The sequence below is a fragment of the Nicotiana sylvestris genome, chromosome 2 (assembly GCF_000393655.2).
Source record: "Nicotiana sylvestris chromosome 2, ASM39365v2, whole genome shotgun sequence".
Classification (NCBI taxonomy): Eukaryota; Viridiplantae; Streptophyta; class Magnoliopsida; order Solanales; family Solanaceae; genus Nicotiana; species Nicotiana sylvestris.
Genome location: NC_091058.1, coordinates 173,496,505 through 173,568,593, shown reverse-complemented (window position 1 = coordinate 173,568,593; position 72,089 = coordinate 173,496,505). Strand labels below are relative to the sequence as shown.

Here is a 72,089-nt window from a genome sequence, read left to right as displayed (position 1 = left end):
TGTAGAAGCAGCGAATAAAAACATCAAGAAGATTTTGAGGAAAACCATCCAAAGTTCCCGACAGTGGCATGAGCAGTTACCATTTGCATTGTTGGGGTATCGCACTACGGTACGCACATCAGTAGGAGCGACTCCTTATCTTTTGGTTTATGGGACCGAGGCTGTAATACCGGCAGAGGTAGAAATTCCTTCGCTTCGAACCATTGTCGAAGCAGAAATCGAAGACAGCGAGTGGGTCAAGACTCGGTTAGAGCAATTGACTTTGATTGATGAAAAGCGAATGGCCGCGGTTTGTCACGGACAGTTGTACCAACGAAGAATGGCCCGTGCTTACAACAAGAAAGTCCGACCCAGGAATTTCGAAGTAGGTCAACTGGTACTGAGGCGTATTCTGCCACATCATGAGGAAGCAAAAGGGAAATTTGCTCCAAATTGGAAAGGCCCATACATCATAAGAAAGATATTGCCGAGAGGAGCATTGTATTTAGGTGATATCGAAGGAAATGACCCCGCAACAGCAGTAAATGCAGATGCAGTCAAGAGATACTACGTCTGAATTATACTCCAGTAGTCTTGACACATTTGAAATGAAGGAGGTTTTATTCCCCACTACTCCCCAAACACTACCCAATTCTCTCTACAAGCCTTTGAGTCGCTTACAAAAAAAAACAAAAAAAAAACATTGATTGAGGCCTGAACTACGTTTGACTTGATTCCGAAAGGATACGTAGGCAGCCTCTCCCTGAGGTTCAGTCACACCAACAATAAAATCCCATTCACCCTGAAATTGAAACCGGGGCACGTCGAGCAGTTTAGAAGTTAGTATCATCTACCTCTCTTTACCAAGCACAAGCCTTCAAATCAATTACCAAAGATAGTGGGAAACCAATAAGCGTCACAAATGCAGACCGGCACACTCTGAATTGAGAGAAATAAAATGAGAGAGTCTCGTCGGTGAAAACCTTCGGGCACCGCGAGGCCGGGAGTAGAGAGACCAAAATGAGAGAGCTTGTTTAGCAAAAACTCACAAAGAGTGCTATCAAGTGATGACAGGAAGATAAATGAGAGAGGTCAGCCAGCGAAAACCCGCAAAGGGCGCTGTTGGCCGAAAGAGTGACTCCACCCAAGGAGGTTTCGGCAAAGTTCCACCAGGTTTGGAATCACAAATCCGTTCTGGTTCAGGGAAACGCAAGCCCATGGAAAGTCAGGCGTCCAGTCCAAAGAGCATGTCATGTCATTTAAAGCCAGCATTATCTTCCTCAGATAAGTCTTTCTCGTCCCGAAGGGGGCACTCCTTTTCTGAAATTTGTTTTATCTTTTCTTTGTTTTTCTTCGAATCTCTTTTATGTTTAAGCCCAAGTTCTAGATGTACCGGAAAGGACAGGTAGCAGGTTTGGTTGCACGGAATTCCGTTTCATGAAGGAAAACACCTCGTTTCGTTGGTACGTTTGTCTAAGCCTGATGAATCGTGACGTTTGATGGTGTTCAAAGTAAAGAGGAAAAAGAGAAATTTCCCCCAGCAAGTCCGCCTTCGGACGAATCCCCACAGAGTCTCCCCTTGTACAATCCCCCACAGAGTCCCCCCAATATATATATAAAAAAAAAAATCCCCGTTGGAATTTCCCTAGCACATCCCCAGCGAGTCCCTTTGTAAAAATTCCCCAACAAGCTTACCCCAACAAATCCTAGAAAGCCCGCTTCGAAACAAATCCCCAGCATGCCCCATTGTACAAAAATCCACACAAAGAATCCACTTTGTAAATATTCCCCCACAGGGCTTCCTTTTGTACAAATCCCCACAGAATACCTCCAATAAAATCCCCGTTGAGAACCTCCAAGCAAAACGGGACAAAAAAAGAGAGAAAAGAAAAAAGAGCCTTACGAGGCAAATCATCACAGAATCTGGAAATACAAGCCTGAGTAGTCTAAAGGGTTTCGACATATGAATCAAATCAATGGAGGGACTTCGCAACAGAAATGAAGACGCAACAAAGCAACCGGGAACGATCAAGGTCACCAAACCGACCGTCATTTCCGAACTAACAATTGTTCTTTGTCTGAAAAGTTGAAACAGGTTTAATCCAAGACAACCATGCAAGAAGTAGGTGTCGCCTAAAGAAGAAGGTACATGGGTACAAGAAATATTTTGGCAATAAGGAATTCACTCGAAAGGTAAGTTTCCACGAAACTCCCTTTTATCTTCTACTAAAACAAGAAAATTCAAAAAAAGAGGTCAGTTGTTGTTCTCGAATTTTGTTCCCAGCCAGTCAGCATTAGAGTCTTAAACCCTAAACTGAATTTTCCCTTTCAGTCAGCATTAGGGTTTTAAACCCTAAACTGAACTTTTTCCATGCATGTCAGCATTAGGGTTTTAAACCCTAAACTGAACTCTTTCCTTTAGTCAGCATTAGGGTTTTAAACCCTGAACTGAACTTTTTCCTTTAATCAGCCTTAGGGTTTTAAACCCTAAACTGAACTTTTTCCATTCAGCCAGCATTAGGGTTTTAAACCCTAAACTGAGCTTTTCCTTCCAGTCAGCATTAGGGTTTTAAACCCTAAACTGAATTTTTCCTTTCAGTCAGCATTAGGGTTTTAAACCCTGAACTGAATTTTTTCCTTTAGTCAGCATTAGGGTTTTAAACCCTAAATTGAACTGTTTTCCATTCAGCCAGCATTAGGGTTTTAAACCATAAACTGAATTTTTCCTTTAGTCAGCATTAGGATTTTAAACCCTAAACTGAACTTTTTCCATTCAGCCAGCATTAGGGTTTTAAACCCTAAACTGAGCTTTTCCATGCAATCAGCATTAGGGTTTTAAACCCTAAACTGAATTTTTTCTTTAGTCAGCATTAGGGTTTTAAACCCTAAACTGAACTTTTTTCCATTCAGCCAGCATTAGGGTTTTAAACCCTAAACTGAGCTTTTCCATGCAATCAGCATTAGGGTTTTAAACCCTAAACTGAATTTTTCCTTTAGTCAGCATTAGGGTTTTAAACCCTAAACTGAACTCTTCCCATTCAGCCAGCATTAGGGTTTTAAACCCTAAACTGAGCTTTTCCATGCAATCAGCATTAGGGTTTTAAACCTTAAACTGAATTTTTCCTTTAGTCAGCATTAAGGTTTTAAACCCTAAACTGAACTTTTCCCATGCAATCAGCATTAGGGTTTTAAACCCTAAACTGAGCTTTTCCATGCAGTCAGCATTAGGGTTTTAAACCCTAAACTGAATTTTCCATCCAACCAGCATTAGGGTTTTAAACCCTAAACTGAATTTTTCCTTTAGCCAGCATTAGGGTTTTAAACCCTAAACTGAGCTTTTTCCATGCAGTCAGTATTAGGGTTTTAAACCCTAAACTGAATTTTTCTCTTAGTCAGCATTAGGGTTTTAAACCCTAAACTGAACTTTTCCTTTCAGTCAGCATTAGTGTTTTAAACCCTAAACTGAACGTTTTCCTTCAGCCAACATTAGGTTTTAAACCCTAAACTGAACTTTTCCTCTTAATCAGCATTAGGGTTTTAAACCCTAAACTGAACTTTCCCCCAGTTGGTCAGTATTAGAGTTTCAACTCTAAAACCGAACTTCTCCCCAGCTAGTCGGTATTAGGGCCCCAACCCTGAACTGAGCATGCATACCCTCTTTTATCAATTTTATGAACTCCCTGGCGAATAATTCACGAAATTTTCCTAGTGAAATTGGGGCATAAAATTTCGTTTGTTTGTTTGTTTTTCTCCCGCAGGTCTAACCTCGAGCCACACGAATCAAAATGACCCACGAGATGAGTCTCAGCTCAGAATCAAAGAAGAAAAAGACAAAAAAGAAGATGTCCCGAGATATCGGAGTAAATGGAAGGAAGATTGACTCCAACATTCGATTAAGGTCCAGAACTCTGCCAGTCACGTCTCACTGAGTATCCCAGAGGTTAAACAAGCACCTACAACTCGCAAGCATCAAGATTCGGATCGAAGTCTCCAAGCAAAATCAGCTAAGACCCATGATCAAGTCGCAAAAGAATCATAGATAGGGATCTTGTAACTAGCAGTTGACATGCATATAAATACTTAGTTCAGTTTCAGTTTTTCTTTGGTTGTAATAAGGCGGTCAGTAAAGCAGGTGACAACAGCAACAGCAGTAACGGCAAGCATTGCAATCCCATGGTAGTCCCAGCTACCGAAGCTTTCCGAACTACATTGACCTGATTCCTGTTTAGCCCAGGATATGTAGGAAATCTTTGAAGCAAAGATTCGGTCAAAACTTTCAAAAAAAACATGCTTCACACGGAGTAGTCCATAGGCAAAAATCGCTCATATCCGCTCACTTTATCTTTGCACGAAAACCCTTCGTGTTTCCGAACAAAGAGGGGCAGCTGTGAGCACGTGATTTTTGTCTTACGCGACAATCGCTCCAAAAAGAAATGAAAAATATTAACAAATGGTCCTGCTGTACAATTTTTGGATTTTTACGTGGCATTTTGTTAATTATTTATGATTTTTGTCCATTTTTATTTTTTATTAAAACAAAATACAAAAAAAATGTATGTGTCATGCGTAGTTGGAACCGTAATTCGGTTATTAAAAAGAAAAATCATAAATAGGCATCTTTGTCCGTAATTTTTGTTTGATTTTACCTGCTTTAAATATTTTAATATATGTGTGCAAATAATTGTATTAAGTGTTTATTTAATTTTAATTTGATTTACTCAGATTTTGTTTTAAAATAAATAAAAAATATTAAAAGAGAGTGCAAAATTGGGTTGAAGATCAGTTGGGCTTATTTTCATTTTAAATTCGAGGCCCATAACTCAAACCCAAAACCCCTGTGTAACCCGATCCGGACCAGCCCACTTCAAAAAACGTCCAAATGATGACGTTTTAATCCAGTCTGATCTGGGCCATTGATCTCAGATTGATCAACGGCCAAGATCACTTCCCCATAACCCACTGATGAAACCGACCCATTTCACCCGGACCGACCCAACCCCCTTTAGTCTAAAACGACACCGTTCCCCTTTAACTGAAGGATCCTGGCCTTCCATCTCGCCTCATCCAACGGTTGAAATCAATCCACCTATTCCATATATAACCTTCTTACCATACCCTACCCCCCTATCCGAGACCCCGGCCTTCGTCCTCATCCCCTTCCCCTCCAAACCCTATCCGCCCTTGTATTCTTCACCATGAAAGCCGGCGGCATGAACGCCGGTGACCTCCACCTTAACACCGTAGAACCACCCTCACAACCCTGAACATGGATCTGTTAACCACCTAGCTCGAATCCCTTCCCACCTTCTCGAATCTTCATTTGAAGATTCGAGTCGGAACCTGACTTACACCGTTTGACCCCAGTTTCACACCAGACACTCCCCAGACCCCCCTCGTGACCAAACCATGCTTGGTTTGGTCCGAATCTGACCAGGGAAGCATAAATCCCAGATCTGATTTTTGGAACCTTAGGGTTCCTCGTCACTGGTCCGTATCCGTTCGAGCCAAGGTATTTAGGGTCTAATGGATTTTAGTCGAAGTGTAACACTTCGATTAAAGTCCTTTCAACCCCAAGAAGGTCCTGTTTGAATCCAAGCCAAGACTTTTGATTTTTCGGGATTTATGGTGAGTTTTTGTTTTCCTCTTTCCTTTATTTTTAGTCCATGTGTTGATTACAGGTCTGTTCATGTTTTGTTTAATTTGTGTCCCTGAATTTTATCAACTGTGTCCTGTCCACTTTGCCTGAACCTACGTGTTTGATTAAGTCCCTCTTCTATTCACTGATAATGTGTATGTGTAAGCTGTACAATCAAATGAATTTGAATTGGTTCGTTCAATTAGTTCCCAGGGCCATTCTGTATTAACATTGCAATCTGAACCCCTTGTGTGATACTGTTGAATGTCTGATTTTGGCTACGATTGTACATGTTATGATTAATATAGTCGAGTCGACATGTGTCGTCAATTAGTTTTAACTGTCTGAACAATAACAAATTGACCTGCTGCTGTTAAGCATTGCCTGAATCTAATTAGGAACTGAGTCTAGTTACTTATAGTTATTAATTGGATTTCAGAAATCTAAGGTGTGGTCTGTAATTGCAAACTGAATTGATGGCATGTGCACTTGTGCACCACATGTGCATAAAGGCCCCCTTTCTGAATTAAAATAGTTTGACAGCATATGCTGTCAAACCACATTCTGCTGCCCATACTCTACTTTAGTTTCAGAAATAATAAACATTACTCAAGAGTAAGACTGCCAGAGAATATGATGGGGGAGGTTTATACTTAATTAGCTAAGTGGAAACTGAAAAGGGGCAGTACATGGGAAGGTGTTCTGATGATCTAAACAGGCTGTTAAAGGTTTGATTTTAGGCTTATAAAAGGAGGACTTCCATCAGTTTAAAGGGAGGAAGAAAGAAGAGGAGAAGGAGATCTGGGAAGAGAGAGAGAAAAAATACATACATATACACACATAGACATAGAGACACACACATATTAACACATACAGACAGAAATAGATAGAGAGAGGCATAACACAAAAAAGAGGGACTGCATCTTCATCTTTGTCTTGATTTTCACTGGTCTGGATTTCCTTGTTCCATATTGATTTCTTCTGAGTCCTGTTTGAGATTACTAGTTGTGTGTAGCATCAGTTCATTTCTGGATCTATTCTGCCCAAATTCTGATTCACTCTGCTGGGAATTTGCTACATTCTGCCATTTTTCATTGGTTCTAAACTGCACCTTGCACTGGGAATTTGTCCTGCTGTTTGTTCATCTGTTACTGCTGTTTTGCTTGCACTGTTGCTCAACTGACTCTCTTGCTTTCTTCATTGTAAGCATCTCATCAGGTACACACTTCGAATATGTCTGATGTAACTGATGTCGCAATGAAAGTTGGATCGAAAGATCCGAAGAATTTTTAATCATCTATTGCCTTACTTATAGCTTTGCGAATATTGTTAAAGATGTATAAATCCTTTAACTTGTAGCCTGAGAGAGAATACATTAGTAAGCTTGTACTTAATTAATGTTTGTATTGATTTGAAACTGTGGTGTTTGATTCGTTTAGTAGCATACAGGATGTAAATGTAACACATGAAATGTGAAACTATTTAGTGCGATTGCTAAAGTTAAATTCACTCTTTCAGCATGTTTTGAATAAGTAGGGGCAAATGGCTATTAAACCTAGCCAAGTATAATACAGTTTTTGAATCGTCCAGTTTTCGATTTCTTTAGGCAGTTTATAGGATTAGTTTTGAATATCATCGGTAGTATTCTTTAATAAGGAATTCTATTAACCCTGTTTAAGCAAGTTAATCTAAATTCGACCTAAAGATGTTTGTTCGGATTAAGTGTTGTATTTCGTTAGAATAAATGGATTTTTTTGTCAAATTAAAACATTTTTCATTGAAGTATAATGTTTTTTAGCCGTAAACTAATAATTAATAAGTTACGTTTTTAGCATGTAATTAATTAAGAGATTTTCTTTTATTTTAGAGACGAACTTAATAGGAAAATATAGTCACTGTAGGTTTATCCTTTTAAATAAAAATGAGACGAGCCTCGACAAACAAAAATGCACAAGCTGCGGGGCCCTCTAAATGTATATATTAAAATACTTAGAATTCGGGACAGGCCGTTTAGCGAATTTTACGGCCTTCCCAAAATAACAATACGCTAGTTGCTTTAGGCGCACCTTTAATAATTTAACCTTCTTAAACACGGGTGCACATTGATGTGACCCAAATCCGAATCTCAACGGAGTCAAAATGTGTCGACGACCACGGGTGCATTGATTGTGACGTGGTTCGAGATGCATTTTCACGACGTTGCAATTCTATAAAAATAAATGATAATAATAAAAGCGGTTTAAACTTAATAAAAGCACGTAAGTCATAACATGTATTTAAATCAGATATTTAGCCATTATAACAATTTAAGCGACCGTGCTAGAACCACGGGATTCGAGGGTGCCTAACACCTTCCCTCGGGTCAACAGAATTCCTTACTTAGAATTTCTGGTTTGCAGACTTCATTTGGAAAAGTCGAAAATTTCCTCGATTTGGGATTCAAGATAAACCGGTGACACGGGACACCAAAAGCCAAACCTTTCCCAAGTGGCGACTCTAAATAAATAATTCCATTTCGAATATTGTCACTTAAATTGGAAAAACTCCCTCGCACATTTAACCCATCGGGGCGGGCGCGCAGAAAAGGAGGTGTGACACCTAAGAAAATATAAAAAATTCGATCCGAGGTCAAATACTCAAAAGTCAAGCTTGGTCAACTCTTCCAACTTAAAGCTTCAAACATAAAATTTATGCTTCCAAACATATTCCGAATCACCCAAAACCCGAAACTAATGATACACACAAGTCATAATACATCATACAGAGCCACTCATGCCCTAAAACCACCGAGCGAAGTGCAACTGCTCAAAACGACCGGTCGGGTAGCTATAGTTGACATTTGTGTTGACTTTGCGTAATTGGGGCAAGATCATAGCTTTATTATTTGGTGTTCTTTCTATGACTTTTATTGATGTTATTAGGTTATTTTGGCTAGATTCAAGCCACTCGGAGGATGATTCACAACAGAAGGAATTTCTGGAGCACTGATTTGGCTTGCTTGAGGTAAGTATCTTACCTAAACTTGGTTGAGGTACTAGTTGCCTAAGTTATTAGTATTGGATATGCGCTATGGCTGGCACACATGTGAGAGGATTGCGTCTATGTACACACACCAGGGTATTATCCATGCTCAGGGTGGTGATTAGGCTATTATATGCCCTGAATTGGTTGCTAAGCTTCATGTTATCATGCGTTTTGTGTTGTACCCCCTCTGTGAGCTAATTGAATCATGCTAGAGATTATTTGTTGGTTGATCTCCTGTTCAAACATGTTAATTACTATTCTTGTGGTGTAATCACCTGATTTGAACTGTGTAGCGCACTTCGCATATGCCTACACCTTAACATGTCACTTATTGATTCCATGATTATGTAACTTGATATCATTGTTCATGTACATGTATTCTTGTATATACTTTCTGTGGGATATGGACTAGGTTGATAGCACGCGAGTGGTCCGTGCGTATCTGAGTTATATTAGCACGTGAGTTGTCCGCACAATTGTTATATATAACATGTGAGTTGTCCGTGCATCATGTGAGTTGTCAGAAATATATACATGCCTTGTTTTTCATTTCTTCTCTATATGCTAGATTGTTATCTGAAATAGAGCATGTTACATTATCTTTGTTCGCCAAGGTGGATTATTTTATGATATGTGACTTGATAATATTATTGATGTGTGCTTGTGAGATTTATGAACTAAACATGTTATTAGCAAGTTCATGGATAATTCTTGTCTTTATTACCTTGCCGAGGTTAGTTATGGTACTTGCTGAATACATGGGGTCCGTTGTACTCATCATACACTCTGCACTTAATTGTGCAGATCTAGGTATTGGACCAAGACGTGAGTCATTTTTTATTGTGAGTATGTTCAAGAGACGAGGTAGAGTTGCATCTCGACCGCAGTATTTGGCTTCTCTTTTCATTTTAGTGTTGTTGTTTCCATTAAGATAGTATTTCCATTTGTATTCCAGATTTTTAGTTCCATTTTAGATCTTACGACTCTGTATTACTAGTTTTGGGGGGAGGGGGATTGTATGTATTGACACAATTCTGTTATGTCAATTGGATTTGGATTTATCTTATTTCTGTAAATCTTGTTATTATGTTCCGTTTTTGTTATGTTTGCTTGCCTAGCAAGTGAGTTAGGCACCATCACAACTGATTGGTGATTTTAGGTCGTGACAAGTTGGTATTAGTGCCCTAGTTTCTACATCTCATGAAAAAATTTAGCAGAGTCTTGTGCATCGGTACAGAGATATGTGTACTTATCTTCGAGAGGCTATCGAACTGTTAGGAGAACTTTTCTTTCTTTCATTCTTGTCGTGCAAATTTATTATTTCCGAAGTTTGAACCTTTACTATTTATTCTATCACAGATGGTGAGTACACATTAAGATAGATCAAATGAGTAGGAATCAGTGCCTCCAATCTAGGCCGCGAGAGGCCGGGGTCGAGGTAGAGGTCGAGGTGAGGTGCGTGTTACAACTAGAGCAACACTTGTGGAGCTACAAGTTGCTCCAGTGGAGGAGCAAGTTCCGGATATTGTTGAGCCGGTGGGACCTCCACAAGATACTCAGGCTATGGTTTCTGCTCCAGTTGCTACTCTACCTGCACAGCCAGCTAGGGGTGGAGGATAGACGGGTAGAGGACATCATATAGGGGAAGACCAAGCCCGTTGTTATGATTTCCCTGGTAGGACTGAGGTAGTTGCATCAGATGTCGTCATCACAAGTAATGTTCTTGTCTATCATAGAGATGAATCAGTTTTATTTGATCCTGTTTCCACTTCTTTGTATGTGTGATCCTATTTTGCTTCATATTTAGATATGTCTCGTCATTCTTTGGATAACCCTGTTTATGTGTCTACATCCATTGGGGATTGTATTATGGTGGACCGTGTCTATCATTCTTGTTTGGTCACTACTGTGGGCTACGAGACTAGGGTCGACCTTCTGTTACTTAATATGATGAATTTTAATGTGATTTTGGGAATGGATTGGTTGTCATTATATCATGTTATTCTTGATTGTCACACTAAGACTGTGACATTGGCTATGCCGGGATAGAAGTGAAGAGTTTAATTGGGTCATGTTCCTAGAAGGGTGATGTCTTTTCTGAAAGCTCAGCAGATGGTTAAGGAGGGGTATTTGGCGCACTTAGTCTTTGTAAGGGATGTTAGTGCTGATACTCCTACTTTTGAGTCAGTTCTGGTAGTGAGTGAGTTCCCATATGTGTTTCCAGCTGACCTACTAGGCATGCCACACGATAGGAATATTGATTTGGGTATTAATGTGGTGTCGATCGCTCATCCCATCTCTGTTCCACCATATCTCATGGCACTAGTGAAGTTGAAGGAATTGAAGGAGATGCTTCAAGAATTGCGTGATAAAGGTTTCATCAAACCGAATATCTCACCTTAGGGTGCTCTAATCCGATTTGTGAAGAAGAAAGATGACTCTATGAGGATGTGTATTGACTATAGGCAGTTGAACAAGTTTACTATCAAGAACAAGTATTCACTACCGCATATTGATGATTTATTTGATCAGATTTAGGGTGCTACAGTATTCTCGAAGACTGATTTGAGGTATCATCAATTGAAGATCCGGGCTTCAGATATTTCAAAGACGGCTTTCAAGACCCACTATGGCCACTATGAGTTCTTGGTGATGTCTTTTGGACTGACCAATGCCCTTGCAACTTTCATGCACTGATGAACATCGTGTTTCAGCCGTATTTGGATTCATTTGTTGTTGTGTTTATTAATGATGTACTGGTATACTCGCGTAGTCGAGAGGAGCATGAGCAACACTTAAGGATCCTGCTCTAGACTTCGAGGGAAAGGAAGCTATATGCCAAATTCTCCAAGTGCGAGTTTTTCATCCATCGCAGCTCCTTTGACTAGATTGAATCAAAAGGGTGCTCTATTCAGATGGACTGACGAGTGTGAAGAGAGCTTTCAGAAGCTCAAGACTACCTTGACTCAACTCCAGTTCTGGTTTTGCCTTCAGCATTGGGTTCATATACAGTCTACTATGATGCTTTACAGGTTGGCATTGGGCGCGTATTGATGCAGGATGATTGAGCGATTGCTTATGCTTCGCGTCAGTTAAAGCCCCGTGAGAAGAACTACCCAGTGCACGATTTGGAGTTAGCAGTTGTTCCCGCACTCAAGATTTGGAGGCACTATCTTTACAGCCCGTCTTATGAGGTGTTCATGGATCACATGAGTCTTCAACACCTAATCAAACAAAAGGATCTAAACTTGAGGCGACGGAGGTGATTAGAGCTACTAAAGGACTATGATATCACCATTATTTATCATTTGGTGTACAACTAGTACAATACTAAACTTTGGATAGAAAAGGACAAGGTGCTATCATTTGGTGTATAATGAAGGTCAAGAAGTAGATATACTGATTTATCAGAGTCTGCACTTGTATGAACAAAATATGACCGTAAGAATTCGAGGAATCGATATGAGCCCTGCGCCAGGACTCCTTGAAAATGGTCGAAAAGAAGAACTCAAGTAAGTCGGGATAACAGGGAACCTATTTGAATAGACAACACTGGACCTTCCCAGGCAAGTAAGGAACCTGATGTGCGGACCTCGTGGAACACAACTTTTGTGTTAGTCCTTCGGAGCTAGTAGCTGCTTTGAGAGACATGGGAGACAGAGTAAGATGGCCCAAAGAAATGAGAATGGATCCTAGAAAAGAGTCAGAAGTTTGGATGCGACTTTCACAATAATCACGAGCATAAAATAGCAAATTGCAATGTCTTGCAATACGAGGTGGCATATATCTTGAAGAAAGGTACCTCAAGGAATTGCTCGGCGATAAGGGAAAGCAGACTTTCTCAATGAATGAAAATAATGAAGAATCGCCCTAGGCTCTATCGCCCAAACATATGGTCAATGTCATTTTTGGTGAGTCTGAAGTCAGTACGATCACGTATAAAGCCGCGAAGAAGTATGCTTAGCTGTCCATCACACACAAAAAGCAAAGTCAAGAAGCATTCACCCGAGAAAACTTTTCGTTCGACGATTCTAACTCGGACGACCTGATGTTCCCATGCCATGACACACTAGTAATTAAGTTTCATACGTTAGATTGATCCAGGTAGATTCACAAATATCATTCATTCACGGGTCGTGGAGGAGATGCAGTTAACAAATAAAGTCATCCCAAGGTCGATTTCACTCTCCGGATTCAACAACTCACGGGGAAATTTCCCCGTCTTTGCACAAGGGGTTATGAAGGGTATTCTATTTCGAAAAATAAATTAGAGATATGTCATATAACATCATCATGAGAAGGCACTAGATCGATGCGATGAAAGCAGAATCATTTACACTTCACCAATATTTTATAAAACTTATCCAAGTTGATCTAGTGTAAACCAAATATAACTTTATATTATAACCCATATATTTTATATTTAGTCCGAGCCGAACATCTACCAATAAATGTATATCCATTAAATATTCTCGTTATTATTTAATTTATATATCATAATCCACACATTATAATTCATTTATAACTTGTACACAAACCAGACGCATCCCTTAAGCTATTAGGTGGAATTAGGAGTGTTCACAAAAATCCGAAAAACCGAACCAAACCGAAAACCAAACCAAATCGACCAAAAAAACGGTTACTTTTTGGTTTGGTTTGGTTTTGGTTTTGGTTTTGAATTTTAAAAATCGATCAAATTTGGTTTGGTTTTGGTTTTAATCAGAAAAAAACCGAACCAAACCGACTATATGAGTAGCTCTTTCAAATTTATTATTACACACACACATATATATATTGTTATACAAAATTTCAAAAAAATTATGGTAAATGTTAATAGTTTGCACTTTTAATATAGTTATTTACCTTTTCATTCTAGTTTGATTGATACTTTTCTTTTGTTTAGTGTAAGAATCCATTTTGTGTTAAAAATAACATATTTTAATTGAGTCCTTAAATTATTTGTCAATTATCATCAATATATTTTGGTAAATAATAGATTTCTCAAAGTGCAATTGATTTGATAGTGTTACATTGAAAATGTGGTCACCAGAATATGTGTTTGGTAGTGTATGTCTTATATTTTAAAAGGAAATCAACAAATAATCGAAAAACTGACATAAATCGAATCGAGAAAAACCGACTTAATTGGTTTGATTTGGTTCTAATATTTGAAAAACCGACTTACTTTGTTTGGTTTCTTTTTAAGGAAAAACCGATCCAAACCGAACCATGAACACCCCTAGATGGAATGACGGTTTAAATTCATCAATGCAAATTTTCATGTATTAAACACACTAGAAAACAATTTAGTGATTGTCGAGAAAGTAAACAAAAGATATTCTTTACAAATTAACCTCAACAAAATTATTGCATTCAAATGTGTCCTCTTACAATTTTTGCTTTTATTTTTTTGCATCCTCCAACTTACGCTTGAATTTTCTCTACAGGACTCCACATAACATAATTCGTAATTTAATGTAGTCTATAAGTCCCTCAACAATTGTCCTCCAAGATCTATTACAATAATCTTACACACTTCAACCTGGGAAATATTTACCTCGATGCTCAAATTAATTAGTTTAACCTTAAGGGATCGTTTGGTCGGGAACAAGTTATACTATAATTATAATACAGGAATTAAATAATAACAGAATTATTTGATGAATATATTTTTATTGCTTGATATTTAATTCATTGGACTAAAAAATAGAATATATAGGATATAATATAAACATGTGTTGAAATAAGTTTGGATAAAATTTTAGTTTCAATTTTAACCTTGAATTTGTTAGAAGACTTTGGGGGAAGGGTCTTAGAGAAGGACATCTTTGTTATTTTATGTAACGACCTGGCCGATCATTTTGAGAGTTGTAGTCTCGTTCCCCAATTTTCTACTCCTTTTGTACTCCACAGTTGTTATATGACTTACCGAGTTGGTTAGCTCGGGTCCAGAGAGATTTCAGAGTGAATTGAAACACTTAGTCTCATAATTAAAAGCTTAAGTTGGAAAAATTAACTAGATGTTGACTTATATAAAAACGGTCCCAGAATTGAATTTGGATGGTTCCGTTAGCTCCATTAGGTGATTTTGGACTTAGGAGCGTGTTGGGATTGTGATTTGGAGGTCTGTAGTAGAAGTAGGCTTGAAATGACGAAAGTTGGAATTTTGGAAAGTTTGACCGGGAGTAGACTTTTTGATAACGAGTTGGGTTAGATTTCTAGAAGTTAGAGTAGGTTTGTAGTGTCATTTGTGACTTGTGTGCAAAATTTGAGGTCAATCGGACATGATTTGATAGGTTTTGACGTTGTTTGTAGAATTTTGAATTTTCAAAGTTCATTAGGCTTGAATCCATTCGTATTTTTGAGGTGATTTGAGGGTTCGACTAAGTCCGTACAATATTTTGGGACTTGATGGTATGTTTGGTTGAGGTCCCGGGGACCTCAGATGAGTTTTGGGCAGTTAACAGATCATTTTTGGACTTAGCTTGATGGTTGAAGATTGCCGGTGTGAATTTTCTAGTTTTCTCTTACACGTTTGCGAGAGAGGTCTCGCATTCGCGAAGGGCATCTGTTGGCAGAGGAAGTTTTGTTTTTCGCATTCGCAAAGAATAGAACGCGAACGCAAAAGTTTGGATTGAGAGTGCATCACGAACGTGGGAATGGTGACGTGTTCGCGATGAGGTGATGGGGCAGCCGGGGACCTCAAGCTTTTGGTCTACACGTTCGCGGGGTTGTGGTCGAGTTCGCGAAGAATGGGGTAGGAAAAGCTTCGCGTTCGCAAGGCTGGGGTCATGTTCATGAACTTTTAATTTGAGGGGCAGTCAGAATAGTCTACGCGAACACGAGAGGAAGATCGCGTTCACGATGAAGGCATCACTGGGCAGTATAACAAGGTTAAAAAATGAGGGTTTATAACATTTTTTATTCGGTTTTGGAGATTTTTTAGAGGATTTTTAGGTGATTCTTGAGGTAAGTTCCTTGTGTTCATTTCTATTCAATAATTATGTTTCCCATTTGATTTTCCCACCGTTTTGATGTGTAATTTAGGGGTCTGAGGCTAGGGATTTGGAGAGTTGATTTTGGAGATATAAATGGTCATTTGGTGTCGGATTTTGGTGAATTTGGTATGACTAGATTCGTGAGTGAATGTGCTTTTAGGTTTTGTGACTTTTGTCGGATTTCGAGACGTGGGCCCGGGGCCCGGCTTTTGGCCAATTTTGGAATTTGGCTTATAATTTCGTATATTTCTTGTGGAATTGATTCCTTTAGCCCGTATTGATTGTATTGTACTGCTCATGGCTAGATTCAGGACATTTGGAGGCCGATTTGCGAGGCAAAGGCGTATTGGAGTAAAGTTTTCCTCAGATTGAGGTAAGTAACAGTTCTAAATCTAGTTTTGAGGGTATGAAACCCCGGACGTTATGTTATGTGATTATTTTGGAGGTGACGCACATGTTAGGTGATGGGCGTGTGGGCGTGCTCCGTGGAAATTGTGACTTGGTCCATTTCGTGAAACTGTAAAATTGAATAACTTGTTGTTAGTTATATGCTCTCCATGTGTTATAGAAATTTGACTGTAAATCATGTTAAAAATCATGTTTAGGCTATGTGTTGGTACTGTTGGGACATAGGCCGTGTTACATGTTGAATTACCTACTAAATGCTATTTGTAATCAGTCTCAGTTTTTACTCGCATATCATATCTCAGTCTTTATTATTTCTTGTTGATACATCATATCATTGTTGTTTGGGTTGATTTTCATAATTTCTAAGAGCCTGATTGTGAGGATGTTTATGGGATCAGGCTGCACGCCGCAACATATTTCATTGATTTATGCCATGATTGACTTGATATAGCGCTTGGACTGAAAGATCCTCTTCGGAGTCTGTACACACCCCTAGTGAGCGCATGTACCTACTGAGTGTCGAGTGTTGAGTGACTGTGAGGAATGAGTGGTTTTGAGGTTGATGTGACTGGAAGGACTGGTGACTGTTGCTCTAAGAGGCTATTTATGATTTCATTATTGTTGCACATAGTTGTTGTATATCACTATTTTGAAAACTTCTTAAAGATATTGTTTCTGGTTTTACTTGTACTTGGAAGGTATAAACTGATGTGACTTAAATTTCTGGATGTGAAAGCATGTTTTCTTTTCTTTGTTGAGACTATTGAAACTGAACAATAATTGTGTAGCTCGTCACTATCTTCAATTCTTTATTTAGTCTTGTTACTTACTGAGTTGGTTGTGCTCACACTACACCATGTACTTTGTGTGCAGATCTAGGAGTTTCTGGACGCGGAAGGTGTTGATATATTTTACAGTCGCCATTGGAGATTTCGAGGTAGCTGCCCGACATTCGCAGTCCTTGTTTCTCCTTCGTTATATTTTCTTTCATTGTATTTAGTTCCATAATTTTATAGACATTCCACTTCTAGACTGGTGATGTATAGATGCTCATGGGCTCAGTAACACCCTGATTTGGGAGCTATTTTCTGCACTTGTGTTTTGGGTTTTACCCCCATTCATGAAAATTTTGCTTATTTAAAACTACTTGATACATTTTCTATTAGTTGTTGGTAATATTTTGGAAATGTCGGCTTGCCTAGTACCACGATAGGTATCATCACGACAAGTTAGGATTTTGGTCGTGACAAGTTGGTATCAGAGCCTAGGTTACATACGTCTCACGAGTCATGAGCAGGTTTAGTAGAGTATTGCGGATTGGTACGGAGACGTCTGTACTTATCTTTGAGAGGCTGCCGAACCCTTAGGAAAACTTCACATTCTTGAATTCTTGTTGTGCGAATCTATTGATTTTGGTAACTAAACTTTTGTTGTCCTATTCCCTCACAGATGGCAAGGACGCGTACTACTGGACAGGATGGACAACCACAGTACCACCAGTCAGGGCCGCGAGAGGCCGAGATCACGATAGAGGCTGTGGATGGGGCAGAGCTATAGCTCGTACAACAGCTAGGGCAGCACCTGTAGATCCACCAGTTTGCCTTGTTCAGGAGCAGGTTCTAGTTATGGATGAGCTAGTGGGGCCAGCTCAAGCACCAACAGTGCCCATCGTAATTCCAAGCCTTTAGGAGGCCTTAGCTTAGATTTTGACTGTGTGCACCAGTCTTGCTCGGTCGGTCTCCGTTACGGCCGTAGCAGCGACTTCTCAGGCTAGGGGAGGTACTTAGACTCTCGCCACCCGCACACCAGAGTTGGTGATGTAGGGACTTCAGACACCGGGGGCGCTACCAACCTAGTCGGTTACAGCTGCTCAGGCCCATGTGGTTCCTGTTATGTTTGATGATGAGCAGCGAAGATTGGATAGGTTTGGGAGACTCCAACTTCCATATTTCAGTGGTATAGAGGCGGAGGATGCCCAGGGCTTCTTGGACAAGTGTCAGAGGATTCTTCGTACAACAGGTATTTTGGAGACCAATGGGTTCTCGTTCACTACTTTTTAGTTCTCTGGGGCAGCCTTCAGTTGGTGGTAGGCTTATGAGAGGCGTAGACCGGTTGGTGTGGAACCACTTACATGGCAGGAGTTCTCTATTCTCTTCTTGGAGAAGTTCGTGCCTCAGTCCTGCAGAGAGGAGCTGCACATGTAATTTGAGTAGCTTCGTCAGGATAATATGTCTGTGATGCAGTACGAGATGAGGTTTTTTGAGTTGGCCTGTCATGCAATTTGGATGGTTCCAAATGATAGGGAGAGGTTCAGGAGGTTCATTGATTGCCTCACATATCAGTTGTGGTTACTTATGACTAGGGAGAGGGTGCCTGGTGGTACTTTTGATGAGGTTGTCGATATTGCTCAGCGGATAGATATGGTCCGCAACCAGGAACAGGTTGAGAGGGAGGCCAAGAGGCCTCGTGGATCAGGCGGTATTAGTGGTGTTCCTTCTGGAGGTCATTGCTACCGTGGTAAGGGTCGTCTTTATAGGCATGCTCATACGGCTCGTCTAGTTCACCGTGGTACATCATCCGGCCATGGTTCACATAGTTCTTAGCAGGGTCACTCATCTCCCAGTGCCCTTCAAGCTCAGAATTTGTCCCGTCTTCCATTGGTTCAGGGATCATCTATGCCAGTTCCTTCTACCAATTATCTCGGTGCTCGGGGCTCCCTTCAGTCCCCATCACCAGCACCAGGGAGTTGTTTTGAGTGTGGGGAGTTTGGGCATGTGTAGAGGCAGTGTCCTCGTCGCCAAGGAGGTCCAGTGCAGCAGAGGAGTCAGGATACAACTTCTGCACCATTTGCTACACCACCAGCTCAGCCAGCTCGGGGTGGGGCCTAGTCAGCTAGAGGTCACCTAGAGGGGGAGGCCGATCAGGTGGCAGCCAGGCTCGATTTTATGCTCTTCCTGCCAGACAAGATGTCATTTCTTTAGATGCAATAATCATAGGTATTGTCTCAGTTTTCCATAGGAATGCCTCTGTATTATTTGACCCTAGTTCCACTTATTCGTATATATCATTGTATTTTGCTTATTATCTAGATATTCACCGTGAATCTCTAGTTTCAACTATTCATGTATCTATGCCGGTGGGCGATACTATTGTTGTGGACCGTATATATCGGTCGTGTGTAGTGACTGTTGGGGAATTGGAGACTAGAATTGATCTCTTATTGCTTAGTATGGTTGATTTCAACATGATCTTAGGTATGGACTGGTTGTCTCCATGTCATGTTGTTCTACATTGTCACGTTAAGACTGTGACGTTGGCGATGTCGGGGTTTCCACGGATTGAGTGGCGATGTTCTCTAGACTATGTTCCTAGTAGAGTGATTTCATACTTGAAGGCCCAGCGGATGGTTGGATAGGGTTGTTTATCTTATTTGGACTGTTTAAGGGATGTTAGTGTTGATACCCTTACTATTGATTTTGTCCCAATGGTAGGAGATTTTCCGATGTGTTTCCTTCAGACCTGCTGGGCATGCTGCCCGATAGGGATATTGACTTTGGTATTGACATGGTGCCAGGCACTCAGCCCATTTCTATTCTTCCGTACCATATGGCGCCATCTGATAAGGGGTTTATTAGGCCTAGTGTGTCACCTTGGGTGGGGTGCACCTATTCTGTTTGTGAAGAAGAATGATGGTACTATAAGAATGTGCATTGATTATAGGTAGTTGAACAAAGTCACATTCAAGAACAAGTATCCTTTGCCGCATATTGATGATCTATTTGATCAGCTTCATGGAGCAAAGGTGTTCTCTAAGATTGATTTGAGGTCTGAGTATCACCAGCTGAAAATTCGGGATTTGGATATTCTTATGACAGCTTTCAAGACCCGTTATGGTCATTATGAGTTCATTGTGATGTCTTTTGGGCTGACCAATGCCCCAGTAATGTTCATACACCTGATAAACAATGTATTTCAGCCTTATCTCGACTCGTTTGTCATTGTATTCATTGATGATATCCTGGTGTACTCTTATAGCTAAGAGGAGCATGCCTAGCATTTGAGGATTGTGTTGCAGTGGTTGAGGGAGGAGATGCTTTATGCCAAGTTCTTCAAGTGTGAAGTTTTGCTCATTTTAGTGGCGTTCTTGGGGCACGTAGTGTCCAGTGAAGGGATTTAGGTGGATCCGAAGAAGATAGAGATAGTTCAAAGTTGGCCCAGACCATCCTCAACTATGGAGATTCAGAGCTTTCTAGGGTTGGTGGGTTATTATCATCGCTTCGTACATGGTTTCTTGTCTATTGCATTGCCCTTGACACAATTGACCCAAAAGGGTGCTCCTTTTAGATGGTCGGATGAGTGTTAGGAGAGATTTCGGAAGCTCAAGACTGCCTTGACAACAACTTCAGTTCTGGTTCTACCTTCAGCTTCTGGTTCTTATACAGTGTATTGTGATGCTTCTCGGATTGGTATTAGGTGTGTTTTGATGCAGGAGGGTGGAGTGATTGCTTATGTTTCATGCTGGTTGAAGCCCCATGAGAAGAACTACCTTATTCATGATTTGGAGATGGTTGCCATTATTCATGCGTTGAAGATTTGGAGATACCACCTCTATGGTGTGTCTTGTGAGGTATTTATAGATCATCGAAGCGTCAAGCACTTGTTCAACCAGAAAGATCTCAATTTAAAGCAACGTAGATGGCTGGAGCTGCTAAAGGACTATGATATTACTATTCTGTATCATCCGGGGTAGGCCAATGTGGTGGACGATGCCTTGATTAGGAAGGCAGTAAGTGTGGGTAGCCTAGCATTCATTCCTGCTGGTGAGAGAACTCTTGCAGTTGATGTTCAGACCTTGGCTAACCAGTTTGTGAGATTAGATGCTTTGGAGCCTAGTCGGGTTCTAGCATGTATGGTATCTCGGTCTTCCTTATTTGATCGCATCAGAGAGCGCCAATATGATGATCCTCATTTGCTTATTATCAAGGACAAGGTTCAGCACGGTGATGCCAGAGATGTTACCATTAGAGATGATGGGGTGTTGAGGATGCAGGTTCAGATATGTGTACCCAATGTAGATGGGCTACGAGAGTTGATTCTTGAGGACGCCCACAGTTTGTGGTATTTCATTCATCTGGGTGCCGCGAAGATGTAATAAGACCTAAGGCAGCACTATTAGTATATGAGAATGAAGAATGATATAGTTGGGTTTTTATCTTGGGGTCTTAACTGTCAGCAGGTAAAATATGAGCATCAGAGGCCAGGTGGATTGCTTCAGAGGATAAAGATCCCAGAATGGAAATGGGAGCGGATCAACATAGATTTCGTAGTTGGGATCCCACGAACTTAAGGAAGTTCGATGATATTTGGTTGATTGTAGATCGACTGACCAAGTCCGTGCACTTCATTCTAGTTGGTACTACTTATTCTTCAGAGCGATTGGCTGAGATTTACATCGGAGAGATTGTTCGCTTTCACGGTGTGCTAGTTTCCATATTTTCAGATAGGGGCACGCAGTTTACATTGCAGTTTTGGAGAGCCATGCAGCGAGAGTTGGGCACTAGGTTGAGTTGATTACAACATTTCACTCTCATACGGATAGATAGTCCCTGCGCACTATTTAGATATTGGAAGACTACATGCTTATGTCATTGATTTCAGGGGTTTATGGGACCTGTTTTTACCGCTCGCGAAGTTCGCTTACAATAACAACTATCAGTCGAGCATTCAGATGGCTCCATATGAGGCTTTATATTAGAGGAGGTGTAGATCTCTGGTGGGTTGGTTTGAGCCGGACGAGGCTAGGATATTGGGTACTGACTTGGTTTAGGATGCTTTGGACAAGGTTAAATTGATTCAGGAACGGCTTCGCACGGCACAATCTAGACAGAAGAGTTACACCGACAGAAAGGTCTATGATGTTTCTTACATGGTTGGGGAGAAGGTTCTACTGAATGTTTCACATATGAAGGGTGTTATGAGATTCGGAAAGAAGGGCAAGTTGAGCACTCGATTTATTGGTCCATTTAAGGTACTTTAGAGGATTGGGGAGGTGGATTACAAGCTTGCCTTGTAACCTAGTTTGCCGAGTGTGCATCCAGTATTTCAAGTTAAAATGCTCCAGAAGTATATCGGCAATCCGTCTCATTTTTTGGATTTTAGCACGGTTTAATTGGATGGTGATTTGACTTATGATGTGGAGCCGATGGCCATTTTGGATCGGCAAGTTCGAAAGTTGAGGTCATAGAATATAGCTTCAGTGAAGGTGCAGTGGATAGGTCACCCCATTGAGGAGGCTACTTGGGAGACCTAGTGAGAGATACAGAGCAGATACCCACACCTATTTGTCACTCCAGGTATGTTTCTAGACTTGTTCAAGGATGAAAGTTGGTTTAAGAGGGGGAGGATGTAACGACACGGCCGCTCATTTCGAGAGTTGTAGTCTCGTTCTCCTATTTTCTACTCTTTTTGTACTCTACATCTGTTATATGACTTACCGGGTTAGTCGATTTGGGTCCGAAGAGATTTCAGAGTGAATTGAGACACTTAGTCTCATAATTAAAACCTTAGGTTAGAAAAGTTGACCAGATGTTGACTTATGTGTAAATGATCCCATAATTGAATTTTTATGGTTCTGTTAGCTCTGTTAGGTGATTTTGGACTTAGGAGCGTGTTCGGATTGTGATTTGGAGGTCCATAGTAGAGTTAAGCTTGAAATGGCAAATGTTGGAATTTTGGAAAGTTTGACCGGGAGTGGACTTTTTGATATCAGGGTCGGGTTGAATTTTTGAAAGTTGGAGTAGGTTCGTGGTGTCATTTGTGACTTGTGTGCAAAATTTGAGGTCAATCGGACGTGATTTGATAGGTTTCAACGTCGTTTGTAGAATTTGGAAATTTCAAAGTTCATTAGGCTTGAATCCATGTGCAATTCGTGTTTTTAAGATTGTTTGAGGTGATTTGAGGGCTCGACTAAGTTCTTTTGATGTTTGGGACTTGATGGTATGTTTGGTTGAGGTCTCGGGGACCTCGGGTGAGTTTCGGGTAATTAAAAGATCATTTTTGGACTTAGCTTGATGGCTGAAGATTGCTTGTGTGAATTTTTTGGTTTTCTCTTACTCGTTCGCGAGAGAGGTTTCACATTCACAAAGGGAATCTGTTAGCTGAGGAAGTTTTGTTGTTTGTGTTTGCTAAGAAGAGGACGCGAATGCGAACGCAAAGGTTTGAACTGAGAGTGCATCACAAACGCGTGACTGGTGACGCGTTCGCGAAGAGGTGATAAGGCAGTTGGGTACCCTAAGCTTTTGGTCTACGCGTTAATAGGGTTGTGTTCGCGTTCGCGAAAAATGGGGTCGAAAATGCTTCGTGTTTGCAAGTCTGGGGTCGCGTTCGCAAAGGGTTAATTTGAGAGGCAGTCAGAATGGTCTACGTGAACGCGAGAGGAAGGTTGCGTTCGCGATGAAGGCATCACTAGGCAGTATAAAAAGGTTCAAAAACGAGGGTTCAGGGATTTTTATACATTTCTAACATTTTTGAGCTCGGATTTGGAGATTTTTGAGAGGATTTTCAAGGTGATTCTTGAGGTAAGTTCCTTATGTTCATTTCTATACAATAATTATATTTCCCCATTGATTTTCCTACCTAGTTGGTGTGTTTTTGAGGTGTAATTTGGGGATTTGAGGCTAGGGATTTGGAGAGTTGATTTTGGAGATTTGAATGGCCATTTGGTGTCGGATTTTGGTGAATTTAGTATGACTAGACTCGTGAGTGAATGGACTTTCAGATTTTGTGACTTTTGTCGGATTTCGAGACGTGGGCCCGGGGGCTGGCTTTTGGCCAATTTCGGATTTTGGCTTATAATTTCATATTTTTCTTGTGGAATTGATTCCTTTAGCGTGTATTGATTGTATTGTACTGCTTGTGGCTAGATTCGGGATATTTGGATGCCGATTTGCGAGGCAAATGCGTATTGGAGTAGAGTTTTGCTCGTATTTAGGTAAGTAATAGTTCTAAATCTAGTTCTGAGGGTATAAAATCCCGAATTTTGTTTTATGTGATTTTTTTGGAGGTGACGCACATGCTAGATGATGGGTGTATGGGCGTGGATCTTGGGAATTGTGACTTGGTCGACTCCGTGAAACTGTAAAGTTGAATAACTTGTTGTTAACTATATGCTCTACATGTACTATAGAAATTTGAGTGTAAATCATGTTAGAAATCATATTTAGGCTATGTGTTGGTACTATTGGGACCCATAGAGGTTGTGTTACATGTTGAATTACATGTTAAATGCTATTTGTTTTCAGTCTTAGTTTTTACTCGCATATCATATCTTAGTCTCTATTATTTCTTGTTGATACATCATATCATTGCTGTTTCGGCTGATTTTCATGATTTCTGAGAGCTCGAGAGACTGGAGAGATTGATGACTGAGTGAGGCCAAGGGCCTGATTGTGAGGATGTTTGTGGGATCAGGTTGCATGCCACAACATGTTTCATTGATTTATAATTTTATACCATGATTGGCTTGATATAACGCTTGGGCTGAAGGAACCCCTCCGGAGTCTGTACACCCCTCCAGTGAGCATAGATACCTACTGAGTGCGAGTGCCGAGTGCTGAGCGACTGTGAGGAATGAGTGGTTGTGAGCTTAGAGTGACTGGGAGGACTGAGTGGCTGTTGCTCTAAGAGGTTGTTTATGAGTTCATTGTTGTTGCACATAGTTGTCGTATATCACTATTTTGAAAACTTCTGAAAGATATTTTGTCCGATTTTTCTTGTACTTGGCATGTATAAACTGATGTGACTTAAATTGCCGGATTTGAAAGCATGTCTACTTTTCTTTGTTGAGACTACTAAAATTGAACTACAACAGTGTAGCTCGTCACTATCTTCAGTTCTTTATTTAGTCTTGTTACTTACTGAGTTGGTTGTACTCACGCTATACCTGCACTTTGTGTGCAGATCTAGGAGTTTCTGGATGCAAAGGGTGTTGATATTTCGCACAGTTGCTGTTGGAGATTTCAAAGTAGCTGACCGACGTTTGCAGTCCTTGTTTCTCCTTCCTTATATTTTCTTTCATTGTATTTAGTTCCAGACTTTTATAAAAAATTTACTTCTAAACTGGTGATGTATAGATGCCCATGGGCTCAAGTGACACCCTGATTTGGGAGCTATTTTCCGCAACTTTGCTTATTTAAAACTACTTGATTCATTTTCTATTAGTTATTGGGAATATTTTGGAAATATCGGCTTGCCTAGTACTACAATAGGCGTCATCACGACAGGTTAGGATTTGAGTCGTGATATTTTAGTATCTATCCTGGGATTAACTAATCCCAAGATTATTATCCTACTCTCAATGTGCGATAGAATAATACTACCATTGTGAGATTAACTAATCCCAAAATTACTAAACCTTGATTTAGAATTTAATTAAATGTGGGATAAAATTACAACGCATCTAATCTCGGAATTGTTATCTCTTATACAACCAACTAAACAATCCCTAACATTATAGATTAAAGTGATAATATATATACATATTTATAGTAAAATAAATATGTATATAAAAGACAAATAAATTCGATCTATTGATTTTGTTTAAAATACTTAGTGCGAATACATTTTTCCTTACCACATTATGCTCTAACAATCGCGTGCCTCTAAATATTCCCTTTCCCGCTCTTTTTGATTAAATTAACTAAAGTAACCTAATCTTGAGCCACCCCCACTAATCTTTTACTCGACCATCACATCCATTCCGTTAATTAATCAACTGGTAATTAATCTAAAAGCCCCACATTTTTTACTTTCGATCCTAATTACCTCTTTTAAAGCTGATGGCCTTCATATTCTGTCCTAATAATATATAGTATTCAATTGAGAACTATTGACTTCTCCATATTCTTGTCTCTTTGCACTTTTTTTTTTTGTTGCATTTTATAATATGTACTATTGGCGGGTATTACTTTGGTACTGAGCTGAATTCAATCTCTATAATGAATATATGGTAGTATATGTTTTTTATGTACACTTCTTTCACTTAATGATTATTGATTAGTGTATGTTTTCATATTAATATATTATTATACCATTAAACCATAATAAATTAGTGTGATTTAGTGCTAATATCAGGTGGAGAGAAAGAAAGGTCAATCTCCAAGAAGTTTTCGCAGAACTGAATTTTAGGGACATTTTTTCGCTAAACTTTTCCTATTATCGGTTTGTTAAATATGACTCAAGGTTCTAATGCCTTAGAAATAGATGGATGAAAAAGAAATAAAAACTAAGAGTGACACGAATTTTTTTTATTTATAACATCATCGTGTTACAGGTTTTTTAATTTTGACGAATTTAAATAAGTGATTCATCTTTAAGATAAAATATAATTGGATTTTACTTGCCGCATTAACTTACCATGTTGGGCCAATCAAAGTTTTGATGGAGCAGTGTATAATGAATTAGAGTCAATTATTTTTGTAAAAATTGTACGGGGCGCCATGTTTGGTCGCCCCCATTTAACCTATACCCATTTTTTTTAAAAGTTTTAACTTGTACCCACTTTTTAAACAAATTCAGCCCCCTTTCTTCTCCTCTTTCTCCTCCTTCATTTTCTTCTTCTTATTTATTCTTCTGCTGTTGGTGCTGCTATGAAACTTTAGTTCATGGGATGATTGACATAAGTATATTTATCAGATTATTTAAAAATAAACTATAAATAATTACGTAAGTTAGTAGACAATAATTTGTGAATATTTCTACGTAATTTTGTTCTTTTCACGTTTATTGTTTCCAAAATTTATGATTTAGATATTGTTGACAATCTGATTATTTTATAGTAGTAATATACTATGAAAGAATAAGGTGATTATTTATCTAGTATGTTAGAAAGCTTTTTCAAAAACTTCAGCTTATATAGTGCTGAAATTTTTACAAATGAACTAAATAAGTTCAGCATCTTCAGCTGAAGTATTTGAAAAAGCTTTATGACAAAACTAATGAATCCAGGACAAAAATAATTTCAGCTATTTTAGTGCTGAAGTTTTTACAAATGAACTAAATAACTTCAGCATCTTCTGTTGAAATTTTTGAAAAAGCTTATCCAGGACAAAAAAAACTTCAACTTATTTAATGCTGAAGTTTTTACAAATGAACTAAATAACTTCAGCATCTTCTGCTGAAGTTTTTGAAAAAGCTTTATGACAAAACTAATGAATCCAGGACAAAAAAATTCAGCTATTTTAGTGCTTAAGTTTTTACAAATGAACTAAATAAATTTAGCATCTTCTGCTGAAGTTTTTGAAAAAGTTTTATGACAAAACTAATGAATCCAGGACAAAAAAACTTCAGCTATTTTAGTGCTGAAGTTTTTACAAATGAACTAAATAACTTCAGCATCTTATCCAGGACAAAAAAACTTCAGCGTATTGCCTTTGCTACTTTAGGCCCGTCTACTAGAATGCTGAAGTTTTGCATGATTGTCTTTGCTACTTCAGCCCTGTATGCTGAAGTTACACGAAAAAGTGATTACGCTTGCAATTTTTTTTGCAAAGCGGACACACGTTAAAACGTGACCCAAAAAGCGGGTATAAATGCAAATCCCCCATTATTTTTAATATGTTTTTTTCAATTTACTCTTTGAAGTAAATATTTTACTAAAAAAAAAGATAGTGAAACAGCAAAGTAAAATAGAATGGGAGGAGCCAGTTATTGGAGGAGCGTGGAGTTTTCTTCCTTTAGTCTTTTTCTCCTCCCGAAATTTTCTTTGTTTTTAGGAATTATTTTCCTTTCTATTGTAGGAAATGGTCTTCTCATTATTACTATGTTGTGTGTTTAGGTAATTTTTGAGTTCAAGATGCTTGTAGTCGTTACAGACTTACAGTCAACATTATAAATTTAATAGTAGTTATATTTTGAAGAAAAACTCATGCACGTCCTGTGATGACCCAAAAGGTCATCACTTGCTTTTAAATTGAATTCTGTATTCTGAGGCCTTAAAAACCTCTTTTAGCATCATCTCGATTTGCATGCGCAGTCCGGGCGCGTAGCCGGAAAGCTTATATGTGAAAATCTGTGAAAAATGATAAATTTTGACTATAAAATGAGTTAATTTGACTTCGGTTAACGTTTTGGGTAAACGGGCCCGGACCCGTAATTTGACGGTCCCGGAGGGTCCGTAGGAAAATATGGGACTTGGGCGTATGCCCGGAATCTAATTCCGAGGTCCCAAGCCCGAGAAATGAATTTTTAAAGAAAATTATTTTCTGAAATTGTTTGAAGGAAATTAAAATGAATTTTGATTAGAACAAGTTGGTATCGGGTCTGTATTTTGGTTCCGGCACCCGGTACAGGTCTTATATGTAATTTAAGATAACTCTGTTTGGTAAGAAATGGAATCTGTTTGACGTGATTTGGACCGTAAATGCAAAGTTTGATGCTTTAAGAAGTTTTGAAATATTTCATTGATTTTGAGGTTTAATTCATTGTTATTGAGGTTATTTTAGCGATTTGATCGCACTTATAAGTTCATTTGATGTTATCGAGTTAGTACGTATGTTTGGTTTTGAGCCCCGAGGGCTCGGATGTGTTTCAGAAAGTTTTTGGAACTCAAAAGTTGCAGGTTTCTGTTGTTCAGTGCCCAGGGATTTTACTCTTTGCGTTCGCGTGGGCCCTCTCGCGAACGCGTAAGGTAAATTTTCCAGGTGCCAGATTTCTTCTTCATTAACGCAAAGCTTGAGACGCGAACGCGAGGCTGAGGGGGGAATACCCTTCGCAAACGCGTCCATGCACTCGCGAACGCGTAAGGTTAAGGCCTGGGGAGGGGTCACCATTTTGTGCATCGCGAACGCGGCCACTGGCCCGCGAACGCGTAGGCTTGAGGAGCCAAAGTTCCGCGAACGCGAGCCATCTTCCGTGAAGGCGAAGGTCTGTCAGACCTAACTCATGCGAACGCGATGAGCTTATCGCGAATGTGATGATCAATTTCGCCCAGTTATTTTAAAAGTCCAGAACAATAGCCATTACGGGATTCTTACCAAATTTCATAACTTCTTCTTTACAACTCCAAATTGGGCGATTTTGGAAAGGGGATTTCACCACCAATTCATAGGTATGTAATCTTAGAGTCATTTTCTTCAATTTCCATTAACTCACATTAGATTTTTAGGCTTAAATCATGTTCTTAAGGGTAGAAAATTAGGGATTTGGGTAGGGTTAGGGATTTTTGATTATTTGTGATTTAGACCTCGTTTTGGGGTCGAATTTTGGAACTAATTATATATTTGGGCTCGTGGGTGAATGGGTGATCGGGTTTTGGTCTGAACCTCGTATTTTGACCAAGTGAGCCCGGGGTCAATTTTTGACTTTTTGGGAAGAATGATTATAAAGCTAAAATTAAGCATTGGAATTGGATTGTTTAGCGTTTATTGATGTTATGAAGTCGATTATGTCTAGATACAACTGATTTGGAGCCGAATTCGAAAGGAAGGACGGTGTTTGAGGCTTGAGTTGGTCGTGGAAGTTCGAGGTAAGTGTTTGGTCTAACCTTAGCTTGAGGGATTAGGAGTTGTGTCTTATTTGCTACATGTTAATTGTGGAGACGACGTATAGGCATGATGACAAGTATCTATACGTTGGTGTCAAGCATGCCCGTGAGTCTTGTATTATAATTGTTATGACTCTGTTGTGGTTATTGCGCTTCATACGTTATTATCATTATTGTTCCCTTGCCGGGATGTTTGTTTGATATTAATATTCCCTTGCCGGGACGTTTGTTTTGATAGAATTGTTCCCTTGCCGGGATGTTGTTGAAATACCATTGTTCCCTTGCTAGGAAGTTGTTATATTGCTCTCGTTCCCTTGCCGGAATTCCTTGTGATTATTGTTGGCGTGTAACTGGGAGCGGGTGATACACCTACCACAAGATATAATGAAATGAGAGCGGGTGGTATGCCTACACAAGATATAATAAAATAGGAGCGGGTGGTACGCCTACCATGAGATAAATGAAATAGGAGCGGGTGGCATGCCTACCACGAGATACATGAAATGGGAACTGGTGGCACGCCTGCCGCGAGATACAAGAAATGGGATCGGGTTGCACGCCTGCAACAAGATGTGAAAAGAAAGTGAAATCTGCCTTTGTGTTCCTTATTCTTGTTAGTGGTTGGATTTTGATTCCTTTATAGTTCTCTTGATATTCTGTTTTACCTGTTATTCCCTGAAGCATGTTTCCCCCTCCCATCTTTACTTGTTTATTCCTGCTTTACTTTCCGTTGTATATTATATAACTGCACAGGTTTATTTGGTGGTCTGGTCCTAGCCTCGTCACTACCTCGCCGGGGTTAGGCCAAGCACTTACCAACACATGGGGTCGGTTGTGCTGATGCTACACTCTGCCCTCTGTGCAGATACCGGAGCAACATTGGGACAGTAGCACTTAGGGAGCCAGCTTTTAGTCCATCCACAGATCCCGAGGTAGTCCTGCAGGCATCCGCGGGCCCGACGTTCTCTTCTATCCATTTATATGTTCTGTTTTCACTTGCTTCTGAGACAGACTATATTTCTCTTTTTAGACATTTGTATGTAGTACTCATGAACAACCTATGAATATTGTGACACCAGATTTCGGGTAGAGGGATATATTGGCATTGTAGTACTAATTTTGATCATTTTTAGCTGTTTAAGTCTTCCGCTTATTCTGTTATCGTTAATCTTTAAATTGTTGATTATTTGTTAATTCAAGTTGATAAAAGGATTTAAAATGAAAGAGTTAGAATTCCTATATTTCGTGGCTTACCTAGCTTCTACGAGTAGGCGTCATCACAATTCCCGAGGGTGGAAAATTCGGGTCGTGACAAGTTGGTATCAGAGCTTTATGTTACATAGGTCTCACAATTCACGAACAAGCTTAGTAGAGTCTGAGGGATCGGTACAGAGACGTCTGTATTTATCCCAGAGGCTACAGAGTTAGGAAAACTTCATATTCGTTCTTTCTTGTCGTGCGGTTTTGTTTCTCAATGCTATTTGAATTTCTACTTTGTTCCTTCGCAGATGGGGAGGACACGCGCTTCCTCATCCACCGCTCAGCAGCCCGAGCCCCCAGCAGCAGCTCCCATGAGGGGAAGAGGGCGAGGCCGTACTAGAGGCTGAGGTAGGGGCAGAGCTCAGCTCCGAGCAGCAGCACCAGTGGCGGAGCCTCAAGTTGACTTTGATGATGAGGTTTTGGCCCTAGTAGTTCTGGTGGGCCCAGCTCAGGTCCCAGAAGGGTTTATTGTCACCCTAGTTCTTCAGGATGCTCTGGTCCGTCTAGTGGGCCTTATGGAGAGTGTCACCCGGGCAGGCTTGCTTCCTGTAGCACCAGCCGTATCTCAGGCTGGAGGAGGAGCCCAGACTCCTGCTACTCGCACTCCGGAGCAGGTGGCTCCCCAGATTCAGACTCCAGTGGTTCAGCTAGTTAGAGCAGTTCAACCGGGTATGGTAGCTCAGACCAGTGATGGAGCAGCTATGTCTACCGATGCTTTGTGGAGGCTGGATAGGTTCACCAAGCTCTTCACTACCACTTTCAGTGGTGCATCTACCGAGGATCCCCAGGATTATCTAGACAGCTGCTGTAAGGTTCTCAGGAACATGGGGATAGTTGAGACTAATAGGGTCGATTTTGCTACATTTTGCTTGTCTGGATCTACCAAGACTTGATGGAGAGATTATTGCTTGGCTAGACCAGCCGGATCACTAGCCTTGACTTGGGAGCAGTTTACACAGCTATTTCTGAAGAAGTTTCTCCCCATTACTCAGAGAAAGGCCTATCGGAGGCAGTTTGAGCGTCTCTAGTAGGGTTCAATGACTATTACCCAGTATGATACCAGATTCATCGACTTGGCTCGTCATGTTCTTGTCATACTTCCCACCGAGAAAGAGAGGTTGAGGAGGTTTATTGATGGTCTTATTCAACCGATTCGTCTTCAGATGGCTAGGGATACTGAGAGTGAGATATCTTTCGAGGAGGCGGCCAATGTGGCCAGGAGAGTGGAGATGGTTCTGTCACAAGAAGGTGGTCATAGGTCGGACAAGAGGCCCCGTCATTCAGGCAGATTCAGTGGTACCTCGTCTAGAGGTAGGGATTCGTATGGTAGAGGCCATCCTCCTAAGCCTTTTTAGTCGCCACTTCATGTTTCTCACGGTGCTTCAGGTGGCCGTGGTCCTCAGATGCAGTATTCTGATTAGCAGTCCTATAGTGCACCACCAGCTCCTATCAGTGCACCACCGCTTTAGAGTTTCCAGGTTTGTCAACCCCAGCAGCCGAGGGCTTGTTTTACTTGTGGCGACACGAGGCACATTGCTAGGTATTGCCCTCGAGCTTCGAGCAGTTCTCCGCATCAGGGTTCCCGTGCTATGGTTCAGGCACCAAGTGTTCCACAGGCCGCCCAGCCAGCTAGAGGTGGGGGTAGAAGTGCTAGAGGTGGAGGTAGAGGTGCTAGAGGTGGAGGCCAGCCAGTAGCAGGCCGTCCTAGAGATGTAGTTCAGGGTGGTGGGGACCAGCCCTGATGTTATGCTCTCCCAGCCAGGCCCGAGGCTGAGGCTTCAGATGCAATTATTAAAGGTATGGTTCTGGTTTGTGATAGAGATGCTTTAGTGTTATTTGATCCAGGGTCTACGTACTCGTATTTGTCATTCTATTTTGCACCGTATCTGGTTATGCCTAGTGATTCCTTGAGTGATCCTGTTTATGTGTCTACACCGGTAGGTGATTCTATTGTGGTAGATTGAGTCCATCATTCATGTATAGTTGTGATTGGGAGTCTTGAGACTCATGTAGATTTGTTTCTTCTAGACATGGTTGATTTCGATGTTATATTGGGGATAGACTGGTTATCACCTTACCACGCTATCTTGGACTGTAATGCCAAGACTATGACCTTAGCTTTACCGAATTTGCCTCGTTTAGAGTGGAGAGGGATCCTGGTCATTCTACACGTAGTGTTATCTCTTATGTGAAGGCTCGGCCCATGGTCGAGAAAGGGTGTTTGGTCTATTTAGCATATGTTCGTGATTCTAGTGGTGAGGTTCCTTCTATTGATTCTGTGCCCGTTGTTTGTGAGTTTCCTGAGGTATTCCCTTCAGACTTGTTGGGTATGCCTCCCAATAGGGATATTGATTTTTGCATTGATTTGACTCCAAGCACTCAGCCCATTTCTATCCCGCCGTATTGTATGGCCCCGCCTGAGTTGAAAGAGTTGAAGGACCAGTTGCAGGACTTGCTTGAGAAGGGTTTCATTAGGCTGAGTGTTTCGCCTTGGGTTGAGCCGGTGTTGTTTTTTAAGAAGTAGGACGGATCGATGAGAATGTGTATTGATTACCGGCAATTGAACAAGGTTACAATCAAGAATAAGTACCCACTGCCGAGGATTGATGATTTGTTTGATGAGCTTCAGGGTGCCAAGGTATTTTCGAAGATCGACTTGAGATCTGGCTACCATCAGTTGAGGATTAGGGCATTCAAAGTCCCTAAGACAGCTTTCCGCACTCGGTATGGGTACTATGAGTTCTTGGTGATGTCATTCGGGTTGACAAATGCCCCAACAGCTTTTATGGATTTGATGAACCGAGTGTTCAGGCCTTATTTGGACTCGTTCGTGATAGTCTTCATTGATGATATTTTGATTTATTCCCGCAGCCGGGAGGAGCATGAGCAGTATCTTAGAGTGGTTCTTTAGACCTTGAGGGATAGTCAGTTATATGCTAAATTCTCGAAGTGCGAGTTCTGATTGAGTTCAGTTGCATTTTTAGGTCATGTTGTATCAGCAAAGGGTATTCATATTGACCCGAAGAAGATTGGGGCAGTCAAGAACTGGCCTAGACTAGCATCAGCTACAAAGATTCGGAGTTCCTTGGGATTGGCACTATTGTCGGTTCATGGAGGGGTTTTCATCTATCGCAGCCCCGATGACCAAATTGACCTAGAAGGGTGCCCAGTTCAGATGGTCGGACGAGTGTGAGGCGAGCTTTCAGAAGCTCAAGATAGCTCTGACTACGGCACCAGGTTTAGGGCCTTATACAGTTTATTGTGATGCATCTCGTATTGGACTTGGTGTAGTGTTGATGCAGGGTGGCAAGGTCATTGCCTATGCTTCGCGGAAATTGAAGATTCATGAGAAGAACTATCCGGTTCATGATTTGGAGTTGGTAGACATTGTTCATGCGTTGAAAATTTGGAGGCATTATCTGTATGGCGTGGCATGTGAGGTGTTCACGGATCACAAGAGTCTTCAGTATCTGTTTAAGCAAAAGGAGTTGAATTTGAGGCAGAGGAGGTGGTTGGAGTTGTTGAAAGATTATGATATCACTATCTTATATCATCTTGGAAAGGCCAATGTGGTGGTCGATGCTTTGAGTAGGAAGTTAGCCAGTATGGGTAGTCTTGCTTATATTTTGGTAGGTGAGAGATCGCTTGCTTTGAATGTTCAAACTTTGGCTAATCAGTTCGTGAGGTTGGATGTTTCTGAGCCTAACCGTGTGTTAGCTTGCACAGTTGCTTGTTCTTCATTATTGGAGCGTATCCGAAATTGGCAGTATGATGATCCCCATTTGTGTGTCCTCAGGGACACGGTGCAGTGCGGACGTGCCAAGCAGGTTACCTTAGATGATGATGGAGTTTTGAGATTGTAGGATCGAGTTTGTGTGCCTAATGTGGATGGGCTCCGAGAGTTGATTTTGGAGGAGGTCCATAGCTCCCAGTACTCTATTCATCCGTGCTCCGCGAAGATGTATCAGGATTTGCGGCAGCATTATTGGTGGCGTAGAATGAAGAAGGATATCGTTGCATATGTAGCTAGGTGTTTAAATTACCAGCAGGTTAAGTATGAGCATCCGAGGCCTGGTGGGTTGTTTCAGACGATTGAGCTTCCCGAGTGGAAGTGGGAGCGGGTCACTATGGATTTCGTTGTTGGACCCCCACAGACTCGGAGGAAGTTCGACGCAGTGTAGGTCATTGTTGATAGGCTGACCAAGTCAGCACATTTCATTCATGTGGCAGTCTTCTATTCATCCGAGAGGTTAGCTGAGATCTACATCCGGGAGATTGTTCGTCTTCATGGTGTGCTCGTGTCTATCATTTCGGACCGAGGTATGCAGTTTACCTCATGTTTTTGGAGAGCAGTTTAGAGAGAGTTGGGCACGCGGGTTGAGTTGAGCACAACATTCCATCCCCAGACGGATGGGCAGTCCGAGCGGAATATTCAGATTTTGGAGGATATGCTCCGAGCTTGTGTCATTGACTTTGGAGGTTTGTGGGATCAGTTTTTGTCTTTAGCAGAGTTTGCCTACAACAACAGTTACCAGTCGAGTATCCAGATGGCTCCTTATGAGGCTTTGTATGGTAGGCAGTGTCGGTCTCCGATTGGATGGTTTGAGCCGGGAGAGGCTCGGTTGTTGGGTACGGATCTGGTTTAGGAGGCCTTGGACAAGGTCAAGATTATTCAGGATTGGCTTCGTACAACTCATTCCAGGCAAAAGAGTTATGCCGACCGCAAGGTTCGAGATTTGGCTTTCATGGTCGGTGAGCGGGTATGGCTTCGAGTGTCGCCTATGAAGGACGTGATGAGATTTGGGAAGAAGGGCAAGCTTAGTCCTAGGTTCATTGGCCCGTTTGAGATTCTTGATCGAGTGGAAGAGGTGGCTTATAGACTTGCATTGCCGCCGAGCTTATCAGCCGTGCATCCAGTGTTTCATTTGTCCATGCTTCGGATGTATCATGGCGATCCATCCCATGTGTTAGATTTCAGCACTGTCCAGTTGGACAAGGACTTGTCTTATGAGGAGGAGCCGGTAGCTATTCTAGACCGGCAGGTTCATTAGTTGAGATCAAAGAGTTTTCCTTCTGTTCTTGTTCAGTGGAGAGGTCAGCCTCCTGAGGCATCGACTTGGGAGTCCGAGTCCGATATGCGGAGCTGTTATCCCCATCTTTTCCCTGACTCAGGTAATTCCTTCTTCTGTCCGTTCGAGGATGAACGGTTGTTTTAGAGGTGGAGAATATGATGAGCCAATTGAATTATGTGTTTTGAGGCCTTAAAAACCTCTTTTAGTATCACCTCGATTTGCGTATGCAGTCTGGGCGCGTAGCCGGAAAGCTTATATGTGAAAATCTGTGAAAAATTATAAATTTTGACTATAAAATGAGTTAATTTGACTTCGGTCAACATTTTAGATAAACGGACCCGAACCCCTGATTTGACTATAAAATGAGTTAATTTGACTTGGGCGTATGCCCGGAATCGAATTCCGAGTTGCCAAGCCCGAGAAATGAATTTTAAAGCAAATTGTTTTCTGAAATTGTTTAAAGGAATTTGAAATGAATTTTGATTAGAACATGTTGGTATCGGGCCCGTATTTTGGTTCCGACGCCCGGTACAGGTCTTATATGTAATTTAAGATAACTCTGTGAAGTTTGGTAAGAAACGGAATCCGTTTGACGTGATTCGGACCGTAAATGCAAAGTTTGATGTTTTAAGAAGTTTTGAAATATTTCATTGATTTTGAGGTTTAATTAATTGTTATTGAGGTTATTTTGGCGATTTGATCACACGAATAAGTTCGTATGATGTTATTGAGTTAGTACGTATGTTTGGTTTTGAGCCCCGAGGGCACGGGTGTGTTTCGGAAAGTTTTTTGAACTCAAAAGGTTGTAGGTTTCTGCTGTTCACTGCCCAAGGATTTTACTTTTCGCGTTCACGTGGGCCCTCTCGCGAATGTGTAAGGCAAATTTTCCAGGTGCCAGATTTCTTCTTCGCGAAGCTTGAGATACGAACGTGAGGCTGAGGGGGGAATACCCTTCGCGAACGCGTCCATGCACTCGCGAACGCGTAAGGTTAAGGCCTAGGGAGGGGTCACCATTTTTGTGCATCGCGAACGCTGGCCCGCGAATGCGTAGGCTTGAGAAGCCAAAGCTCCGCGAACGTGAGCCATCTTCCGCAAACGCGAAGGTCTGTCAGACCTAACTCATCGCGAACGCGATGACCAATTTCGCCCAGTTATTTTAAAAGTCCAGAACAGTAGCCATTACAGGATTCTTACCTAATTTCATAACTTCTTCTTTACAACTCCAAATTGGCGATTTTTGAAAGAGGATTTCACCACCAATTCATAGGTATGTAATCTTAGACTCATTTTCTTCAATTTTCATTAACACCCATTAGATTTCTAGGCTTAAATCATATTCTTAAGGGAAGAAAATTAGGGATTTGGGTAGAGTTAGGGCTTTTTGATTATTTGTGATTTAGACCTCGTTTTGGGGTCGAAATTTGGAATTAATTATATATTCGAGCTTGTGGGTGAATGGGTGATCGGGTTTTGTTCTGAACCTCGTATTTTTACCAAGCGGGCCCGGGGTCAATTTTTGACTTTTTGGGAAGAATGATTAGAAAGCTAAAATTAAGCATTGGAATTGGATTGTTTAGTGTTTATTGGTGTTATGAAGTCGATTATGTCTAGATACAATTGATTTGGAGCCGAATTCGAAATGAAAGGCGTTATTTGAGGCTTGAGTTGGCCGTGAAAGTTCGAGGTAAGTGTTTGGTCTGACCTTAGCTTGAGGGATTAGGAGTTGTGTCTTATTTGCTACATGTTAATTGTGGAGTACGACGTATAGGCATGGTGACGAGTATCTATACGTTGGTGTCAAGCATGCCCTTGAGTCTTGTATTATAATTGTTATAACTCAGTTGGGGTTATTGCACTTCATACATTATTATCACTATTATTCCCTTGCTAGTATGTTTGTTTGATATTATTGTTCCCTTGCCGGGATGTTTGTTTTGATAGAATTATTTCATTGCCGGGATGTTGTTGAAATACCATTGTTCCCTTGATAGCACGTAAATATTTAATTTAGGCCTAATATAGCTATTTCAACTCATTTTTACTCTTTTACTTTATTTTATTACAAGAAAACGAAAATTACAAAAAAATAGGTTCATTAATGTTTTGTAGTCATTTTAAATCTTGAAAAATACCAAAAATAGTTTTGTGTTAACGGCCAGTCTTATTGTAATGGTTGTTTTACTTAAGTAGAATTAATCAATAATGAGATCGTATTTTAGGCTCATTCGCGAAAAGAATAAAAAACTTGGGCTCGAGCAACCCATTTTAGGCCTAATTTTGGACCTAACCCATAATTCCTAGGCCCATACCCCTAACTTAATTCCTACTCCTATATAATAGTACCTACACCTAAAAATCCATGGAATCCGCCATTTCCTTCAGCAAAGCACAAAATATACAAAATGGAAAAAGCAAAAGCTAAAAAGAAAGCTTTGACAATGACAGACTCCCAAATATCAGACGAGACCCCACCCTGAAATTCCGTCTTCTTCGACTCCTTCCCCCACCGGACTATTTTGCCTTCAACGCAAAACGACCCTAAACCCTACCGTTCTTCATCTCCAGCAGCAGAAAATATATTAAGACCCTAAGAATCAGCGTTGTTACACCACACGACCCCCCTCAAGCCATCATCTTCTTCAACATCAAAAGATCCCATCGCCACTGCTTCTTCTTCTTCGTCGACCACAACTACAACAACTATGGACACTGTTTAAAGCTCCAAAATCAGTCCACAACAGCCCAGAAATATCCCTTTCTCAACCCAACAGAAACGCAGCAAACACAGCCTTAGAGCCAACGACCACTTAAACCCCAGTCAAGCAAGCTCTAAAATTCGTTCAAACAGACGTGGAAATCAGTTTGAAACCATCGTCCCAACGAGTTCGAGTCGAGTCCGTTCATGGCCGCAGGGTTCGCCAATTCAAGGTTCTATTGATAGCTCGTTCATAGATTTTTGCTTTCCTTTGGAGTTTCGTTTTCACTGTGTGTAACGGAGCAAGAAAGTGCAGTAATAAAGGTCATATCTCTTACCTTGAATCTATGTTATTTACAAACCTATTTGTGGTTTCATTTTGATATGTGGATTCATTTTGATAAAAATTTTGCATGAAGTATCCTACTGCAAATTTGTTGAAATTACATGTGTGTGCGTCTTGACGACGTTCCTACTGTTTTAAGTTCACTTTCTTTAGTTTCTTGCTGGTTTGTTGCCTTATGTATTCTAAAGATTATGTTCGTTTGATTCAATTTGATTTGGATACCACCTAGTAAATTAGTTATGATGACACTTCTCTATATCTCCAATATTCTGATTTCCTATTAAATTACGAAACGAAAGCTATGAAATTATTAAGAGATGATGTGTTTATTGTTTTCGGAAATTAATGGTGTTGTATATTTAGTAGTGATCGTGGCCATGGGTACGGTTCCCGTGGCATGGTTACGATACGTGAATCTAAAATTCGGGGGTGCATTTTATGTGATCCGATTCTAATTTCCAACAAGGTTAAATAAAGCGTGTCGTGAACCGCGGGTGCATTTCATGTAGCGTGGCTTACGTTGTGTTTTAAATAACTTTGAATTAATTCTTTAAACAAGTAAAAGCGGTTTTCAAAAGTTAAAATGCACATAGGTCTAAACATGTATTAAAATCAGATAATAGGCCAAGAATAACAGTTGAGCGACCGTGCTAAAACCACGGAACCCGGGAATGCCTAACACCTTCTCCCGGGTTAACAGAATTCCTTACCCGGATTTCTGTGTTCGTGGACTGTAAAACAGAGTCAATCTTTCCTCAATTCGGGATTTAAAACCGGTGACTTGGGGCACCATAAATTATTCCAATTGGTGACTCTGAATTTTAAATAAATTAATCCCATTTCGATTGTCACTTAAATTGAAAAATACTCTCTTATATCCTTCTGGTGTAGGAAAAAAATAGGTGTGACAGCTCTGGCGACTCTGCTGGGGAAAAAAACCCAGAACTTCTGGTTGAGGGTTCAAGAATTCGAGCTTAGAATAATTATTATAATTGTCTTTATTTATTATCTGATTTTATTACATGTTTGAGCCTAATGTGCTAAATGCCGCTTGTTACCGCTTTGATATTATTTGAACTGTATATAAACTGTTATGAAATCCTTCTCTTCTCATCTTCGGGGATGTGTACGTTGGCGTGACTCCTCCTTCTGTTAGTGTCATACCTTGAAATAAGAAAGAGGCTCGGACAAGTTACAAAGCCGGATGGCCTTTTGGTTTCCGGTACGTAGCCCCCTCCTCGGCTCGAGTTGTCCACTCGGGTACACAAGTCTAGAACAATATACCTAGGTTTTTAGCTTAGAATAACTCAGCCTCATGTCGGATCCCTAGTAGGAACGTTTGTTTGTATCATGTGCATTTGACTTTGGGTACTCAACACAGGGGTTGGGTCCGTCTAGGACAGGTGCACCCAAATTAAAAGACCATCCTGATACATCTTACGTGCTACTTGCGTATATGTCTATTTTGGCTTGCATGCTAACTGGCTTCTAGAATAGGGAAAGAAAATGAAAAAAAATGAAAATCGAAAAAAAAAGTGAGAGGTAGGTATTTGAATTACCGTGAAATTCTGTTGAAATTTTGAAGAAAAAAAAAGAAAAGTCATTTCAAAATAAGTCATATTTTCTTTTGTTCCATCAAAACTGGGCGAACTACGCGGGTCTGATTCTCACCGGATGTGAGATGCGTAGGCAAACCTCATCGGTTCTGGCCCATAATTTTCAAAAAATCCAAAAATATTTTCTTTTACATCCTCTCTAGAAAAGTTTTTTTTGAGACCCCAATTTTCAAAAAAAAAAATCCAAAAATATTTTTCATTAATTGCTTCTTTAGAAAGCCTTTCTTTTAGACCCTAATTGTTTTTAAAAAAAATATACAAAAATATTTTATTTTAATTTCTTCCAAAAATCCAAAAATATTTTCATTCTTCTTTCAAAATTGAAAAGAAAATTCAAAATTCAAAAATATTTTCTTTTTAGAAGCATTTCTTTCATAAATTCAAAATAAAATTCCAAAAATATTTTCTTTCTTCTTTAGAAGTTTTTCTTTCAAAATTCCAGAAAAAAATTCAAAAAACAAATCTTTCTTCTTTAGAAGTCTTTCTTTGCAAAAATGCTGAAGAAAAATCAAAATCCAAAAATATTCCCTTTCTTTTTTATAAGTCTTTCTTTCGAAAAAATAAAATAGAAAAAGTTAATTTATTTACTTTATTCATGATCTTCCCGAACTACGCAAGATCTGATTCATGTTCCCACATGATACGTAGGTAACCCACATCAGGTTCGATCACCATTAAAAAGAAATGAAAAAAAATGAAGGAATGAAAAAATATTGATAATAATAAGGACCGACTGAGTCCATTCTAACATGTTTTGTTTTGAATTGTGAAGAAAGTTGAGGTGGTTGGTTTGTGGTAAGCTGGAAACACAAGATCCAAGGAAAAATGATTACTGACATCGAAGTTGTTACAAGTGCTCAAGAGACTCAGGGTCAGAGGGTTCAACAAGAGTCTACGGTGTTTGAGAAAAATAGAATACTGAAACAGCAAATGACCAAAATGTGTCAAGCATGGGCCAGTGGTCAAGGACAGCCTCGTTATGAGTCACAATTTGCTACACAGCAAGAGCAGTACCACTCTCCTGAGTACCATTCGTACTCGTTTGATCTTTCTGCAAACATTGAGAAGCCTGCCCGAAAGATGGTACAGGAAGAAATGACCCAAAGAGTGAAAACTTAGAACAACGGTTGAAAAACATGCAAGGGTTGGCCGGTCAAAAGAGTGTTGCCTTCAAAGATCTATGTATGTTCCCCGATGTCCACTTGCCGCCTGGTTTCAAGACTCCCAAATTTGAAAAGTATGATGGACATGGAGATCCCATAGCCCACCTGAAAAGGTATTGCAATCAACTGAGAGGTGCGGGAAGAAATGAAGAATTGTTGATGGCTTATTTTGGGGAAAGCCTTACGGGAGTAGCCTCTGAATGGTTTATGGATCAAGACACGTCTTGCTGGTATGTCTGGGATGACATGGCACAGGCCTTTATCAAACAGTTCCAATACAACATTGACATTGCCCCAGACCGCAATTCCATTTCAAACTTGAAGAAGAAACAAACTGAAAGTTTCAGGGAATATGCCATTAAATGGAGAGAGCAAGCAACTAGAGTTAAGCCACCCATGGACGACCATGAGCTAATTACTGTCTTTCTTCGCACTCAAGAGCCAGATTATTTTCAAAACATGATGTCCGTAGTGGGAAAATCCTTCTCAGAAGCAATCAAAATGGGAGAAATGGTAGAGAATGGTCTTAAGACAGGCAAAATTATAAGTCAAGCAGTTTTTAAAGCCGCAACTCAGGCTGTCCAGGTTGAGTCTGATAATTTTAGTGACACAAATGAGAAGGTTGAAGAAATCATGATGACATCAGGGTCGAGAAGAGGTCCAGGAGAACATCTCGAAGGCATGAGCAGCCTCCTCAAGTTTTCCATGACTCCCCTGAGCAGTATTATCCACCTCAGAACCCTCAATACTCTATCGCTCCACCTCAGTTTGTTGTCCATCCACCAAAACACCCCAGAAGGCGAGCACGAGCATCAAAAAATCTCCAACAGCCTTCACAAAATTTTCAGGTGCCCTATAACCCACATCAAAGCTAGAGGTATAAAGGGGAACAAAGGTTGAAAGATAATTTTACACCAATAGTAGAGTCCTATGCAAGCTTATTTGAGAAGTTAAAGCATTATGACATGATTGCACCTATTCCTCCAAATCATGTGGACCCACGTGCAAGAAGCTTTGACCCTTCTAAAAGGTGTGAATACCATTCCAATACCCAGGGGTACAATGTTGAAAGTTGTCGGGATTTGAAAAGAGAAATAGAAAGGATAATCCAGGAAAACCTGATTGTGATCCAAGACAATGACACCCAAAATGTCGCGCAGAATCTTTTACCTACACATCATGATGCACATTTTGTGGGGATGATTCCTGGTGACATGGAGTATGAGAATCCTCTCGGGAACTTGCTAACTGAAGTTAATGATGTTGAAGTTGGAGAAGGCTCTGCTGATTCTGATGAGTAAATTTGTGGCTAAATGTCAAGCCTAGCAATTGAAAAGTCATTCCCTCCTCACTAGGAAGGAATCTTGGTAGCTTGTTTTGATGTTTTTTCTATTATTTGGGTTATTTCAGGATTGTGATCCAGATTTTATTTGCTTTATTGAGTCAAACCCTTCTATCCCTCCATTCTGTTTGTGTGAGTCTTATCTGTCTATTCTGTTGCTCATTATTCGGGTTATTTTAGGGTTGTAACTCGTATTTTAGGTTGCTTGTTTAGTTGTAAAACTCTTTCATCCTTTACTCAATAAAATACAGTTTGTCCTTTTGTGTCATTCTGTTCCTAGTTCTTTTCTTGCTAGTTCTAATGACATGACATGCATGCGGAAATTTCGGCTAGATCTTAGGAACTGATTTAATCTGGAATCCGATAACTAAAAAAAATACTTTTGAGGATGAATAAAGAGTTGGAATACTTTGGAACTAAGGTCGAGTAAAATTCACCTTCAAATCATTGTGAAGATCGGACTTGAGTATATTTAATCAATTGATGTTTGTTGGAAAGTTTGTCACAAAGGAATGAAAAATATCTTGTGACCACGCACACCAAGAAGACAGACATGTTCGTCAATGCTGTGATCGCGAAAGATACTATGTTTGGCACTCTCGAGGCTGGTAGGCCCTCTTTCTGCTATCCAAACACTTTATATCATTCGCTACCCCTTTTGAGCCTGTGTTATTTTCTTTGACTACCCTCTTTTGGAATCAAGTTTAGAGTCAAGAGTCAAAAAAAGAAAAAAAGGAAAAAAGGAAAAAAAAAAAAAAAGTCCATGTCCCAAGAGTACAAACTGGGTCAATTTTCAAGAAAAATGAAGAAGAAAGAACTGGCAAAGATCCATGCCCCCAGAAAATAGAAGTTGGGGCAACCTGTTTTGAAAACAAAAAAAAAAGACAAAGAAAAAAAATGAAATATGAAAATAGTTAGGTCAGATGTTTGAACTACGTTCGACCTTATTCCTTAAAAAAGGATACGTAGGCAGCCTCACGGTTCGGTCCATCCAAATAAGAATTCAAAAAAAGAATTCCAAAAAAAATCCTCAATAGCTGAAATGGGGCAAAGATTTTATTTCACTTTTGAAAGAGTTGATTCCAAGAGTTGTACGTCTACAACCCCCTTTATTTTTAGTCTATTTTGAGCTTTCATGACGTCATTTCTTTCCAACCCTATCCAAATCCTTCCAAATAAATATCTCCTGATCAGCCTTCAAGAATGCCAAGAGAATCATGCAATGAGCAACAGTTGTCACACGACGTAGAACACCGTCGAGTTGCTCGCAAAAAAAAGAAGAAAAAGAAAAAGGAAAATGAGAGAGTCTTACTAGTGAAAACCCTCATGGGCACTGTAAGGCAACGGTAAGTAGAGATGAATAAATAAGAGAGAATTATTAGTGAAAACTCCTCGGGGCACCACTAGTCGAAAGTGAGTCATGAAGTTGATGCAAAGGATTGGCACGAACAAGCCCGACTTTAAAGGTCATAGGAATGGTAAAAGGGAATATTGGATTAGTTGGATAGATCAGGCCATTAAGTTCAAAATGCATGTCATGATCATTAAGGCTAGTTAGCGCAAAACAAAAAAAATTGACAAAAGAAAAGAAAAAAAACTCTTCCCATGTCCTTCCCGACAAGGGCATCTCTTGTTAATACTTGTTTCTTTGCATTTGTGTCCTTCACTCCGAGTCAGTCCTTGTCAAAACAAGTAAGAAAATATTTTAAAATCTGCTACCAGCTTTTCAGTTGCATAAAGTAAATTTGGCCAACACTCAATTGTTACTGTCAATATACCTTGAGGATTCATGCAAAGGCTTCCCCAAAAAAGACTCTTGTCAGCCTACTTGGCGCAATCAAAGATGACTGGTGATTCTCTCTGACAGACAAATTGCTCAAAAGTAGGAAGTCATTCAAGATATCAGAAAAAGTCACCTAAGCAAAGATCTCCGGTTGGGATGAGGTTGTTTGAGCTGCAAATACAAATGGTACTGGGTGTGAAACAATCAGAGGTTGATGCAGAGCAAAAGTCTCTTGAGACCGACTCAAGCTGATTGAGAACAAAGCCAAGTTGCTCAAAACTCAAGGCCACAAACCGACCACCATTTTTAAAATTGACAAATTTTTCTTTGTGTGAAACAGGAACAAAGCAGTTCAAGGAAAGTGGTTCAAAAAAAAACAAAAAAAAACAAAAAAAAAAGAGAAGAAGAAGAAAGAAGAGAAGAGCCGACAAAGGGAAGTTTCTCAAATCTTTGCCTTTATTTGTCTTGCTATTGTGCATAAAATCTTGTCATTGATTTTCAAATTTTTCCTCCTAGGATAAAAAGTCCTAGTCTGATGGATTTTCCTCCCAATAGAAATCTTATTCCGATGAATCTTTCTCCTAAGATAATAAAAAAAGGACCTGGTCTGATGAATTTTCTCCTAGGATCAAAATCTTAGTCTGATGAATCTTTCTCCTAAGATAGAAAACCTAGTCTGATGAATTTTCTCCTAGGATAAACATCTTAGTCTGATGAATCTTTCTCCTAAGATACAAAAAAAAATCTTAGTCTGATTAATTTTTATCCTAAGATAGAAGACCTAGCATGATGAACTTTCTCCTAGGATAAAAATCTTAGTCTGATGAATCTTTCTCCTAAGATACCAAAAAAAAAGACCTAGTCTGATGAATTTTCTCCTAGGATTAAAATCTTAGTCTGATGAATCTTTCTCCTAAGATAGAAGACCTAGTCTGATGAACTTTCTCCTAGGATAGAAATCTTAGTCCGATGAACCTTTCTCCTAAGATACCAAAAAAGAAGTAGAAAAGAGACCTAGTCTGATGAATTTTTTCCTAGGATCAAAATCAAAGTCTGATGAATCTTTCTACTAAGATAGAAAACCTAGTCCGATGAATTTTCTCCTAGGATAATAATTTTAAAAAGAAAAAGGAAGTCTGAATTTGATAAAAAAGGGCAGTCATTTTTTTAGTTTTCTTAAGGTTTCAATGTTTAGTTTTCATGAAATCAGGGGGCTCCGCCCGGAGAATAGGGTCAGTTTTTACTTTAGTCAAGCTTAGTTTATAGTTTTCTGCAAGCTCAATCACGTTCAGGAGACGCACATCCTAGTCGAGTCATTAATTTTACTTTCATCATTGCATCCTTCATCAGCAGCTCAGGTGATTTACAGTTTTGTTAACACTCAAAGATGTTCCCAATATCAAACTAGGGCAGGAAAATTTCTTTTGTTTTGTTGTAATCAGGCGCCCACCTGGAGAACAAGGAAGACAACTCAAGTTTTAAGGGAAAGCAATTTCGAAGGAAGATAACTCAAGTTTCAAGGGAAAGCAGTTTCAAAGGAAGACAACTCAAGTTTCAAGGGAAAGCAGTTTCGAAGGAAGACAGTTCAAGTTTCAAGGGAAAATAGTTCAAGATGCAAGGGAAAACAATGTCAAGTAACAAGAGAAGACGATTCAAGTTCAGCAATCAGGCGCCCACCTGGAAAAAAAGGGAATTCAATTCAGAATGTAATTCAGGTCAGCAACAAAAGAAGCTCGCGTCAAGAATGCGAGTCAGCAGTCCAAGATGCTCAACAGAATTTAGTCACAATCCAAATTAAAAAGAAAAAAAAAACAAAAAGAAAGACAAGAAGTGAATCCAAATGCAGAAGTTAATGAAAGATGTGAGCCGCTCAAGATAGGGCTGAGGTCACAAGCTCTGCATGTCCCGTCTTAGTTTGAAAAGTTGAAGAATATTGAACCAACACCTGCGACTAACAAGCATCAAGATTCAGATCAGGGTCTGCATGAAGAACCAACCAAGACTTAAGATCAAGCTTCAGAAGATTCATAGATTGGAATTTTGTAACTCGTAGCTGATAGGCTTAGTTAGTTTTTTTTTCATGTTTTGATTTTTTATGTAAGACCGCGGATCGGAACCTCGGCGGAACGGCACCTCGACTGGCTCTCCACCTCGGCATACTCCATCATCTCACTCACTTCTGAACTACACGTGGGCTGATTCCTTTATAGCCAAGGATATGTAGGTAGCTCAGATATCAGGGCTCGTTCACATTCCCCTCTCTCTTAGTTTTAGTCTCTCCAAGTAAGGGTCGGGTCAAAAAACCTGTCTAGTCGTTCTTTGTCTGAAAATACTTCATCTTTCCATTCAAAGAGGGGCAGCTGTAGACATGTGATTTTTGACCCTCCTCAAGATTTTTCATATTTTAGCACGTAAATATTTAATTTAGGCCTAATATAGCTATTTCAACTTATTTTTGCTCTTTTACTTTATTTTATTACAATAAAACAAAAATTACAAAAAAAATAGGTTCATTAATGTTTTGTAGTCATTTTAAATCTTGAAAAATACCAAAAAAAGTTTTGTTTTAATGGCCAGTCTTATTTTAATGGTTATTTTACTTAAGTAGGATTAATTAATAAATAAGATCGTATTTTTAGGCTCATTTGCGAAAAGAATAAAAAACTTCGGCTCGAGCAACCCATTTTAGGCCTAATTTTGGACCTAACCCATAATTCCTAGGCCCATACCCCTAACTTAATTCATACTCCTATATAATAGTACCTACACCTAAAAATCCATGGAATCCGCTGTTTCCTTCAGCAAAGCACAAAATATACAAAACGGAAAAAGCAAAAGCTAAAAAGAAAGGTTTGACAATGGCAGACTCCCAAAAATCAGACGAGACCCCACCTTGAAATTCCGTCTTCTTCGACTCCTTCCCCCACCGTACTATTTCTCCTTCAATGCAAAACGACCCTAACCCCTACCGTTCTTCATCTCCAGCAGCAGAAAATATATTAAGACCCTAAGAATCAGCGCCGTTACACCACACGACCCCCCTCAAGCCATCATCTTCTTCAACATCAAAAGATCCCATCGCCACTGTTTCTTCTTCTTCGTCGACCACAACTACAACAACCATGGACACTGTTTAAAGCTCCAAAATCAGTCCACAACAGCCCAGAAATATCCCTTTCTCAACCCAACAGAAACGCAACAAACACAGCCTTAGAGCCAACGACCACTTAAACCCCAGTCAAGCAAGCTCTAAAATTCGTTCAAACAGACGTGGAAATCAGCTTGAAACCACCGTCCCAACGAGTTCGAGTCGAGTCCATTCATGGCCGCAAAGTTCGCCAATTCGAGGTTCTGTTGATATCTCGTTCATAGATTTTTGCTTTCCTTTGGAGTTTCGTTTTCACTGTGTGTAACAGAGCAAGAAAGTGCAGTAATAAAGGTCATATCTCTTACCTTGAATCTGTGTTATTTACGAACCTATTTGTGGTTTCATTTTGATATGTGGATTCATTTTGATAAAATTTTTGCATGAAGTATCCTACTGCAAATTTGTTGAAATTACATATGTGTGCGTCTTGACGACATTCCTACTGTTTTAAGTTCAATTTCTTTAGTTTTTTGCTGGTTTGTTGCCTTATGTATTCTAAAGATTATGTTCGTTTGATTCAATTTTATTTGGATACCACCTAGTAAATTAGTTATGATGACACTTCTTTATATCTCCCATATTCTGATTTCCTATTAAATTACGAAACGAAGCTATGGAATTATTAAGAGATGATGTGGTTATTATTTTCGGAAATAAATGGTGTTGTATATTTAGTAGTGATCGTCGCCATGGGTACGATTCCCGTGGCATGGTTACGATACGTGAATCTAAAATCCGGGGGTGCATCTTATGTGACCCGATTCTAATTTCCAACAAGGTTAAATAAAGCGTGTCGTGAACCACGGGTGAATTTCATGTAGCGTGGCTTACGGTGTGTTTTAAATAACCTTGAATTAATTCTTTAAACAAGTAAAAGCGGTTTTCAAAAGTTAAAATTCACATAGGTCTAAACATATATTAAAATCAGATAATAGGCCAAGAATAACAGTTGAGCGACCGTGCTTAAACCACGAAATCCGGGAATGCCTAACACCTTCTCCCGAGTTAATAGAATTCCTTACCCGTATTTCTGTATTCGCGGACTGTAAAACAGAGTCAATCTTTCCTCGATTCGGGATTTAAAACCGGTGACTTAGGACACCATAAATTATCCCAAATGGTGACTCTGAATTTTAAATAAATTAATCTCATTTCGATTGTCACTTAAATTGAAAAAAACTCTCTTATACCCTTCCGGTGTAGGAAAAAAGGAGGTGTGATAGTACGCCTACCACAAGATATAATGAAATGGGAGCGGGTGGTACGCCTACCACGAGATAAATGAAATGGGAGCGGGTTGCACGCCTGCCACAAGATAAATGAAATGGGAACGGGTGGCACGCCTGCCACGAAATACGGGAAATGGGATCGGGTTGCACGCCTGCAACAAGGTGTGAAAAGAAAGTGAAATCTGCCTTTGTCTTCCTTATTCTTATTAGTGATTGAATTTTGATTCCTTTATAGTTCTCTTGATATTTTGTTTTACCTGTTATTCCCCGAAGCATGTTTTCCCCTCCCATCTTTACTTGTTTATTCCTGCTTTACTTTCCGTTGTATATTATATAACTGCACAGGTTTATTTGGTGGTCTGGTCCTAGCCTCGTCACTACCTCGACGGGGTTAGGCCAGACACTTACCAGCACATGGGGTCGATTGTGATGATGCTACACTCTGCACTCTATGCAGATACCGGAGCAGCATTGGGACAATAGCACTTGGGGAGCTAGCTTTCAGTCCATCCAGAGATCCCGAGGTAGTCCTGCAGGCGTCCACGGGCCCGGCGTTCTCTTCTATCCATTTATATGTTCATTCACTTGCTTCCAAGACAGACTGTATTTCTCTTTTCAGACATTTGTATGTAGTACTCATAGATAGTCCGTGAATATTGTGGTACCAGATTTTGGGTAGAGGAGTATATTGGCATTGTAGTACTGATTTTGATCATTTTTAGCTGTTTAAGTCTTCCTCTTATTCTGTTATCATTAATCTTTAAATTTTTGATTATTTGTTAATTCAAGTTGATAGAAGGATTTAAAATGAAAGAGTTAAATTCCTATATTTTGTGGCTTGCCTAGCTTCTACGAGTAGGCGCCATCACGACTCTCGAGGGTGAAAAATCCGGGTCGTGACACGTCCAGTGCTCGAGTCCAATTAATTTTATTTTTATTTTTAGCCAAGCTAAGTAAAACATTTACAGTCTCAACTATAAAAGGAAAAAAAAAAGCATAGTTCTTTAAAAATGTATACTCCCTCTATTAGATTAAACATCCAATTATACCCTTAGTGAGAAGCATTTATAACCACACAAACACTCTGGACCTCTTTTTTGTTGGAAAAATTGGATGATTATGGAGAATAAAAGGTTTAGCTTGAGGCATGTCAAGGACACTGTCCTTAAGGATATTTCGCCCACACCGTAATGAATAAAATTAGAAGTATTCCCCAGGATTCAACAAGCTCTTCTAGTATAAATTAGGAGTAGAAACAACAAAGATTAACAAAGACAACCCAGCACAATAGAAGAAAAGTTTTTCTTTCTTCCACCTTCAAAATGAACACAAACATATACTTATATATAGTCCAAATTGAACATCTGATTGAATGTAACATTGCATATTAAAGTAATGTTATCAAAGTTAAGAAATATTTCCAATAAGAAACGTTACACAACTTTAGAGCAATAATGCCGAAAACGTTTCAAATAGCAAATTGATTATCAAAATAAATCAAACTTATTTTGATAGCCATAATGATACTCATTCAAGGTTAGTAAAAATATTATATTCAAATATTAAAATTTTCAGTTATAGATAGTAAAATATATTCAATTAATTAGTATAATAAAGGCTCATTAAGATAATATTAAAAGAATGGACCAAGACATCAATTTGACTATTTCTTTTTGGGATATTAAAATTATTTTTTCCAACAATCCCCCACGTAGCTCAAAAAAATATCACAGAATAAAATAAAATAAAAAAAATTCTGGGTTTTCACAAATGAGCATAATGCGTCGAATTTGGTGTCTTTTGGACTATGAACCAGACCTAGATAAAATAAGATTAAACTTACAGAACAATTGGTGAAGTTTAAAATTTCTATGAACCAAGAATTCTTTTGTAAGTTTAGTGTCTTATCTATCACATTATACCCCCACACACTTTGTTGTTTATCGCGGTTTTGCGCTAACAGGCCATGCGCGCGCCTTGTTTTCATGAGTACTCTAGAAATTTCGCCACAAATTTCATAGGAGCGGCCCCACTTCACACTGATATAGGTCCATCCATCAAATGTATTCTGCATTGCAATACACCACCTACAAAAGGTTATGGATTATTGGATTAAGAGTTTAATAACTCAACCTCACATTCCTTGCAGTCTTGCACTATGTACACATACACCATAGGAAGAGACATACTTTAATAGTGCACATTTGATCAACTAATGACTTGTTATTATCAATATGAACCTACTTCATGGGATCTCCAATCACATAGGTTGGGTTACCATCATTGTTGATACATCTCAAATTGGCAAAAGTCTCAACCCCTCGATGTTTCACTTATAATCCAAAGGATCGGTCAAATCCTCTTTTGACTACACGTTATATGTATGAAAAAATTCTTGTCTCTAAGCAATTGCTTTATCACATTATATCTCAAGAGAATGTGTCTATTCTTCCCATTGAAAGATTTATTTTCTTATGGTTATTGCGTCTTGGCAATCACAATTTATCGACATAATTATTGTCGGTTTAACTCGCCAAGGTTGCTTAATCAACCTCACTTCTAGGCAATTTTAATACCACAACACCCACCAAAAGGTGATCACACAATCACTATTGAGCTTTTCTCATCTGAATCAGAGATTCAATATTATCACTATATCCTTCTAATACAGTGGATAATTCACATACAAAATACTAACTCATAGTATTTCTCAATTAAGGCATAAAATCATCTCAAATGAAATGGAACTCGGTGTCACGACCCAATTTAGGATCATGACCGGCGCTTAGGAGCAAGTGCCCCCAAGTAAGCCTCATCAATATTTTACAGAAAATCAGACAGAGTTTCCCTTATTTTTGGACTATCCCAAAATTTTCCTTGTTTCAAATCAGCAACCAAACATCCTAATAGCAATTAAAATTACAATAACCTTATCAATTAACCAAAATAAATGTCTACCTTTAACAGTCCACCCACCAACAACTAAAAATACTACTTTATCTCCAAATTTGATAAGAATGAGCGATACTCAACATAAATCTATAATAATGAAGAATACTCAAGACACTAAAAAATTTGACTATGGAGCGACTCTAAGAGTTCAAAGAAAAGACCATAAGAATAAATAAAATCTCTGCCCACGCGAATAAATGCGGGGCTCACCAGAAATTATCAACTTGTGCGTCTGACTAACGAAATCCTCGCCCTTCAATTGTTGTCTCTGGAAAAAAAAATAGCGGGGAGTGAGTCGCTAGCTCAGTGAGTAATAATACTTAACCCCAACCATTTTTATTGGGGACAAGTCAGAAAACATTCTAGTATCTCAAACAAAAGATAATATAAAAATGCCCTTTCAGAAATAATAAAAAAATTTCAGCCTCATCATGCCTTTCTTGTAGTATAATACAATTAATAATTCAGTAATAAGCTCGGTAACCACTGTATAATATCAATATTCAAATTTGGGAGGTTTCAATGAACAGATCATGTAATCGGTATAACTGTGGACTTCTTCGCAAGAAGTCAAATATAACGGTAGTCCCTACTCGAGGGAAATCGGTAACGGTATGCTAGTTATACCTTTCCAATAGCGAGGGCTATAACTGTACTCTGTAATCGGTAAATACAAGGTGTACTAGGTCTAACGAACCCGCCGTTAGCTACAGGATCCTTCAATGTCTATTCCCATTTATACTTGTCTCTGTAATCCATATATACTCGTAGAAACTATTTTAAAACAATATAGGGCATTTCAGTTCTTATCAAATCATATAATTTCCTTTCGATGATAGTAAATTCAAGTAACAGTAAAACATATCTATTGACAATGAAAATATTTAAAATCACGGTATTCATCTCAAATAACTATTTCGGTATCATATCGAGTAAAATACTTGTCCCACATGCAACTCAAAATAATCGGTAACATATTCATATTAAAAATCATGTGTAAATCATGCAAGCTATAAAACACAAATTGCTGTAAGATTACTACTCACAGTACTCATGCCGAAATTCCAAATGCTTCACCTCGAGCAATTCGTACAACTTCCTCCTATTCAATCTATAATTACATAATATCGGTCTCATGTTAATTTCTATGTTTAGGCTAATTCATAGCTAATTTAGAATCCCCAACCCTCGAGGTTCCATATTTGAATCTTAGTTCACCGAATTATATTCACCCACGGGATGAGTAATTATTAATCTATCAACCCCAACCTATTCATCTAATATACCCGCTTAATTCATGAAAAGGTTTATGGATTTCTCTTAGTTTCTAACCTCCTCTTCTAACTCAGACTCAAATCCCATATTATATTTGCTTAGTCTCGCGAAGAATCATGTATAAAAACTACTATTGTTTCAAAAGAAGGAAAAATATATGCAATTACCTGGGCTTATCACTGAGACTACAGAATATATACCAACGTTTAATGGAAACGGTATTTGGCACTGAGGTAACACCAGAAACCTTTCCCTTTTTCGTTTTTCTCTGTTGCTGCTTTTGCCGTGCTGTGATGTTTGCGTTGGCTAGGGGTTTCTCTTTTTTTTAAAACCCCTTTTTCTTTTGCTTCTGGTTTGGTTACGCCAAGACCTTTCTTTTTCTCCTTTTTGATTTGGGCAGAGAAAGGGGCTTCGACCCTTTTCTTTACTTGTCTCTTTTTTATTATTTTTTTGATTTGTTTTGTTGTTGTTTTTTTAAAGTTAGTTTCTTATTATTATTATTTTGCTAATTACCAATACACCCTTATGAAAAATATAGGGTATTACATCCTCCCCACCTTATGAAATTTGGTCCCCGAATTTAACTCAAGTACGTACCTGTAGACTGAAACAAATAGGGGTACTTGACTCGCATATTATCCTCTATTTCCCAAGTAGCTTCTTCAACGGCATGATTTCTCCATAAAACTTTTACGAACACAATTTCTTTTGACCGTAGCTTTCTTACTTGTCTATCAACAATTGCCATCGGCTCTTCCTCGTAAGACAACTTCTCATCAAGCAGTATAGTTGGTGCTTCAAGCACCTGAGATGAGTTTGATATACATTTTCTTAGCATTGAGACATGAAACACTGGGTGAATAAAAGATAACTTAGGAGGAAGTGCCAAACGATAAGCCACCGCTTTCACTCGGTCTAGTATCTCATATGGTCCTCTAAACCTGGGGCTCAACTTGCCTCTTTTCCCAAACCGCATCACACCTTTCATAGGGGAGACTCGTAGGAACACTTTGTACCCAATTGTGAACACTAAATCTCTTCTTCTCTTATCAGCATAAGACTTTTGTCTACTTTGAGCTGCAAGCAATCTCTGTCTGATCAACTGGACCTTGTCCATAGTTTCTTATACTAGGTCGGGTCCCAATAAGTTAGTCTCACCAGCTTTAAACCATCCGATAGGAGAACGACATCTTCTACCATTCAATGTTTCGTACGGTGCCATTTGAATACTGGACTAGAAGCTATTGTTGTAAGCAAACTCAGCTAAAGGTAGATAAGCATCCCAACTACCTCCAAACTTAAGAATACACTCTCTCAACATATCATCCAAGATCTGTATAGCACTTTTGGACTTTGTGTTTGCGTGCAATAAAACTAGTACTAAGATCTACTCGTGTACCTAACCTTTCTTGAAAAGGTTTTCAAATCGTGAAGTGAATGCGATAGTTTATTAGAGCTGATGGACAATAGAGAACTATTGAGTCAGATAATTTTCTGTTCATGCATATCTATGCATACTTTATCTCACTATAAGAAGTTTTGACTAGCAAGAAATGTGCCTACTTGGTAAGTCAATTTACAACTTTCCCACATATAATCATACCACTAATGGTTTGAGTAATTTAGTCATATATGTATTGTTTTATTGTATTTCCACTTCAGAATCTTGAGTTATTTTAGTGGGCATGTGAGTCGCAAGTGCTTGCCTTAACATACTGACATGACAAATAGTTAGAAACAAAGTTAACGAGTTTTTTTTCCCTTCTTTCTTTTCTAACCAATCAATTTTTTTTATAGTCATGGTGCATCTTATAGACCTGAGATATACACTGTATCTGGAGTTGTGAGCTCCATCACGAATAGCTTGTCTCAGCCCATATATGTTTGCTACGCATAATTAATTACCTAGTCGGAGAATTTCCTTACTATTAACAATCATATCCTTGCTTTTACCACTTATAAACAAATCTCGGTAATTAAACAATCGCTCATCCTCGTATTGGCTAGCCTTTATACATCTATATCGAGCTTGACTAATAGCCAATAATGTCTTTGAATTTTCTTTTCATTGAATCTAATACTTGTACGTTCTAGTCTATGCATATCTTTGTCCAGAAGTATCTTTACAGGAGCTAAATGCGTCAAATCACCCATAATATTTTTTGCATAAGTTATAATATTTATCTTTCCCGAACAGTACAAAATAGTACAATTATATCTTCAGTAGTTCCCTCCATCAACATTGCTAAATATTTATCTCTGTTGGTTTTAAATGTACTTCAGGCTCTTGTGCTAGGTATAAATCTCATAGGTTTCTTCGTATAAATAGTGTCTCTAAATCTTAAAAGGAAACACCAATATGACCATCTCCAAATCATGAATGGCATAATACGACTTGAGCTTCTTCAATATTCCTTAAAGCATAGGTTATCACGCGACTATTTTGCATGAGAAAATATCATAATCCTACCCTCAAAGTATCACATAACATCGTGAATCCTCTAGAGCCTATTGGAATAAGGTTAATATTAGTGTGATTGTCAAACATGCTTTCTCGTTGTACATTTCTCCATCCACTAAAATTTAGCGATTTTCTATGTTAACTTGGTGAGTGGTAGTGCTATTCTAGAGAAATCCTACACAAATGCCTATATTAGCTTGTCAAGCCAAAAGTAATATCTGTAGGGGAAATGGATCTCGGCCATTTATGAACTGTTTCTATCTTCTTAGAATCTGCCATATTTTTCATTCTTAGATTCCATGTGTCCTATGAATACCATCGAGTCCAGCTAATTGAAGAACTTGGAAAATATTGATTTTCCTGCAGCATGTTTGACATATTTTTCAAGTAATTCTCGTGCTCTTCCTCGGTACGAGAATATAGTAAGTAAAAACTATGACTTTTTTTCTCCAAAAGCAACTTTGAACACCATATTCATTATACACATCAATGCAATTGGAGCATTGGTCAATCTAAAGGACATCACAGATAACTCATAATGTTTGTACCGAGTACAGAAGCAATATCGAAATATCTTCCTTTCTTATTCTAAGCTGATGATAACCAGACTAAAGGTCAATGGCTCCTTGTAACTGATCAAACAAGTTATCTATACAAGACAGGGGATATTTGTTGTGTATTGTTATCCTATTTAATTGTTTGTAATTGGCCCACATTCTTAAAGACTCACCCCCCCCCCTTTTCAAATAATATTGGTAAACCCCATGGTGCAACACTCGGTATGATAAAACCTGTATCTAGTAGGTCTCTCAATTATTCAATTAGCCATTCAACTATGTTCTCTGTTAGTGCCATATGATATAGTTTGCGTGTCAAGTATCATCTCAATACCGAAGTCTATTTCTCATATTGGAGGTAGTCCTAGTAAATACATTAGGGAATTTCTCATTATGATACCCCTTTTTTTTCAAACTAAGCATTTCTTCTCTTGTGCCCCTTACCGTACCTATGAGATCCAAACAACCTTTCTTCTATAACCGTTAACTCAAAATATATAATTTGCTCGTATCTAAAACTTATAATCCCCTTTTTGGACAAAACCAGCTTTTAAAGTTCGCCAAACCTAATATTCTTTTCATAGTAATCGAGGGTAGCATGAAAACAAGATAATTAATCCATATCCATCTGTACTTTGGAGTCAATCATATCAAGTACAACTTGGTTAGCAAGGGTTTCCTTCTCTTAACTTGAATCTTAAAAGTATTAAACACATATCTAACTACTATAAATTTTTTATTGATGTGGCAACCTGAAAAGGATCACTTAATATCTCAAAACATTCTTGATTTTTAAATCTTCGACTCATAATACAATTCATACTAAAAGATATTCTAATCTCGATCTTCTTATGTGAGTTTTTGCACGCCTATCATTTCCATATTTTCAATCTTTCTGGTAAGTGCAACTGCTATAAAATAGGTTTAAGTCTTCAATCTTCATATATGCAGTTACTACCTTGTTTGAACAATTGACGAACCTTTCAACAAGCCTCGAAACTTAAGATGTTGCTTGTGTATCCAACTGAGAAGGTTTGGTGTTATATGTAATTATACCCAACGTCTAAATCATTTTCTTAAATGATCTAGCTTGCAAGTTCACGTCACAAACTGTCAAGAAGGAAGTGATTCATAAACACTTTAGTGAAATTATCCTTAAATTAGTTGTGTTACTCTTGTTGGCATCTCTAAGAAAATAGTAGCATTTCATGTATTCGCCATGTTCTCTAGTCTAAAAGTTGCCTGTTCCATAGAACTCTTCATGAAATATTTTATAGCTCATAGCGTAGTAAGTATTCTACTAAAACCTATAAGGATCCTTTGAACTATTAGAAATAGTAAACTTAGTCGTTTCAACTTTAGGAACTTTATTAAGAATATTTTGTTGTTCCCCATAATCTTTTAGGTGCATGAGAACTTTAGAACCCCTATTCCGTTGTTCATTCTTCTCATGTTTATTTATTATATCCATAAAGATCTCTTTCTTTTTGTGATAGCACTCCTCTGTCGCTGTAGTAGTGGTCTTGTATAAATTTTCGAAATGAACCCTATTACGCATCTTACCAGAAAGCACCTCATACGACACAATGAACCTTTTGTCACACCTCCTTTTTCGCCAGCGCCGCCGCGAAGGGACGCGGTAGGGAGTTTTTCCAATTAAAGGACAATCGAAACGGGATTTATTTATTTATTTCAGAGTCGCCACTTGGGAGATTTATGGTGTCCCAAGTCACCGGTTGAATCCCGAATCGAGGAAAATATTGACTCTGTTTAACAGTCTGCGCGCCAGAAATCCGGATAAGGAATTTTGTTAACCCGGGAGAAGGTGTTAGGCATTCCCGAGTTCCGTGGTTCTAACATGGTCGCTCAACTGTCATATTCGGCTTGATTATCTGATATAATACATGTTGAACATATGTGCGAATTTTAACTTTTAACCGTTTTTATCATTATTATTATTTTAACAGAGAATTGCAACATCGTGAAAATATATCTCGAACTACGCCACATCAATGTAACCATGGTTATCGACATATTTCGACTTTATTGAGATTTGGATTTGGGTCACATAAATGTGCACCCGAGTTTAAGAAAATAAATTGTTAAAGGCGTGCCTAAAGCGACTAGCGTATCACTATTTTGGGTAAGGCCGTGAAATTTGCTAAACGACCGATCCTGAAGTCTATACAATTATTAACCATTAATTGAGGGCCCCGCAACTTGTGCGTTTTATTGGGTGAGGCTCATCTCATTTATTTTAAAAGGATAATCCTAAAGTGCCAACATTTTTTCTATTAAATTTGTCTCTAAAAAATGAAAGAGAAAAGTTCCTAATTTATTTACATGCTACGAGTTGTTATAGTCGGGTTCCGAACGCAATTTGTTAAATCAGAATGTAAGCACAATATGGACAGCCCGTTGGCCAACGTGGACCCAGGCCCAACGTGTATGGCACAAAACTGGACCTGGGTCATCTCATTCACATGTTACTACCTAGTTACATTATACTAGGCATGCTCACAGTTTGTCAAATTAAAAAAAAAACTTGGGAATCTAATTTTAATCCTAAACCATTTACATGCTGAAATTAACCAATAGTATCTAGCTAAACAATATTCCTACAAGCTCCGAAACGGTCTATTCGTTTAATGAGCTAACTGTTGAATGTTTAAGAATAGTCTAAATCAGCTAACATGCTTTTTGAGATATGATAATCATCAAACAATAACAAACTATCTAAACAGAGTTACTACATCATTTTTTTTAGCAATACATAGACAGTTCGTCCACTAAGCTACTGTTAGATGTTCCATTATATATTAAACAACTACATGATTCTGATTAGAGGAAACTACATAATGTGTATACACAACTAAAATTCAGAATATAACTAAGATAAATTCAGAACTTCAACTCTTCATTTCATATTCATGCTTCATGTTTCAGCTTACAGTAACCAGCGTGTCAGTTGTGTACCTGATATTGGAAGTAAAAGAAGAGGAAGATCAGCAGAAATGCAGTTAGCATATAACAACAGCAACAGCAGTAGCAAATTGAACACCCAGGGACAGATCTTAAAACCAACAGAGATGATTCCACAACCAGTAACAGATTCAAGAATAACCCAACAACAAACAATACCAGAAACCTAAGCTGAAACCCAAAAATTCAATGAAACAGCACTCCAGAACCAAAGGAAAACCCAAGAAGACCAATCTGAAAATCAGTAGTACCAAATGCAAACCACAGAAACAGTAACAATATTCTGATTCTAAGTAGTAAAGAAAGGCTTTATTTTCAGTTTTTAATTCTCAAAGACTGAATTTTTTAAGTTCTGACAAATCAGTTTTCTTTTCAACTTAAGCTCTGAATTTATGATGATCAAACTCCCTACTTAATTATGTCCAAGTCTGCTCTATTTATGCCTCATAACAGACCCCTTAATCAATTAAACAAATAATAAAACAATCCACTTTCTCTTACCAAACCCACTACTACATAAAAAATGCAATTGTCATTTTATTTAATCAACTTTTCTTGAGCCCCGTAATCCCACTATGTCTTGTTCCCCATTATTGATTAAACAAATGCATTTCCCCACTATCACATGTCTTGTCCCCCACTATTAAACAAATATATTAATTTCTCACCATTATGTCTTGTCCCCCACTACGTATTATTTTATGTTTTATTTTAATATTATTTAATACTTAGTGGACAGAGCACTCATTAATTATTTTTAAGACTCATTTCAAATCCCAAAAATGCCCTTGAAGATACTACAATTTACCATTCTACCCCTGAAATATACTGCAATTTACCATTTTATCCCCATCAGCTATAACCAATTCACCTAATCAATCTAACCAAAATACAGTAGCTATAACCAATTCCTAATCAAATTTCATGAACAAATTTAGGCTAGAAACTCAATATTTTTGACTGAACAATATTTTTTTAACAACAAATATACTTTCAGATTCAATAACAGTAACAAATTGAACATAACAAACAAGTAGATTCAAATCACTAAACTCAATAATCAATTGAACTTTAAATTAAATCTAACAACATGATTAAACTAAACACTTCTATATTAAAACTAAACAAGAACATAAAACAAACTGAAGAAATAATCAAGAAATGATAACAACGAACAAGAAAAGAATCAAACATATACTGATTTTAAATCCAAGAATATCAAACAAAATACGGACAGAAATAAAACTTAAACCAACTGACTAGAAATGACCGCAATGGAACAGAAACTCAAACAACAACCTCGACGTACCGGATCTCGACGAACAACGACGACCTCAATGGAAACGGACAACTTGAACCACAACCTCGACGTACCGGATCTCGACGAACAACGATGACCTCAACGGAAACGGACAACTCGAACCAAGACTACCAACGACCTCGACGTGAGATAAAGCTCGATGTGCTGCCTGGAGACGGAGTTTGCTGATGAAGAAAAAGCAACAGTAACAGCAGCAGCGCTGCTTGTCGTGAGGGAGCTGGTGGTTTGCCGATGGTTTTTCCGGCAACATGGGATGAGCTCGACGAAGAGGATGAAGTTGGTTGTTTGAGGACGACCTCGACGATGGGATGAAGCTGCTGGTTGAGGACGACCTCGACGATGGTTATGAAGCTGCTGGTTGAGGACGACGAGGCAGCGTGAGAGAGGATGGATTTTGGGCGGTGGCTATTGCAGCTTGTTTTCTGACGAGCTGGGGCTGGAGATGATGGCGTTGGGTGGTCGTTTGACGTGAGGAGATAGAGCAGAGATGAAGAAGAAAAAGCAGCAGGTGAAGCTGGGTCGAGCTCGACGATGGTGGTCGTGGGACAGTTTGGTTGACGCAGCAGAGATGAAGAAGATGAAGAGGTTGGGCAGCAGATGAAGGAGCAGCAGCCATGGTCGACTTAGGGGTGTTGTTGGTGGCGATGGACTGGTTGAACGGAGTAGGGGGGCTGTGGGGTTTCATGGCTGGAGGGGTCGTTTGGACGAAGAAGATGAAGAGAGGGGGGCGGGTAGCTTTTAGGGGTTTTTAGGGTTTTTTTTCAAAACAAATGTCCAAATGGAAGAAAGGGTGGGGGTTTTTGCTTGGGGTTATGGGGCGGACCGGGTCGGGTCGACCCGGTAGGAGTTTATTTGGTTTGGTCCTGGTTGATTTAAATTAAAGGTGGCCCAATCCGATTTTCTTCTTCTTTTATTGCTTCTTAAAATAAAACTAAATTCTAAAAAATCCTAAATTATCCTATAAAATTAAATTGATTTATAAAAGTGCAAATTAACTATCAATAACAATTAACACACAATTAAATAGCAATTACGATAAAACCACACAATTTGGACATTAAATGCTAAAAATGCAACGTACAATATTTTTTATGATTTTTTGTTCTTGTAAAAACAAACTTAATTGCTCCTAATTGTAGAATTAAATCCTAAATGCAAATGCGACATATTTTTTGTATTTTTTATTAATTTAACAAATAAACATGCATGGACAAAAATACAAATAATTATCAAAATTTGAGAGGAAAATTCTCAAAATTGCACACAAAGGAAAATTATTTTATTTTGAATTTTTTGGGAGTATTTCTCTCATAGGGCAAAAATCACGTGCTTACAGCTGCCCCTCTTTGTCCGAAAATACGAAGAGTTTTCGTGCAAAGATAAAGTGAGCGATTTTTGCCCATCTGAGTACTCCGTGTGAAGCATTTTTTTGAAAAAGATTTAACCGAACCTTTGCTTCAAAGGTTTCCTACATATCCCTGGCTAGAAGGGAATCAGGTTAATGTAGTTCGGGAAGTTTTGGTAGCTGGGACTACCATGGAACTGCAATTTTGCCGTTACTGTTGTCGCATGCTGTTGCTACTGCTTTTCGATCTCCTTATTACACCGTGCCAAAATAAAACAAGAAACTAGACTTAAACTAGGAATTTAAAAAAATCTTATCTATCTACGACTTGTTCTTGTTGCCTTGCTTTCTTGTCGGGATGTGTTTCCTCCGGTGCTTTTTCTTCCGAAAACTGCTGGGGATGACACTGCCCTTTTGCTTTTACAAGTGTCATCATTTTGTTTGGTCTGCTGGGGATACTGCTTCCTTCATTAAAGCTTGTTATGCTGGGGATTTTTGTTGTAACCCTCCTCATTACTGACTTCTGAAAGATGACACAACCTCCATTCTTCAGGCGGGATCCTGACTTCTTCCATGATTTAAAAATATAACCACCTCCGTTTTACAGGCGGGCTCCTGACTCCACCTTGACTATTGAAAGATGACACAACCTCCATTTTCCAGGCGGGCTCCTGACTTCTTCAACAATCTTAGAATTTAACGCCCTCCATTCTCCAGGCGGGCTCCTGACTTTCATCAGCAACTTTGAAAATAAAATGCATTTGGCAATGATTTATGAAAATATATATATTGGCAATGTTTATACAAGCAGGACCACTCGGGTCGAAATAAATTAAATGTCCTTTTGAGGAAGGATTAAATTCAATATCCTATTCGAGGGCGGATGCACCCAAAATATCCTATTCAAGGGCGTATAGACCCATCATATCCTATTCGAGGGCGGACAGACCCATCATATCCTATTCAAGGGCGGATAGACCCATAATATCCTTTTCGAGGGCGGATGAACCCAAATATCCTTTTCGAGGGCGGATAAACCCAAAATATCCTATTCGAGGGCGGATGAACCCAAAATATCCTATTCGAGGGCGGATGAACCCAAAATATCCTATTCGAGGGCGGATGATCCCAAAAATATCATATTCAAGGGCGTATGAACCCAAAATATCCTATTCGAGGGCGGATGAACCCAAAATATCCTATTCGAAGGCGGATGAACCCAAAAATATCCTATTCGAGGGCGGATGAACCCAAAATATCCTATTCGAGGGCGGATGAACCCAAAATTTCCTATTCGTGGGCGGATGAACCCAAAATATCCTATTCGAGGGCGGATGAACCCAAAATATCCTATTCGAGGGCGGATGAACCCAAAATATCCTATTCAAGGGCGGATGAACCCAAAATATCCTATTCGAGGGCGGATGAACCCAAAATATCCTATTCGAGGGCGGATGAACCCAAAATATCCTATTTGAGGGCGGATGATCCCAAAAATATCCTATTCGAGGGCGGATGAACCCAAAATATCCTATTCGAGGTCGGATGAACCCAAAATATCCTATTCGAGGGCGGATGAACCCAAAATATCCTATTCGAGGGCGGATGAACCCAAAATATCCTATTCGAGGGCGGATGAACCCAAAATATCCTATTCGAGGGCGGATGAACCCAAAATATCCTATTCGAGGGCGGATGAACCCAAAAATATCCTATTCGAGGGCGGATGAACCCAAAATATCCTATTCGAGGGCGGATGAACCCAAAATATCCTATTCGAGGGCGGATGAACCCAAAATATCCTATTCGAGGGCGGATGAACCCAAAGTATCCTATTCGAGGGCGTATGAACCCATCTTCAAAACTTGAAATTGTCTTACCTCCGACTGTTTTTCTTAAAATCGTGTTGTCTTGCTATCCCTTAAAACTTGAATTGATTTCCGCGTTCCTCCGAGAAAATTTTCGACAATAGCAGAAAATATTCTGCCCCAGTTTTGGTGCTCTTCCTTGTGGCATGTTTTTCCGCCATTAATAAGATTTCCTTTTCCTGCTTCAAATCAAAGAAAATTTGTTAGTTTTAAAACATGGTGAGTGGTCGTGCCACTCCTGCTGGGGATGGTTTTTCCCTTTCTCCCTTCCCCGCTCTGTGTTTCATTACGCTATCAAAACTTGCTGGGGATTATTTTGCTGGGGATGAATTTTCCTTTTCTTCTTTCCCCACTCTGTGTTGTCCGACCCTCTTGGAACTTGGTCGAAAATCTGTCGGGGATGCCCCTATATCTCGATGATCTGCTGGGGGCCCTCTTGGAATTAGGTCCACAATTATCTCAACTGTTGTTTTCCTATTTTTCTCCAACTTCCCCTGGAAATTTGGTCCTCTTGGGATCTAGACTCATTCATCATTTGGTCTTGCGACCAACTTCTTTTCGCTTTATCGCCTTATCTTTGGCCTGTCCTATGCGCATTTTGCTTTGCATCATTTTGGCAACTAGTAGTAAGCTCTGAAAATACTTTTCAAAAACAAACTGCTGGGGAGGTAAAGTTTTTTAACCAAGAAATGAAAAAGTGATGATCTCAAAAAATAGAAAAAGAAGAAGTCTTTCTGAACAAATACTGGGGAAAAGGAAAGAAAAGAACATATCTGAATGATATAACCGATCCCAATGATCATGTCGCGCATTCCGGATTAATCAACCCAGTCTATTTGTATCAATCAACCCTTCGGACGGTCTCATGTTGCTGGGGATAAATAGATACTCAACTCTTTGCCAAATGCGGATCCTTTCCGCCAATCTTGTCTTGTCGCCTCATAGTGCCCTTCGAGGGGTTTTCACTAAGAAGACTCTCTCGTTTCTCTCAACTCCCGTCGTCTTATGGTGCCTGTGAAGGTTTTCACCGATAAGACTCTCTCGTTTTATTTCTCTCATCTTTCGTCTCCTTACGGTACCTGTGAAGGTTTTCACTGATATGACTCTCTCATTTTATTTTATTTTTCAGCTGGGGATTGGAGTGCTACCGATATGACTCTTTCTGCTGGGGATTCTTTTCGGTTATCAATTCATTTCCAGTTTATGATCCTCTTCTCTACTGGGGATCAGAGTGTTATGCATGACTTGGAACTTCTCGGATACTGATCGGGAGGTTTTTTTTTTTACATCAATATGGGTTTTTGTGTATGGCCAAAAGGAAAAGGGGTATCAAAAGTTCAAAATAATTTTGATGGGTAAAACAGTACAACTCTTGGAATCAAACTTTCTTTCCAAAATTACAAACACAACTTGTGCCCCAGTTTTTCTTGCTTGGGGATTTTTATTTTTTGTTATACTATGACCGAGCCGTGAGGCGCCTACGTATCCTTCTTTGAGGATTCAGGTCAAACGTAGTTCTCAATTCCTTTGTTTTTTTTTCTTGTGACTTTTCTTTTGTCTTTATTATCATTATTTGTTTTTCTCTTTTTCTTTCATTTTCATTACTGATTCCAAAAAGAGGGGTATGAAAGAATAAATAAGGCTCAAAAGGGGAAGCAAAGGTTAAAGTGTTTGGATAGAAGAAAGAATTGTCTCCGTCATTTCCTTCTCCGATAAATGCCAAGTACAAACAAACAACAATTACAATCAAAAGAAATCATACATAATATCTCTTAACTGCGTCAGAATTGATAGCCATGTCGACGCATTTCCCTTCGATATCTGTTAAACATAAAGCGTCATTGTGCTTGCTCTGTTCAGATTGCGATAATCAACACACACCCGGATTTTTCCATCTTTTTTTTTGGCACTGGCACCACATTAGCCAACCAATCAGGATATCAAGCGACCCGAATAACATTAGCATTCAGCTGTTTGGTTACTTCCTCCTTAATCTTCACACTGATGTCGGTTTTGAACTTCCTCAATTTTGCTTGATGGGAGGAAATGCCGGGTCAGTGGGCAATTTGTGAACCACTAGATTGGTGATTAAACTCGGCATGTCGTCGTATGACCATGCAAAACGTTTTTGAATTCAATAAGTGCTTTAATTAGTTCTTCCCTGATGTTTGGTTCAATGTGGACGCTTATCATAGCTTCCCTGATATCATTCGCATCCCCTAGATTGACGGCTTCCGTGTCATTTGAGTTGGGCTCTTTTTTTTCTTCAAATTGGCTCAACTCTCTGTTAATTTCTTCGAAGGCTTCATCCTCATCGTATTCCGACTTATCATCACAATCTTGTACTATAAGTTCGAAATTAGATTGATTTTTTTAGACTAGGTTGAAGATCCGTCGTGAATGCCATGTCATTAGAACTAGTATAAAGCGAACTGTTCAGAAGAGAAAAAGAAGAAGAAAAATTAAAACAAAATAAGGAATGAAGAAAATAAACTTTCACTTTATTAAAATACGGGATAGCAAGGTTTCACACTTTGGCGAGCACAAAAAGAAATATGGATTACAACCCTGGAATAATCCAGACAACAAGAAAGAAAATCAGAGCCCACTACCAAGACTCCCTTCGTATAGGAAGAGGAGTAGTCATTCAATTGTTGATTTTTGCTTTCAGCCCCACAAACTATACATCTGCCCCACTGGACCCTTTTCCCAACACCATAACTCGCTTGTCATCTACCTTTTCCAACTATACCACCGCTTTTCCACTGGTCAACTTTTCTTTTGAATCGGAACGGATCATCATCACTGTTTGTGAGGGTTTCTTTAGCTCCCCTCCTTCGTGCACTAGCTCGATCATGTGGGTTTCATGGTGTGCCGGCAGCGGGTTCTGATTGATGTTGGGTGCCTCTGGTGTCTGAACCTCAATCTTGTTGGTGTCAATAAGATTTTGCACTGCATGTTTCAACTTCCAACACTTCTCGGTATCATGTCCGGGAGCCCCCAAATAATACTCACAGCTTATCGAGTGGTCCATATTTTTGGGAAGGGGATTTGGCAATCTGGGCTCAACAGGACTCAACAAGCCTAACTGTCTTAATTTGTGGAACACGGCAGTATAGGTTTCTCCCAACTCAGTGAATGTTCTCTGTATTCTTTCATTTCTGAAAGCCTGATTTCCCCGGAAACCTGCCCCTAGAGGGTTCCTATAGGCCTTTGGCGGCGGATAGGTGTTTTGTGGAGGTGGCTATGTATTTTGTGGAGGTGAATATGTGTTTTGGGGAGCCGGCGCGCGCCATTGCGGGCGAGCCGGAGGTTGAGTGTATGTCTGGGCTTGGTGTACGGAGAAGTGTGGTTCTTGTGGCGGGTAGTAGGGTTATGGAGGGTAATTTGGAGTGTGAGGGTAGTTTGGGTGATGGGGTCTGGTTTGGTAGCGAGGGGAAGGACCTCTCGATCTGGACCAGTTGCCTGCCCCTATTGTCGCGACCTCTTCTCTCTTTTTCTTTCCAAGCGCACCTCCCGTGTCGCTCTGAATGGCCTGAGTCGTTGCCTTGATTGCCGAGTAACACAGGATCTTATTGGACTTAAGTCCCTCTTCTATCATAACTCCCATTTTCACTACTTCATTGAAGGATTTGCCAACTGAAGTCACCAAGTGACCAAAGTACGTTGGCTCTAGAGTTTGAAGAAAATAGTCCACCATTTCGTTTTCCCTCATTGGAGGATCAACTCTGGCTGCCTGTTCTCTCCACCGGAACCCAAATTCCCGGAAGCTCTCCCCGGGCTTCTTATCAAACTTTAGTAATGTGAGACGGTCAGGGACTATCTCAAGGTTGTACTGGAAATGACCTGCGAAATCCTGTGCTAGATCATCTCAGGTGTACCACCTGCTCGGATCTTGTCTTGTATACCATTTCAGTGCTGACCCATTTAGGCTTTGGCCAAAGTAAGCTATCAGTAGCTCGTCTTTGCCACCAGCTCCTCTCATCTTGCTACAAAAACCCCGTAAATGTGCCACAGGATCGCTATGCCCTTTGTATAAATCGAACTTGGGCATCTTGAACCCTGCTGGCAATTGGACGTCAGGGAAAGGGCATAGATCCTTGTAGGCCACGCTGACCTGATGGCCTAACCCGTGCATATTCCTGAAGGATTGCTCCAGGCTTTTGACCTTTCGAATCACCTCCTCATGTTCTGTGTTCTTAACCGGTTTCTCAGCTTCCTCTGGGATCCCAAATTGGGGTGTATATGTGTATGGCTCAGGAGGTTTAAAAGTGGGTTCAGGAGGAAAATATTGGGTGTCGTGAACTTGGAACAGTGGTTCACTAGACGATCTTTGTAATGTGGCTGGGGGTGCCACAAAGACAGGAACATTTGGTGGTGGAGGGTTCTGATTGGGTGGCAGAGCTTGGGGATCATAGGCATCTCTCCCCTGATAGTAGTGGTAGCTTGGGAAGATTGTTAAAGGGCCGGGGGAAGGGTATTCTGGCATGTGTCCCGGTGGGGGAGTAGGAGTGACAGGTGGTTCGGGCCCCTTTTGCACCTTAGCCATGGCTAGCTGCATTTCATTTATTTCCAATCTCATTTTTTCCATATTGGCCATCGCCTCCTTCAGCATCTAATGTGCCGTCTTTTCCGACTCAACACTATTTTCTGAGCCAGTCATGCTTTCTGGTATAGGCCCTTTTGATCTTGTTTGATAATGGTATGGTGCCAGTACGCTTTAACAACTAACTGTCTGATATTGGACAAACAACAAACTTGTTAGCGTTAGAGTTTTAACAGATATTGCAATTGCACGTTGGGGGATGCAATGTTCTTAGGCAGTTAACCATTTCTAACATGTTTTTGCTCCTACCGCATGCATCCTCCCGGCTTGTTTTATTTGTGCCTTTTTCAAGTGTTTCGGAAACCCTCTATTCCCTCTTTTTTTCTTTTTTCTTTTCTCTCTCTCTCTCTCTTTTTCTTTTCTTTTATTCACTTTCTTTTTTTCCTTTTTAGCGGTGGTCGAACCTTATGTAGATTGCCTACGTATCATGTCCCCGCATGAATCAGACCTTGCATAGTTCGGACCAATAAAAGATAAATAATAATAAAATATTTTTTGGAATTTTCAATTTTCATAATAAAACAAACTTGATTACAAAAGTTTAAAAACCGACCATACTAACAGACTTTGACAAAAGACAACAAACGGTCTCGAAAATCAAATAACCCGCATACTCTAATCAAAGAATTACAAACTCAAAAACAAACAACCAGATTCCTTCCCCATATGCCAATTTTAACCAAATGGTCGTTTTTCAGACGTGGTCCCTTCTCAATTTCACATGAATTTTAAGGCCGGGAAGGATTATTTTACGACCTTTCACAAACTTGTTTGTTCTTTTACAAAAATAGCCCTTCGACAACTGTAAGATACACTAAGGCTATCTCGGCAAGAACGGTTTAAGACATCACCAAAGCCGGGCCGGCTTATTTTAACTAAAAACCAAACGGTATTCACTTGACCATTGACTATTTTCTTGTTTTTCAAATAATAAAAGACCTGGTTTTGCAAACTCGGCCTTTCAGCGCCTCAGGGACGAAGATTATAAGGCTGTGAGGGTCAAAAATCAAAATATAACCAAAGGTGGATGTTTATGCAAAATCAGTCTTCCGACGTCCCGTTTGGGAACATTTGGCTAATTTTGACAAAAACGGCGTCACCCGACATATTTATGACTCTTTTTTTCTGTTTTTCAAATCAAAGTGAAAGATCCGGTAAACACAACCTTTTTTAGCGCCTCGGGGACTAAGAATTTAAGGCTGTGTGGATAACCGGTCAAAATTCTAAAAGAATGACTAAATGTGGCTGTTTATGCAAAGTCAGCCTTCCGACGTCCCTTTTGGGGACACTTGGCTATATTTGACATGAGCGGCATTACCCGACTTATTTATGGCAAATATTCGATATTTTTTGGCTATTTTTGCAAAGGAGAGGTTGGACATCACCCGACTTATTTATGACAAAAATTAAAATTTTGACATGTTTTTTTTGGCTATTTTAGCAAAAGGGGAGGTTGGACCCGATTAGGGCTGCCTACGTATCTCACATCCAGTGAGAATCAAACCAGCGTAGTTCGCCACATATAAACTAAACTTTGTAAACAATACTCCTTTATTTTCCAATAAATCAAACTAAAAAAAATCAAAATTTCGGCAGGGTTTTGACACTACTTGGACATTGGTTTTATTTTTCTAATAAGTAATTATCTCCCTACACTGCTATATTTTTTCTATTTTTTTTTCAAAATTCCTGATTTCAGAAGCCGGTCAGCATGCAGATCTGAAGCAAATAAATGTGCAAAACAAACAAGATGCAGCAGGATGGTCTTTTTCATTTCAGGTTGCTTGTCCTAGACGGACCCAACCCTTGTGTTGAGTCCCCTAAGCCAAATGCAACATGATGCAAATAAACGTTCCTACTAGGGATCCGGCATGAAGTCAAGTTATTCTAGGTTCAACCTGGGTATATGTTTTAGATAGTGTACCCGAGCGGACAACTCGAGTTGAGGAAGGAGCTCCTTTCCGGGAACCAAAAGGCCAGTCGGCTTAGAAACTTTCCGAGCCTCTTTTATTTAGGGTATGACACTAACAGAATAGGGAGTCTCAACCAGTAAGCACATCCCCGGAGGTAAGAAGAGAAGGTTTCGGCACAGTTTATATGTACAGTTCAAATAATATCAAAGCAGTAAAAAGCATCATTTTGCACATTTAGGCCAAAACATGTAATAAGATCAAATAATAAATAAAGTCAAATATAACAATTCATCTAAGCTCAAATTCTGAACCCTGAACCAGAGATTCTGGGTTCGGCGTTCCCCAACAGAGTCGCCAGAGCTGTCACACCTCCTTTTTCGCCCGCGCCGCCGCGAAGGGACGCGGTAGGGAGTTTTTTCCAATTAAAGGACAATCGAAACGGGATTTATTTATTTATTTCAGAGTCGCCACTTGGGAGATTTATGGTGTCCCAAGTCACCGGTTGAATCCCGAATCGAGGAAAATATTGACTCTGTTTAACAGTCTACGCGCCAGAAATCCGGATAAGGAATTCTGTTAACCCGGGAGAAGGTGTTAGCATTCCTGAGTTCCGTGGTTCTAACACGGTCTCTCAACTGTCATATTCGGCTTGATTATCTGATATAATACATGTTGAACATATGTGCGAATTTTAATTTTTAACCGCTTTTATCATTATTATTATTTTAATAGAGAATTGCAACATCGTGAAAATATAACTCGAACTACGTCACATCAATGTATCCGTGGTTATCGACATATTTCGACTCTGTTGAGATTTGGATTTGGGTCACATAAATGTGCACCCAAGTTTAAGAAAATAAATTGTTAAAGGCGCGCCTAAAGCGACTAGCGTATCATTATTTTGGGTAAGGGCATGAAATTTGCTAAACGACCGATCCCGAAGTCTATACAATTATTAACCATTTATTGAGGGGCCCGCAACTTGTGCGTTTTATTGGGTGAGGCTCATATCATTTATTTTAAAAGGATAATCCTAAAATGCCTACATTTTTTCTATTAAATTTGTCTCTAAAAAATGAAAGAGAAAAGGTCCTAATTTATTTACATGCTACGAGTTGTTATAGTCGGGTTCCGAGCGCAATTTGTTAAATCAGAATGTAAGCACAATATGGACAACCCGTTAGCTAATGTGGACCCAGGCCCAACGTGTATGGCACAAAACTGGACCTGGGTCATCCCATTCACATGTTACTACCTAGTTACATTATACTAGACATGCTCACAGTTTGTCAAATTAAAAAAAAAACTTGGCAATCTAATTCTATTCCTAAACCATTTACATGCTGAAATTAACCAATAGTATCTAGCTAAACAATATTCCTACAAGCTCTGAAACGGTCTATTCGTTTAATGAGCTAACTGTTGAATGTTTAAGAATAGTCTAAATCAGCTAACATGCTTTTTGAGATATGATAATCATCAAACAATAACGAACTATCTGAACAGAGTTACTACACCATTTATTTATTTATTTTAGCAATACATAGACAGTTCGTCCACTAAGCTAC

The 72,089-nt window shown here is 39.4% G+C and overlaps 1 protein-coding gene across 1 annotated transcript; it reads right to left on the bottom strand.

Annotated features, from left to right (window-relative positions):
• Nucleotides 1-47,868: 47,868 nt before the first annotated feature.
• On the bottom strand, nucleotides 47,869-54,582 carry LOC104238057 (uncharacterized). Its single transcript, XM_009792330.2, has 2 exons — nucleotides 54,063-54,582; nucleotides 47,869-47,990 (listed from the first exon to the last, which is right to left on the bottom strand). The coding sequence occupies exons 1-2, from the start codon at nucleotides 54,580-54,582 to the stop codon at nucleotides 47,869-47,871; spliced, it is 642 nt and encodes a 213-aa protein (XP_009790632.2).
• Between the last annotated feature and the right edge of the window lie 17,507 nt (nucleotides 54,583-72,089).

Excerpts from the sequence above, each read along its gene's own strand:
- LOC104238057 (XM_009792330.2), bottom strand. The coding sequence starts at position 54,582 with ATGGACAAGGTCCAGTTGATCAGACAGAGATTGCTTGCAGCTCAAAGT. Across the intron at positions 47,991-54,062 it reads CTATTTGTTTCAGTCTACAG|TGTCCATGGTTGTTGTAGTT; the intron begins GTACGTACTTGA and ends AGCTTTAAACAG.